Source organism: Nicotiana tabacum, chromosome 1 (genome assembly GCF_000715075.1).
Source record: "Nicotiana tabacum cultivar K326 chromosome 1, ASM71507v2, whole genome shotgun sequence".
In the NCBI taxonomy this organism is placed as follows: Eukaryota; Viridiplantae; Streptophyta; class Magnoliopsida; order Solanales; family Solanaceae; genus Nicotiana; species Nicotiana tabacum.
This window is the reverse complement of record NC_134080.1, coordinates 72,893,171-72,965,259: the sequence shown is the minus strand read 5'-3', so window position 1 is coordinate 72,965,259 and position 72,089 is coordinate 72,893,171. Positions and strand designations below refer to the sequence as shown.

At 39.7% G+C, this 72,089-nt stretch overlaps 2 protein-coding genes and 1 long non-coding RNA gene across 7 annotated transcripts; 2 read left to right on the top strand and 1 right to left on the bottom strand.

Moving 5' to 3' along the window:
• Positions 1–29,834: 29,834 nt before the first annotated feature.
• Positions 29,835–52,474, top strand: LOC107786317 (uncharacterized). 3 transcript variants are annotated; one of them, XM_075251636.1, is made up of 6 exons: positions 29,836–30,090; positions 49,068–49,136; positions 51,625–51,778; positions 51,884–51,943; positions 52,029–52,205; positions 52,356–52,474. In XM_075251636.1, the coding sequence occupies exons 3-6, from the start codon at positions 51,631–51,633 to the stop codon at positions 52,469–52,471; spliced, it is 501 nt and encodes a 166-aa protein (XP_075107737.1). In that variant the 5' UTR covers positions 29,836–30,090; positions 49,068–49,136; positions 51,625–51,630; the 3' UTR covers positions 52,472–52,474. The 3 variants fall into 3 exon arrangements, 1 of the variants encoding a protein (XP_075107737.1); XR_012708599.1 differs by lacking the exons at positions 49,068–49,136; positions 51,625–51,778; positions 51,884–51,943; positions 52,029–52,205; positions 52,356–52,474 and adding an exon at positions 44,009–44,514 and having other exon boundaries at positions 29,835–30,085; XR_012708598.1 differs by lacking the exons at positions 49,068–49,136; positions 51,625–51,778; positions 51,884–51,943; positions 52,029–52,205; positions 52,356–52,474 and adding an exon at positions 44,009–44,514 and having other exon boundaries at positions 29,835–30,090.
• Positions 30,755–44,014, bottom strand: LOC142180274 (uncharacterized). 2 transcript variants are annotated; one of them, XR_012708601.1, is made up of 4 exons: positions 42,132–44,014; positions 38,565–38,634; positions 37,554–38,043; positions 30,755–31,040 (listed from the first exon to the last, which is right to left on the bottom strand). It is a non-coding gene; the product is annotated as an uncharacterized LOC142180274 (long non-coding RNA). The 2 variants fall into 2 exon arrangements; XR_012708600.1 differs by lacking the exon at positions 37,554–38,043.
• A 29-nt stretch (positions 52,475–52,503) lies between the features above and the next one.
• LOC107786324 (uncharacterized) lies at positions 52,504–55,735 on the top strand. 2 transcript variants are annotated; one of them, XR_012708597.1, is made up of 8 exons: positions 52,505–52,734; positions 52,884–53,000; positions 53,150–53,203; positions 53,297–53,542; positions 54,411–54,617; positions 54,698–54,969; positions 55,052–55,329; positions 55,466–55,735. XR_012708597.1 is itself a non-coding variant. In XM_075251635.1 (7 exons), the coding sequence occupies exons 4-6, from the start codon at positions 53,468–53,470 to the stop codon at positions 55,310–55,312; spliced, it is 543 nt and encodes a 180-aa protein (XP_075107736.1). In that variant the 5' UTR covers positions 52,504–52,734; positions 52,884–53,000; positions 53,150–53,203; positions 53,297–53,467; the 3' UTR covers positions 55,313–55,329; positions 55,466–55,735. The 2 variants fall into 2 exon arrangements, 1 of the variants encoding a protein (XP_075107736.1); XM_075251635.1 differs by lacking the exon at positions 54,698–54,969 and having other exon boundaries at positions 52,504–52,734.
• The last annotated feature ends 16,354 nt before the right edge of the window (positions 55,736–72,089 follow it).

The window sequence follows — 72,089 nt, the reverse complement described above, 5'->3', positions numbered from 1 at the left end:
AATTCCAAAAAAAAAACATTTTGCTTCTTTTATTTCTCTTATCTCATCAGAATAGTCATTAAGGTAAAAAAACAAAGAAAAAAAAAAGAAAAAAAGAGATTGTTAGTTTATTTAGTCTATTCTCGACTCTCCCGAACTACGCAATGATCTGATTCATGCAGCGTCATGATACATAGGCAATCTGCATAGAGTTCGATCGAATTATTTTTTTATTATTAAAAGAAAAAAAAAGAAGGAAACAAAAAAAAAGGAAAGGGAAAAAAAGAAGGTGAAATTAGGGGATGTGAGAAATCAGAGGAAAGAAGAGAGTATTAATTTGAAAGAAAAAAAAGAAGGAAAATGAGCAAGCCAAGAAGTGCTAGAAAATCAAAGAAAAGAGAAGATTGAAATGAACAAATTGGGATGATCCCAAGTGACCTTGTGACCCTCGAAGTCATTCTTGAACCGTTAATTGTTGCTAGGTGCATTGCACGCAATGTGATATTTTAGTTGTTAAATGCCCTAACGCTAACATGTTGACTTCACTTTGTTCCTTTTTGATATCCTCATTATAGCTGAAGGGTGGTTAGTTTGTGGTTCTTAAGGTAACTCATCCATACAATACAAGGTCAAAGTGCAAGTTACCCATGACTAGCAAAGACCTGGACACAAGAGTTGTTGACCCGTCGAGGGAGTTTTTGGAGTCGGAGTCCGAATTGAAAGAGGAGGTCCAAAGGTTGAAACGGCAGATGGCAGAAATGTATCAGTCTTGGGTCAGGGGGCATCCTCCACCTTCATTCCCCGCTAACTACACTGAAAACCCTGCAACTATCCTGCCACTATCACAAATCTAGCTCCCTACTAATGTTGATCTACCTGCAACATTTTCACACTCCACCCACCAAAACCACCGCATATCCCGCTCCTTTGGCCACTCATGCTTTTGTAGATCCTCCACCAGCAACTTTTCTTCGATCCTCTAATGAGACTGTGTTCAAAGTCCCCGATGTCCAACACTATGCTCCAGAACAAACTTTTCACGCTCCTAATTTTGAGCCTCCCGGTGAAACTAAAAAGCATGATAAGACAGTGGAGAAAGATGAGATATCCAAGAAGGTAAAAATCTTAGAGCAGTCTTTAAGAAACATGCAAGGGATAGAGAGCCAGGTGAGCGTGCCTTACAAAGACTTGTGTTTGTTTCCTGACATCCAGCTGTCTGCTGGGTATAAGATGCCAAAGTTTGATTTGTATGATGGGCATGGAGATCCAATAGCACATCTGAGGGGTTATTACAGTGAAATGAGAAGTGTTTGCGGGAAAGATGAACTGTTGATGGCATATTTCAGTGAGAGTTTGAGTGAGGAAGCTTTGGAGTGGTATACTCGTCAAGATATCAGTAAATGGCTTTCGTGGAGTGACATGGCTCAAGATTTTGTTTGAAACTATCAGTACAATGTAGACATTATCCCAGACCGCTCCTCCCTATCTCAGACGAAAAAGAAACCTGAGAAAAGTTTTGGGGTATTTTGGCTTAAATGGAATGAATAAGTTTCTCAAGTCAGCCCTCCGATTATAAAAAAGATGTTGTGAGTCCCACCAATGATGGGATCTAGTGGGCATTCCTGTTAAACACTTTCAGCCTCAATACCGATCCCATGAATATACTCGTACTCCAGATAATCTTTCCCAGTGCTACTTTTCTCCACAAAATCCCCAAAGTCATACCTCATCTTCCCTGTACCCCATCCACAATGCACCACCATATGCTCCACACCCACGAGACCCGCAATGGCCTGCACCACCTCCACAAATTTCATACCCACCTCCTCAAACATATCAACCACCTACCCGAAAGAGGGTCCAACCAAGGTAGAAGCTCAAAATGAGAAGGCAACAACAAAGAGAAAAGTCTTTCACTCTTGTTGGATAATCATATCTCATTTTGTTCCAAAGATTGAGGCAATTGAACATGTTGAAGCCAATTCAGATAAAAATGTTGAACCCCCTTCCAAAGAATTTTGATTATTCTCAAACGTGCGCATATTGCTCTAATTCCCCGGGGCACAATATAGAAAAGTGTTGGAATCTGAAAAGAGCAGTCCAGAAGCTTGTCGATGCAGGTGACATTACCGTGACAAATCCAGATACAGCGGATACTAGCCAAAGTCCATTGCCTGTTCATAATGAGACGCATGAGGTGGTCATGATTTGTGTTGAAAATGAATATGAAAACTCTTCTGAGTTCCTTGGAAGGCCACTTGCTGCAAAGTTTACAGCACTATCAGTCTCGGTTCCAGAAGTTGATCTTAAGAATGAATTGGCAAAAGAGACCCAAAAGCAATTTGCTAAGGTCAATGTGATGGAGACTTTTGAAGGTCCTAGTAATGTTGATGCGGAACTCAATGGCTAAGATGTCGAGCTTGGTGATTAGAAAGATGCTCTTCTCTTGACTAGCCGGGGAGAAGTCTTGGTGGTTTATTTTGTTGTCATTTCTGTTGTCCGGGTTATTTCAGGGTTGTAATTCGGATATTGTCTTGTGACTCAAACTCTTCTATCATTTTATTTTGTCTAGTTTGTTTAGTCGTAATAACTCGTTTAGTGTTATATAGGTTTGTTCCATGGTTGTAACCCCATTTTAGTTTGTTTATTTCGTTGTTCAAACCCTTTCACAGTCTGTCTAATGTAATTTTTTGTTTTATGTTATTTCTAGTCATTTTTTGCTTAGTTCTCTTTTCCTTTTATATTTCTTTTCCTGCTGACTCTTGTGACATGGCATGCACGCATAATTCTAGGCCTGGTCTTAAAATTTAGTTTAATCAAGAAGCAATGAAACAATTTTGAAGATGATAGGGACACTTGAGGGAAATAAGTACAGATTTGGACATTTTGAGATCATTTGAAGCCTGAACCATGTGAAACTGGGGCAGATAGTTTGGGAAGTTAATAGGACGACAAGAATCTGTTACAAGAGAGTGCATCCCAACAATTTGAAGTGAGAAGTTTTGAGTTCAAGTACACCTCAATTCACAAGATAAAGTCAACGGAGTTTGCTCCAAACAGACGGAGGGTATCCATCATGAACAAGAAATCACCCAATGAGAGTTCTGTACTTGACAAGGCACTAAATAAAGTGGAAAGCGTATAAGTGATATCAATGCCGAAGCTGTAAAAGAAATGTTGTGTGTGCTCTTCCTTTTTCATTTCATGTTGCATGTGTTGTACTTGACATTTTTAGGGATTGGGAGTCCCTCTTTCAGCTACCCAAACACTTATACCATTCGATATCATTTTGAGCCTATACTGATTTCTTTGACCTCCCCTCTTTTGGAATCAATTTAGAGTCATACGAAAAAAAAATCATGTACCCATAGGTTTATTTTACAAAGATCATTCCAAAAGGAAAATTCAAAAAAAATAGAGATAAAGAAAAAAAGAAAAAAAAACTAGAAAAAAGAGAAAAAGAAAAAGAAAAGGAAAATAGTAACAAAAAGTAGTCTTGTGAATTACGTTTGACCTGATTCTTGCCACCACAAGATACGTAGGCAGTCTTACGGTTCGGTAATACCAAATAAAATATTTCATAATCCCACGAAGTCGAGATTGGGGTAGTTTTTCTAGAAATTTCATCTCAAAAAGAAAAAGAAAAAAGAGAATTAAATTTCCTTATTTTAGAAATAGGGGCAAAGTTTTAGAATGGATTCCAAAAGTTGTAAATAAATTAACACCGTTGTCTTAATTATTTTGAGCCTTTATGATATCCTTTCTTTCTAACCTTGTCAAAAAGCCACATTACAGTCCAAAAAAGACCTCCCGGATAATTTTTGAGAGTGCCGAGTCAGACATGCCAGGAGCATATGATATTTCTATCATGGTCAATGCCTTGTCATATACCGAATCGGAGGAAAGAAGAATAAACAAAAAGAGTCTTATCGGTGGAAATCTTCACAGGCACCATAAGGCGACGGTAAGTTGAGAGAAAGAAAAAAATAAGAGAGGCTTGATGGTGAAAACCCTTCGGGCACTACAAGTCGAATAAGGATTGTGAATCGGATAGGATAATCGGAGCATTGAAGCCCAGTTTCACGGCGAAGAGGTACAACAAGAGTTGAACATTAGACTTGCTTGACAAATTAGGCCACTTAATCCAAAGGTGCATGTCATGGTCATTAGAGTTAGTATCCACATCTGATAAGTTTCTACTTTGTAGTTTTCTTGTTAGGAATCATCTCTTTCCATTGTCCTTTACTGTGTTCATTTTGTCTTGTTTACTTCCTCTTCCTGAGTTTGTTTGGTTAGAACAAACGAGAAATGACTTCAAAATTTTCTACCAGCTTTCCAATTGCACAAAACAGAGTCTGGCCAGCACATCAAGTGGCATAAGTCAGGAAAGAACAGTATGCGCACTGAGTCGGTAACAATTAACATTCTTTGGGATTCATGTGAAATACAAAGGTTCGGTAAATGTCAATTCATGAGCAAAATGCAACGGATAGATGGTATTGAGTTTGAATGAATCAAAGGTATTTTCTGCGATAAGGGTGACAGAGAAAGTGGTTAGTCAATAAGCAAATAATGTCTTTCAAGTTGAAATCAAAGCTATAATGGCAAGTGAAGGAGCAATCGCCCTCAAAGTCAAGGCCACAAACCAACCACCATGTTACTCACATGTTTTTTTTGTTTGAAACAGGGACGAAAGCTATGTTATATCAAAGCTTGGAAGCTTAAAATTTTCAGGTGTAATACCCCAATTCTACTTACGCAAAGGCTATTGAGAAGATAACACATCACTCCTCGTAGAAACACTTCCTAGTTTGGGTTTTCAAATTATATTTTGTTGTAGGAGACGCATTTCCTAAATTGAGATTTTTTACCTTTAGCAGACACACTTCCTAGTTTGGATCATATGAGTTTTAGTCAATGAAGTTTTCACCCCTAGGAGATGCACTTCCTAGTCTTGGTCATTTAAATTCATCCCTAGGAGACGTACGTCCTAGTTGGAGTCATTGAAATTTTACCCATTAGGAGACACACTTCCTAGTACGGGTCTTTTAGATTATACTTGTTAGGAGACGCACTTCCTAGCTTTGGTCATATAAATTCAATCCTAGGAGATGCACTTCCTAGTTTGAGTCATTGAAGTTTCACTTCTAGGAGACGCACTTCCTAGTCTGGGTCTTTCAGGATACACTTTTAGGAGATGCACTTCCTAAATTAAGTTTCACCCCTAGGAGACGCACTTCCTAGTCTGGATTTTTCAGGATACACTTTTAGGAGACGCACTTCCTGAATTGAGATTTTATTTCTAGGAGACGCACTTTCTAGTTTGAGTCATTGAAGTCCCACCCCTAGGAGACACACTTCCTAGTCTGGGTTTCTCAGGATACACTTTTAGGAGACGCATTTCCTAAATTGAGATTTTACCCCTAGAAGATGCACATCCTAGTTTTGGTTTATTTAAGTTCATTCTTAGGAGACGCACTTCCTAGTTTGAGTCATTGAAGTTCCATCCCTAGGAGACTCACTTCCTAGTCTGGGTTTTTTTAGGATATACCTTTATGAGATGTACTTCCTAAATTGAGATTTCACTCCTAGGAGACACACTTCCTAGCTTTGGTTATTTTGGTTCATTCTTCAAAGACGCACTTCCTAGTTTAAGTCATTGAAGTTTCACCCCTAGGAGACGCACTTCCTAGTCTGGGTCTATCAGGTTATATTTTGTTTTTGGAGACACATTTCCTAAATTGAGATTTCGCCTCCAGGAAGCGCACTTCCTAGTTGCATCATTTAAGTTCAGCCCTAGAAGACGCACTTCCTAGTTTGGTCCATTCAAGGTTCAGCCCTCGGAGACTCACTTCCTAGTCTGGTTCATTGAAGTTTTACCCATAGGAGACACACTTCCTAGTCTGGGTCTTTCAAGTTATATTTTCTTTTAGGAGACGCACTTCCTAAACTGAGATTCCTCCCCTAGGAGACGCATTTCCTAGTTTGGTTCATTCAAGTTTCACCCTAGGAGACACACTTCCGGATTTGGATCATTCAGGTTATATTCTTAGCAGACGCATTTGATGGTCAAAGTTTCTTGGTCTTACTCATAGGAGATGCAAATCCTAGTGGAGTTTCTAGTTTACTTTCAACATTTCATCAATAGCATAAGTGGTTTACAGTTTTGCTAACAACTCACAAATCTTCCTAATGCAAACTGGGGCAGAAAATTTTGTTTGTTTTGATTGCAGGCACCCACCTGGAAAACAAGGGAATTCGCTTCGGAATTATTTCAAGTTTCAAGTTAGTATCAGGCGCCCACCTGGAGAACAAGGAAAGTCATTTCAGAATTCAATTCAAGTTAGAAGTAGCAGAAGCTCGCGACAAGAATGCGAGTCAGTAGTCCGAGCTGATCAACAAAAGTAATCTCAATCCGGAATAAGAAAAGAAAAAGAAAAAGAGAAAGAAAAGGGATGTGAATCCAAAATGCAGAAGCTGAGACAAGAGGTGGATTGCTCAAGACATGACTGAAGTCACAAGCATGGTGTGTCCGGTTTTGATCCGAAGAAGCCGTGGAAGAATGAATCAACACCTGTAGCTAGCGAGCATCAAAGTTCAGATCAGACTCCGCATGAAGAACCACTCAAGACTCAAGATCAAGCTTTAGAAGTCTTATAGATAGGAATCTTGTAACTCATAGTTGGCAGGCTTAGTTAGTCTTTTTCATTTTTTGATTTTGATGTAATAATAGGACTGCGGACCGGAACCTCGACGGAACGACACCTCAATCGGCTCTCCACCTCGGTATACTCCATCACTGTTCCTACTTCTGAACTACATGTGGCCTGATTCCTTCACAACCAAGGATATGTAGGCAGCTCAGATACCATGACTCGGTCACATTCTCCTTTCTTTATGCTTTTGGTGTCTCTAAATAAGGGTCGGGTCAAAAAACCTGTCTAGTCGTTCTTTGTCTGAAAAGACTTCATGTTTTTAGTCAAAAAGGGCAGCTATAGACATGTGATTTTTGACCCTTCCCAAGATTTTACACATTTTTAGTGTAAATATTTAGTTTAGGTTTAATATCGCTATTCTAAATATTTTTGACTCTTTTACTTTATTTTATTATAAAAAATGAAAATTAAAAAAATATTTTCTTTTATTTAGATAATTAACATTTTATCTAGTTACTTTTAATTTATCTACTTTACATAAAATTCAAAAATACAAAAATAATTTCATTTTGTTTTTAGGAATATTATTTTAGTTTTTTGCAATAATTTTAATCTAATTCCATTTTTTATCTTTTAGTATGGAAAAATAGGTTTGTTTTAATGGTTAGTCTTATTTTAATATTTATTTTATTTAAGTAGGATTAATTAGTAAATAAGGTAGTATTTTAGTCTTGTTCACGGAGAAAGAATAAAATTTGGGCTCAAACGACCCATTTTTAGGCCTAATTTTTGGATCTAGCCCATAGAACCCAAGCCCAATACCCCTAAAACCCTGTAAAGAAGCTTAAAAAGACCCTAGACAGAAAACCTAGGGGTAGACCTAATAGATCCGCCGATTTCAATACATAAAATAGACCCCCTGAAGATCGTCTTCTTCGAGACCCCCCACCCCCCGATTCATCTTCTTCAGCCATTTTCAACATAGGAAAACCCCAAAATAGACCTCATCCCAACGACCTCCCTCTTTAAAAACAAAAAACTAACAACCAACGTTCACCAGTTCCGCCATGAACGACCACCCCCAAGAGAAAAGCTAGCCGCTCTCACTTCAGCTTCCTCACTCGAGCTGTTGCTTCGCCGAAATTGATCACCGGCGAGTGGGCGCCACTAGCAACGGATATGGCCAGAAACCCCAAAACACATTCGCGATTTCGTCACTTATACAAAAAATGAAAAAATATTCTGGTTTTCTTCTTCCATTTTTTCGACTTTCGTCTCAAAAATCAGAGGTGTTGTCCTCTGATTTTCGTTCCAAAATGAAGGTCATTTGATGTCGTGTATGGATTCAAACTTTCTTGTACCGATTCGAGGTTCTGTCAAGGTCCGTGTTCGAGAGTCCTGTCTGATTTGAGTTCCAATCGTGGTTGTGGTTTGTTTCCATCCGTGTAACTGCTGAAATTTTTATTAATTGAAGGCAACTTGAGGTTTAATTCTTTCCTCTCTCATTTTATTCTAATATCGAGTTTAATATGTTTGAGACCTCTTTATATGGCTTTGTTTGATCCTTGTAGTTGTAAATCTCCCACGTTGAATTGACTGAAAGTATCCCTAGCAGGTGTCCACATTGGAATTGGTCTTTATTCGTTCAAAAGATGCATACCAATTATGTAACTTCTACTTATTTGTTAATGTGGATTGATACTCAGAATTCTAATGGTATATGAGTACCATTCTATTGATCTAGCTCATTTCATGGTTTCTAAAAAAAATTGTGCTAAAAGCTTATCATCTTAGACATTCTTATTGGACAAGACGTTCCTTTCCCATATTGAAAATATTGTGTGATTGGTAAAACATGGTGATAGAACATTTATTGACCGGATATAAGTATATGAATTGATCGGATATAAATATGAATCAAAGTATGCGTTCCCGCGATTTTGAACGAAAAGATCTTAATAATAATAAAATGCTATTAATCGTGTATACGTTCGCGTGATACGAGTATGATTTAAAGAATGAATATTCTTATAAAAATCGATTGTCACCTGAATACTTTATGCTAAGATGTATTAGCTGATGTCTCCAAAGTCTTTGTTTTGTTTCTGTAGTTTTATGACAAGTTTCCAGGATTCTTGAGCTCTTGTAAGTCTTAAAACACATCTGAACTATAAGGAAGAAGACTTAATTTTATACGTTGCTAATGGATTCATCAATAACAAGAACTTGTTCAGTTTGAAATTGTGGTTAGCTTTGTTGCTTATAATTTTAACATAAAGAAGGAGAATGTATCTGTTGAAAAATTATTGTAGGATAGTTCCTCCAGATGCTTGAATGCATTGAATATGATAACTGGCGTGGCATTCAAAATAAATCGAGGTATGCGTTCGCGCAACTTCGAGCAAACTTTCTTAATATTAATAAAGCGTGATTAACTTTGGACACGTACGCGTGACATGATTTTTGACGCGCCAAACAAATGGTACACGTGTGCATGACCTATTTTGAGATAATTTCATAATTAAAAGAGGTAAATGCACATAGGTTCTAAAATAAGTAATTAGACAATTTTATTAAGCCAAGTATGATCAAAGCGACCGTGCTAAAACCACGTAACTCGGGAATGCCTAACACCTTCTCCCGGGTTAACAGAATTCCTTACCGGATTTCTGTGTTCGCACACCATAAATAAGAGTCAACTTCCTCGATTCAGAATTCTAAACTGGTGACTTGGGACACCATAAATTATCCCAAGTGGTGACTCTGAATTTAATATAAATAATATCGTTTCGATTGTCACTTAAATTGGGAAAAAACTCCCTTAATACCCCTTCCGAGGTAGTAAAAAGGAGGTGTGACAGTACTCAAAACAAGGATTTTGGAGAAGTACTGTCATCTCTCTCAAGGGGATGTCCCAAGACCGGCTCTAAGTACCATAAGCTTGCCCCTTATGTAAATCACCATTAATATCAGCTCACTCAACTCGAAATCATATAGGGCTTTTGCGGGAATGTGATGAAGGCTTTTGGTTCAAGGTAGGACTTATTGGCATATGATGGTTTCATCTTTCCTTAAGCACTCCATTTTCTCATTTCAGCTCACACTTTCTTGACTCTTTGAGTCATTTTCTTCTTCCTTAGGGGAACTAGAGAGACACACAGTCACTCTTTCTTGTTCATGACGATCATTTTTCTCTTTTTCTAAACATTCCATACCTTTCATCATTGCTTTCATTGAATCCCTTCACTTTCTATATTATTCACTTTCATTTTGACTTTTTGGCTTTTCTTTTACTTTCCCTTTTCTTCATTTTGTACCTTATATCACTTTCACATTCCTCATCTCTCCCCCAAACTTATGCTTTTGCCAATTGTAAATGCTAAGGAAAGATCGGGTGCCAAGAGAGGGTCATTATAGAACGGATAAAGGCTTGTATCATTGTTATTGAAAGAAAAAGGGCTTCGGATCAACGGGGTTGACTAGGGATATTATATTTGTTAGGTTATGGATGCTTTCAAATTTCAAATTGGATCAAGGAGAGCCTATAATCATTTCTCAAGTCGAGCTACACTTAGGATTTTGCCTAGACAAACATTCAGGGCAAGTTCTAGACTTATTGGCACGGGACATGGACTTGCAATTCAATACCTCTCCTCACAAGCTGTTGGATTGTTAAAGAGGACAGATTCAAGCGCCCACAACAAACCTAGCTAATATTGAGCATCACAAATGACTCCAAGAAGCCACTCGATGATTGTTTAGTCAACACAAGAGTCTAAAGGTCACAACTAGAACTATTCTTTGCCAATCAACTTGTTTCCAACCATAAGGTCGAATGTAAATGTGTTAGGCCCAAGTGAAGCTTGCTTGAGACACTTCTATTCATTACTACTATTTATACAAGAACATAAAGAAAACGGGCTCAATCCCTTAAGAAGGTTGTCACGCCATCCATCATCGAGAAGAGCCACCCAGTTCACACAACATCCACCTTTGGAAAGGACTATGACATTAAGAAAACCAAAGGCTTATTGTTCACATAAAATGTAAAAAAGAAACTAACAACTTAACAAGAAACTACTAAAGGAAATAAGAATCTATGAAGTAAATTACGGAAATCAACTGAATATATACAAAGTTGAAGTAAAGCGAATATTTACATAAATGAAAACGAATATATACATCAAGTGATAAAAATATATACATACCAAATGTGAAGGTTACGAATTTATACATACCAAAAGTAAAATAAAGAGAAGTAAAGATAAAGAAAAATAGTCTCATAGTTATTACATACCAATGTTATCCAATTATCACCAAATCAAAATAGACCCCTCCCCCCCCAAATAAAAGATAACATTGTCCTCAATGCTAATGCCAAAAATAAGATCAGCGAAAGGGTTAAAGAGCAAAGAAAACTTCCTATGTGGTCTGCATCGGGTCCGGAACATGAGTAGGGTCCTCGAACTGCATAGGATCGGCATATCCCTCCGTTTCCTCTAACTAGATCTCCAAATCTGACTGGGGGACCATGGGGTTACGGAGCATCTAGATCAACTCTGCAGCACTATGTGTAATGGCAGTTGGCTCCTCAGACTGGCCAGCTGCTGGTGCCTGCTGCTCTGCTGCATGTGCTGCTGGGACTTGCTCCTCCATGATCAAGTCCAATGGGATATCACCACTAGATGTCAACCTCTCTACAACCTTCTTCAGCTGCTTCACTGACTCCTTTGAGGCCCGAGTCTTCTTCATCTTCTTGACTTGCTTGCCTGGATCCTTTATAGCCCTTCCATGAATATCCAAATATCCATGATCTTATTCTGGTTGTCCAGGAGCTTCTTCTGGTTGTCCAGAAGCTCCTTCAATGACTCCTCCACTATTAAAGGTACTTGGGGCTATGCCGGGGCTGACTGTGCTGCTACTGCACTGGATAAGACAGACAGCTTTGATGTAGCTGCCTGCATGCAGTTGTTGATGCTGGATAAAGTCTGAGAAACCCGCAGTGCAGTCTGAAAGTAAGTGGAAGAAGAGGGCACAAACAATGGCATGGTGATGGATGGCTCGGATGAAGGAGGGGGTATGGCAGCTGAATATCCCCCTACTATGGAAGGCTCTGACCTGGCAACTACTACCCTTGGCTCTTCAGACTGGCCAGTGGAGATAGCGGTTTTAGCCTTTTCTTTAGGGTTGTCCGGTCCTTTGGTGTTGTACCAGGAGAAGGGCTTCTTTTGTTTTGTCTTAGTGTCATAGATCTTCTTCTAACCTCCTTGGTCCTCGAAATACATGGTGAGGAAGTTGGGGTAGGGGTAGGATCTTTCTTCCTTTCCAACCGCCTTTGTGATGTGATAGTACATGAGGTTCCCCACATTGATAGGATACCCCGCCATGATGGAGGCTATCAAGACACACTGGTTAAGTGGGAGGACATTGTCATGCTGACACAGATCTAGCCGGCTGCACACAAAGGTGGACCAACCCTTGGCTTCAAAGCTGAGGGTGTTTCCGAATATTGAGACTCCAACTATGAGCCATGTCGATGTCGTCCCTAGGGCTAATACCTCCGCCAACCATGGACGGGCTGCTTCATCAAGTGCCAGCTTCTCCAAGTACTGCACTGCTTCGACATCTTCAAAACTAGCATATTCATTCAACGTGTGGCCATCAGACTAGATCTTCAAATTTTGGACCTTTGTCACAATGGTGCCCTTTTTTATGTGGGCAACGTTTGCATAGAATTCCTTGACAAGATATTCATTGGCATCCAGAACTTTGCTGGTGAAGAAATTCCACCCTATTCTCTCATCAAACTGCCTTTTCACATTTGGATTATGGGGAAAGAGGTCTCTCTCTGTGAATTGTCTCCCAAGGATGAGTGACCTTTGGGGCCACCATTCTCGGAACTTCTGGTAAGCTAATTCACTCACAAATCTGTCAGCCCACATCTCAGCTTTTTTGGATCTAACAACCCTCCAATATTGGTGTCACCCCCTCTCCCGTCATCCGGGACCTCATTATCATCATCCACAGCAATAGGGGTAGCTGGTGATGCTGAAGTTGTAGCAGGTGGGGATAATGGTGCCGAAGCCTCACTTCCCTCCTCTGATCCATCAGACGACTCAAATGAGGAGGTAGGTTCATCTCGTAACTGGAATTTCCCCTTGAACTGTGTGGGGACATGAGTGGTCACATAGTCTCCTTCCGAAGTTTCCCGGGAAGGGACATACTCACTAGTGTCAGAATGGTCTGCGGCTCTATCTGCAGCTTTGATGGCAGCTCTTATCTTGCCAATTGATTTTTGGACTGTTAGGCGTAACTTGGTCTTTCCTTTACCCCTTCCTTGGGAGGGTTCTGCCCTCCTTTTAGATGTATCACCTCCACCTCTGGATCATACCATTGTCTGTAGCAAACAAGCAATGAAATACAGTTAGAGTAAAGCTTCAAGCATATGTTAAAACAATGCAGTTGAAATGCAGAAACTGCTTCTAAGAACCAAGTGCCGCAAATCGCAAAAAAGTGAACGCGGCCGCGAAGTGCCCATCGCGGACCGCAAAAAGGTATCTGTGGCCGTAAAGAGGTTAGGTTCATAATACTAACTCTCTGATCTTGGTTGAACACGGACCGTAAAATAATGAACGCAGCCGCGAAAGCTGTTAACAGAGACTCTGAAGCTGAAGAGCACGAACCACGAAATTTGGGACGCGGCCATGCAAATTCAAACGCAGACTGCAAAAAAGTCATCGTGTCCACGAACATGCATCCATACTCAGTTCTCACAAGTTAGGGAACGCGGACCGCATAAAATGGACCATCGATCATGAAGTTCAAACAAAATAGGCAATGATGAATATTTGAAACCTAGGGTTTTCACTAAGCGCCTAAAATCCGTTCAATTAGCAATCAAGGTTACTAACCCTATCCCCCATTAGGCATGTAAACATAACCCACATATGATTAAGCAATAATTTTAGATTAAGGGATGTATGTCACTCTAACTAAAAATTGAAAAGAAAAATTGAAATAAAAAGAAAACAAAAGAAGCAGGTAAAATTAATTCATGGATTTGAACATACCATTTGTGAATTTTTTTGCAGGAAAACAACGCTTGATTCGAAAGAGATGAAATTGAAAGCCAGAGAAGATGAACAATGTTCCTTGTTCGGTGCAATTTAAGGGTTTGAAAAGTGTAAAAGGTTTAGGAACCCCCTATTTATACTTAGCAGATGTGGACCCGATAGACTCATCTGAACGCCGTTGCGAAATTCTACCGCGGTTCGCGTTTCGTTATCTGATGAAGAATAGTTTAAGCAACTGACCGCGGCCCACGAAATTTTGAACGCGGCCGCGGAATTCACCATGGACCGCCAAACTATAGATGAAGTCGCGGAAGCTGAAGGGTATTTGACAGTCCAACTTCAGAGAGTTGGCATTTTTCTCTTTTCAATTACGCATCCGCGAGTAAAAAGATGCGGCTGCAAAATGCTCACGAGGACCGCGAAATTGTGGTCGCAGTCCTCGAACTTCCAACACTTAGCCAAAATTTTCCTTTGTCAATTTGATGTGCTGCACAACCAATTCCTACATACACTTCATAACTAGTTAGTCCATAACAATGCCTAATCTAAGAAGAAAAAAATTAAAAGAAAGAAAAACACATGGGTTGCCTCTCAAGAAGCGCCTGATTTAACATCGCGGCACGACGCATGTTACCATTATTCACTTGAAATGGATCAATGCCACGACGTGGCCATCATCAACCTTACCAAGGTAGTTCTTCACTTGGTGCCCATTGACTCTAAAGATCTCACCATTCTTGTTTTTCAAATCTAGAGCACCAAAAGGAGTCACATGCACCACTTCAAAGGGCCTGCTCCATTTTGACTTTAGCTTTTCCAAAAACATACGTAACCGAGAGTTGAATAAGAGAGCAAGGTCAGCTTCTTTGAATTCTTTGTTGCGGATATAATTATCCTGTAGGTACTTCATCTTGTCCTTATACAATGACGAACTGTAGTAAGCATGAAACCGGAACTCATCAAGCTTATTCAATTGCTCCACCTTAAGATTTGCAGCTACATCCCATTCTAGGTTCAACTTCTTCAACGCCCACATGGCTTTATGCTATAATTCCACTGGGAGGTGACATGCTTTACCAAATACCAATTGATACGGAGACATACCAATTGGAGTCTTGTACGTTGTTCTATAGGCCTATAAAGCATCGTCAAGTTTCCTTGACCAATCAGTCTGGTTTGCATTGACAGTCTTGAAAAGAATACTCTTGATCTCCCTATTGGAGCCCTCAACCTGTCCACTTGCCTGGGGGTGCTAGTGAGTTAATACCTTGTGAGTGACACCATACTTGGAGAGTAAAGTGTCAAAGGCTTTGTTACAAAAATGAGAAACCCTGTCACTGATAATGGCTCTTGGGGTGCCGAACCTTGTGAATATATTTTTCTTTAAGAAAGCCACCACGCTTCGTGCTTCATTGTTGGGAAAAGTCACAGCTTCAACCCACTTGGGGACGTAATCCACATCAACAAAAATATAGGTGTTCCAATATTAACTCACGAATGGACCCATAAAGTCGATACCCCACATATCGAAAATGTTGATCTTAAGGATGGTAGTGAGAGGAATCTCATTCTTCTTAGAAATCCCACCGGCTCTTTGGCACTCATCACAATGCTTGACAAGCTCGCTAGCATCTTTGTACAAGGTAGGCATATAGTATCCACAGCTTAGGACCTTTGTAGTAGTTCTCGCCCCACCATGGTGACCACTATAATGCGAAGAATGACAAGCTTCAATAATACCCAATTGCTCTTCTTCTAGAACACATCTCTGGATAACACCATCGGTGCAAATTTTGAAAATATATGGCTCGTCCCAATAATAATCCAAGCACTCCCGTTTGAGATTCTTCCTTTGGTTTGAAGAGAACTCATTTAGGACAATTCCGCTCACAAGATATTTAGCTACATCGGCAAACCAAGGCATCTCGGTCAAAGTCATGGAAATGAGTTGTTCATCCAGAAATGAATCATTGATCTCCAGGTTGTCATGGGTCCTCCCCTCCTCTTCCAAACGGGACAAGTGGTCCGCCACTTGATTCTCACTCCCCTTTTGGTAAATGATTTCAAGATCAAACTCTTGTAGAAGAAGTACCCACCACCTAATCAATCTAGCCTTTGAGTCCTTCTTACTCATCAAATAGCGAAGCGCTGCGTGATCGGTGTGAACAATCACTTTGGTACCCATGAGGTACGGGCGGAACTTTTACATAGCAAAGAAAATGGATAAGAGTTTTTCTCGGTCACCGTATAGTTGACTTGGGTGTCGTTCATGGTCTTACTAGCATAGTAGATCAGATGGAATATCTTGTTGAGTTTTTGCCCCAATATCGCTACTACCGCCACATCGCTAGCATCACACATGAGCTCAAATGGTAAACTCCAATTTGGTGCGGTAATGATGGGAGTGGTAGTCAACCTATACTTGAGTAGCTCAAACGATTTCATGAAATCATCATTGAATACAAATTTTTCATCTTTTTCCAACAACTTGCACAAGGGGTTCACCACCTTAGAGAAATCCTTGATGAACCGACGGTAAAACCCCGCATGCCCTAAAAAGCTCCTCACTCCTTTGACGGAAGTAGGTGGAGGGAGTTTTGATCTTACTTCAATTTTTGCTTTATCCACTTCAATACCATTATTGGAGATCTTATGTCCAAGGACAATGCCCTCCTCAACCATAAAGTGACATTTCTCCCAATTATAGACCAAGATAGTCTCTTCACAGCGTGCTAAGTCTTTATCAAGATTACCCAAAAACTCATCAAAAGAATCCCCCACAATAGAAAAATCATCTATGAACACCTCGAGGATGTCCTCCACCATATCCGTGAATATTTCCATCATACACCGTTGAAAAGTAGCCGGTGTATTACATAGACCAAATGGCATCCTTGAGATTGCAAATGTGCCATACGGGTAAGTGAAGGGTGTCTTCTCTTGGTCTTCAGGTGCAATAAGAATCTGGTTATATCTGGAGAACCCATCCAAGAAGTAATAAAAATCACGTCCGGCTAACCTATCCAACATTTGATCAAGGAATGGAAGTGGGAAATCGTCTTTCCGAGTCACTTTGTTGAGCTTCCTATAATCCATGGATACCCTCCAACCGGTGATAGCTCTTGTGGGGATCAACTCATTGTTGTTATTTGTAATCACAGTCATGCAGCCCTTCTTTGGGACACATTGTATCGACAAAGTCCATGAACTATCCTAAATGGGGTAGACAACCCCAGCATCCAACCACTTGATCACCTCTTTCTTGACAACCTCTTGAATGGCCTCATTCAACCTTCTCTGATGTTCCACGGAGAGTTTGGCATACTCCTCCAATATGATGTTGTGCATGAAAAAGGCAGGGCTTATACCCCGAATGTCCGCCAATGTCCAACCTATTTCCTTCTTCCTCCTTTAGAGCACTGCAAGGGTGCCATCTACTTGCACGTTAGTTAAGAACAAGGAACGAATAACAGGTAAAGTGGAACAAGGGCCTAAGAACTCATACCTGAGTTGTGAAGGCAAAGGCTTCAACTCCAATGTGCGAGGTTCCTCGATTGAGGCTTTGTTGGTAGAGTCTTCTGGTTCTCAAGTTCCAAGGAAAGTTTCCGGGGCTCATATGTATATGAACCCATTACTTGTAAAGCATTGACATATTCAACCAAGTCTTCCTTCTCTTCCACATCATGATTCACAACACAGCTTCCAATGGGTCTTCCACATTAATCACGGCACTTGTGTCTTCAATAATCACTTCGATCGCTAGATCCACAAACGAACATACTTCGTTGCTATTACATTGCCTCATTGACTTGCAAACATGGAACACAACTTTTTCATCGCCCACCCGGAAGGTGAGCTCTCCTACTTCCACATCAACTAAGGCCTTCCTTATAGCTAGGAAAGGTCTCCCCAATATGATCGGCACCCATAGTCAACCTCACAATCAAGTATCACAAAATCTGCGAGAAGTATGAACTTGTCGACCCGAACTAGCACATCATCAATGATCCCCAATGGCCTCTTCATTGTCCTATCTGCCATTTGCAACCTCATGGATATGGGCCTTGGCTACCCAATACCCAATGGTTTGAACACATAATATGGCATCAAGTTAATGCTTGCCCCCATGTCGCACAAAGCTTTTGCGAAATCGGCACTACCAATAGTGCATGGGTTTGTAAAGGCACTGAGGTCTTCTAGCTTTGGAGCCATGAAATGCACAATAGCACTCACTTGGTGTGTCATTTTGATTGTTTCATAGTTCATTGATCTCTTCTATCACGCCCCGCAATATTACGTCGATATTACATCCAACAGTATTATATTATGATAATGTTATATCCTGCAGTATTATATTACGATGATGTTACATCCGGAAGTATTATATTACGATGATGTTACGCCTTGCATTATTACATTACGATGATGTTATTCTTCGCAGTATTAAGTTACGACGATGTTGCACCCTGCAGTATTGCACATTGAATTTATCGTAAGATAATTGACATTAGTTCAAGGGCAAGATTATTTGGAGATTACAAGCATTATGCTATTCTAAGCAAGTGATGAGTAAATTCGTGAAGGTGAGTGGGGAAGCAAGTCAAAAAAATGAATTTTCGTCCAAGTTTGACATGTTGGGGTAAAATACGGCCCGAGCTAAAAGATCCGGTATTTATAGACTAGTACCATACAAGGTACCACATGGCCATGATAATAAGGTGTATAAGGTATGTTAAAAGTGAGTAGTATTTTAGGTAATTTGAGATAATTCTTAATTATATGGGTAATTGGTTAATTATTGAATTAGTGGGAAATTACCAAGTTAATTAAGGAATTGGTAATTAATTAAGATGTGATGGATAAGCCTTAAGGGCACCCAACGTGGCAGCAAGTTTGGCCAAATTGGTGACTCTTAAAGTCACAAGAAAGGTGGCAAATTTTGGAGGAACTCTTAGGCTAAGTCATCACCTAGTTATCTTTTCTTTAATTAGAATTTTTTTTTGGATTCCATAAACAAAGATTTATACTACATATAACCAAATCATGTTTTCATTGGCATCACACAACTCCAACACTTCAGCCACCTCTAGGTAATATAGTTCAATTTTAAGCTTTTCTTGCATATTGAATCTTCATCACAAATATAACGTTCAACTTCAACAAAGCCATAAAAGGCTTTCCAAATTCACAAAGTGAAATTTCAACCACAAATCTAAAGACCTCTTCCTACATAATTTTTGTGGAGGTGTATGTGCTGAGTAACAAAGGAATTCTCAAATGGATTCATATGAAATCTCGTAACACTACAACAGTGTGAGACACAATTCTAAGATAGCACGGTACAATCTTTCTCAAGAATATTATACGAATTTTTCCCTACTCCAAGTATGTTAAGGCTATCACGTCTTTCTTTTGGCATGATCCTTACGATGCAAATGAAACGAGCAAATACACAACTTTAATAAATTACTCTATTCGTAGAAATGCTAAAGATGTGTATATTCTTATTCTCCCAAGTGTCATATTATTCTATCATCTGTTCACGGGTCTCAGAAAAATAAGTAAGTTGAAAAAAAAATGGTTTACTTCATGATATTATTCAAAGGCATAATGGTCTTATGACATTCCAAGAGATTTTATTGACGTACTTTTCATGCATTGCATTCACGTACATTGACCCATGACCAGATTGCGTTATATATGCGTATATATGTATGTATACATATGTATATGGGATATGAGAAAGGTTATGGCATTATATACGCACCACCACCAGATCAGCTGGTATACATTGATAATTTTGCCCACAGTAGCTGAGATGATATGATGGGATTCCCTCAAAGGCTTGATGATATTATGAAACATGTACCTATACACGACATGACATTCATACGCATATGCATGACACTATAAGTATTTCATGATTGACAGAGTTATCCAAACTTACAGGTTGAATCATTTATTCTATATTTCTTCCATGTCTATTATGTACTTATTTAAGTGCCTTACATACTCGGTACATTATTCGTACTGACTTCCCTTTTACCTGGGGATGCTGCATTTCATGCCCGCAGGTCCCAATAGACAGGTTGAGAGCCCTCTAAGTAGCTATCAGCTTAGTGGAAGGTGTTGGTGCGGTCTATTTGCTTCGGAGTTGCTTGTTGGGTTAGTATGATTTAGACGTATATTGTTTGGTATGGTGGGACTTTGTCCCGACCTTTATGAAAATTTTGTATTCTTAGAGGCTTGTAGACAGATGATATGTACGTAAAAGATTGTATGGCCTTGTCGGCCTATGTTCAGTACATGAGTGGTTATTTTGGTCTTATAGGCCCGTACTTCATATGTATAAGTTTGTATTCCCTCATGCTTTACTCTGGTTCAGTTATCTATGATAGTATGACATGAAAATATACTTTATGTTGGTACTCGGTTGAGTAAGGTACCGGGTGCCTGTCGCGGCCCATCGGTTTGGGTCGTGACATCTTCTTTGTCACCAAGTCCTTCATGAACTTGGCATATCCTGGCATTTGTTCTAGAGCTTCAGCCAAAGGCACATTTATGGACAAACTTTTCATCATATAAATAAATTTCTTGAATTAGTTCTTATTGTTTTGTTTTGCAAGCCTTTGAGGATAAGGTGGAGGAGGCCTTGGATTTGGGCACTACTATTTCCGGCATGTCTATCACGTGTTTCCTAGACGGGTTCACATCATTTTGTATCTCCTCCACATTGTCATCAATGTCTATCCTCACCTCTCTATTCACATTCTCATCACTCAGTTGCTCATCATTGCTTGGCTCATCATCATCTTGCACCAACACATCATCACTCACAACCTTTCTTGGATAAGTGGTTCTAGCAACTCCACCTCTACCACTTCTTGTAGTCACCGCCATAGCATGACCTGTATTGTTTCCACCTTCCGGGTTTACCACTGTGTCACTAGGAAGTTCCCCCTTAGGGCGAGTATTCAAAGCTTGAGAGATTTGGCCATGTTGGACCTCCAAGTTGCAGATAGAAGTATTGTGGGATGCCAATTGGGCCTCGAAGTCGGCGTTTTTCTTCATCATTTGCTCAAACATTGTCTCAATTCGTCTCATCCCATTGTTGGACGAGCTAGGACATTGTGATGGATATGGAGGCAGGTTGTTAGGTTGTTATACATCAGAGGCCTTTGAAAGTCCGGCCCCCAATTCCCTAGATTATTGTTGTTCCAACCCCCTTGGTTGTTATTGCCTCTCCAATTGCTATTGGTATTTCCACCCCATTTCCTTGGTTTCCTTAGTTACCCCACTTTGGATTGTTGTTCCCCACATTGGCTTGGTTGTTGTTGTTGCCACTATTCTAATTTCCTTGTTGACTTTGATTTCCCCAATTTCCTTGGGATCTCCGCTGTTGTTGAATCGGAGCATTGCCCTGTGGACCTTGGTAGTTTTTCACATATTGAACCTCTTCACTTTGATCATCATACACATTATCTTGATTGTAACCACTAGCACTTTTATAAAATTGATCCGGATTGTCTTGCACTTGTTGACCTCATTGCATCCGCTTATTGACCATCATATTCACCCCTTGCATGACATTCACTTGTTTTGGCCCTTGAACTTGTTGCAACTGCGCTTTGGCCAACTGGTTCATGGTCGTAGTTAACTAGGCTATTGCTTGGCCGTGGTCATGGAGCTCTTTATGAAGGTGAATTGCATTGGAATCACCTTGTGGCACATTAGCGCGACTTTTCCATGCCGAGGAAGTATCCGCCATCTCATCAAGTATTTCACACACCTCAGCATAAGGCGTGTTCATGAAGCTTCCCCTGGTGAGTTGGTTAACTACACACTGGTTGGTAGTGTTGATGCCACGGTAGAATGTTTGTTGGATCATGGATTCGGTCATATCATTGTTCGGACATTCTTTAACCATCGTCCGATACCTTTTCTAAATCTCATAAAGCGGTTCATTTGGATCTTGTTTGAAATCGAGTATCTCATCTCTTATCATCGCTATATGTCCCAGTGAGAAGAAATTTGCTATGAATTTCTCAGCCAACTCATCCCAAGTGGTGATGGAATGGTTGGGCAACCTTTCAAGTCAATCCAAAGCCTTCCCCTTAGAGAAAATGGGAAAAGTCTTAACCTCAACACGTCCTTAGAAACATTAGTTTGCTTTCTCCCCGAGCATGTATCGACAAAACCTTTGAGATGCTTGTAAGTGTTTTGGTGTGGAGCTCCAATGAAGAAACCCCTCTGTTCCAAGTGTGTAAGCATGACATTGGTTATTTGAAACCTTCCCACCCTAATCGGGGGCGGGACTATTGCGCTTGCATAGCTTTCATTTAGCAACACCCGGTGTGCTGCCCTTGCTGGAGGTGGGGGAGGCTTTGGAATATTATAATGAGGCGGTCGGCCTCTCCTTTGTACTTGAGGTTCGGGTTGAATCTCATCCACATTATCATCATCTACCTCCTCCCCCAATGGCAAATATCTGAGGGCATCATTGTTAAGAGCCATTTGATACCTAAAAGCAATTCACAAACAAATTAGAAAAACTAAAGGAAAGAAAAATAAAACACACAAATACTCGGAGATATAGCTAAAACCATTTAACTCCCTGGCAACAACGCCAAAAATTGATCGGGTCCAAGCCTGCACTATTATTGAGTAGCGAGGATGGTTGATACAGTGTTACCCAACAAGGTCGGGATTGAATCCACATGGAGTTAATTTATTTGGAGTTAGGTTTATATCCAAGTAGAGATGCGGGTTTTGCTCTTAATTTCACTTCCACAAAAGGTTGGTTTGATTTCTACTTCTACTTCTATTCTATAACATGCAGTATTTGAATCTAAGTACAATGTTTTTGTTGGTTGTTTTCAAAGATTTAAAGGGACTAGGGTAGTGACTTCCACCTAGGTGGATATGTAACGAGTAGCAAGAATCTAGGGCTATCATGTGATTAATTGGGGTCGTAATATAGCTATGACACTCGGGTACTCACTCTATACCTCTTAGTACTTTGAGTGATTTTGCCAAATTTGGCTTTCTCAAGTCCAAATGGGTATTCATGCAATTCAAGTGATTTTAGCTCAAGTCGGATGTTACTATCTTTGGGTTTAACCCTTTAATTGGGGCTATCAATTTCTTGAGTTCACCCCAATTCCTTATTAGCCTAGTTTCCTAGATTGTCCATCTTTCTCAAGTAGAGACTAAGTTATAAAGGCATAAATCAGTATTTGCAACCACTAATTCAATAGCTCTAGCAAGAACTAGGCTAAAAATCACTAACACATACACATTCAAGCCCTAAAATTCAAGACCCATTAAATATCCACACTAGGGTAAGGTTACAACCCTAGCTATGGGTTTAGCTACTCATGAAAATAGCAGAAATCAAAGATAAAGAGAAGATAAAATCCATAATACTAAATTAAAAGATGAAAATCTAATGTTGTAAGGTAAATCTTGTACAAAATTGCCCAAATAGGAAAAGCTAGCTGTCTCACGTGCTCAGAAAAACATAACATAACCTAAAAATGTGAAAATGATCTATTTATACTAGGCTGAACTTTCTGGACAAAAATGCCCATGCAGAGGTTTCGCGGTCGCGTAATTCTGACCGCGGCCGCACTCTTGCTTTCACTACCACGTAATATTAAATGTGGTCCGCGTTTCTTTACATCTGAGACTGGGATGGAACATGTTTCGCGGGCCGCATAACACCGCGTCAGCGTGAGAAACTTCCGCGGCCACGTAATTTTAATGTGGTCCGCTCTTAACATTTTTCACTATTTAGTAAGCTCTCTGAACCTTAGCAAATGCGGTCCGCAAAATTCCAATCACGGCTGCTATGGTATTTTCGCGGCCGCCAATTTTTGACACGGTCCGCATCCATGTTTGTGCCCAAAAACCACCTCTCTGATTCTCCCATTTGCGGTCCACGAATTAATGACCGCGTTCCCGTTGACACTTTCGCGACCGCACTTTTCTATCGTGGTCCGCGTTCCATAGCTCTTGGCCCAGTCTTGGTCTTTGTTCAAGTTTTGACTCCTTTATTTGTTGATCATGGCTACTTTGGCTCATTATGAACAATCCCTGCAAACAAGCATATTACATTAGTTTTCGGGAATACCTTCACGCATTTTAGGCCCAAAACGCAAGTGAGAAAGATCAAATAATAGGTTAAAATCCCTGCTTATCAAGGCTATATGGGAGTATGATATATGGAGTAGTTATCCCCACCTTTTTACCAGTCCAGGTAATTTTCTTGTCCGTTCGAGGACGATCATTTCTTTTAGAGGTAGAGAATGTGACGACCCGATGGTCGATTTGAGCACTAGCCTTTATTTCTGAGTTCCAAAACTTCAATTAGCTTCATTTGATATTTCTTGATTTACGTGCATGGTGCATATCATTTTCCGGAAAGTTTTAAGTAAAAATTTGAAGAAAAAGTAATTTTAGGCTTAAAATGAAACTTGAGTTGACCACAGTCAACATTCTTGGTAAACAACATCGGATCGGTGTTTTGATAATTCTGGTAGGTTCGTCTAATACTTTTGAACTTGTATGAACTTTTGGCTAGGGTTTGGAGTGATCCGAGCGTATTTCGTTGCATAATGTGAAAAATTGTGACAATAAGTTTTCAATTTGAAAATCATAAGTTTTAATGATCGATTCTTGTTATTGATGTTATTTTGATGATTTGAGGTAGCGAGCAAGTTTATATGATATTATTACACTTATGTGCATGTTTGATTTGGAGCCCGAGGGGCTCTAGTGATTTTTCGATGTGCAGCGGAAACGTTTTGTTGAATTTTGAATTGCTGGTGCACAACTGCTGGTGTCTCAGGTCTGCAGATCTTGCATTCGCGAGATCTGGGTCGTATTTGCGAGCCCGCTTTTCTGGTCCAATGATCGTATTTGTGATAAGGAGTTGGTGGGTTAGTTCTTCGCAATTGTAAATATTTAATTGCATTTGCGGACTTTGGGAATTCGCATTTGCGACCTTTGTGTCCCTTTTGCGATTGGAACTGAGAACGGGCATCTTCACAAATGTGGAAGTTTGCTCTTATTTGCGGTCAGTAGGCATATCGCATTTGCGAGAATTTTGTCGCATTTTTGACATTGGGTGGACTGATGCACTGATCGTATTTGCGATCCGTGTGTCACGTTTGTGGTGTTCGCAATTGCGAAGAAGAGTTCGCACTTGCTCTTGTTCGCAACTGTGACACCTGCAGCTGGGTAAAAAGGGGGAAAACGGGGCTTAGCTCTTTTTACACTATTTCTCAACCTTAAACACTCTAAAGGTGATTTTTGAAGAACTTTTTCTCCCAAATTCATTGGTAAGCAACTCTAATCCACTTTCTTTCAATTTCCCATTACTTTTCATCAGATTTTAACATCAAATCTAGTATTTTCAAGGTAGAAATTAGGGATTTGGGTAGAATTTAGGGATTTTGAAAAATTGAGATTTAGATCTCAAATTGAGGTCGGATTTTGAAACAAATCACATAAACAGGCTCATCCGGATCTCGAATTTTGGCCAAACAAGCTCGGGGTTGACTTTTATTGACTTTTTTAAACTCATCAAAGATCGAACCTTTTTCATTCACGGGTAGTTTCTAAAGCTTATTTTGAATTGTTTGATCGATAATTGGCTAGATTCGGTTGGTTTGGAGGCTTGTTCGAAAGATAAGGTTCTGGTTGGTTGATTGATTTGGTTGCAGAGTGAGGTAAGTGTTGTGTCTAACTTTGACTTGAGGGAATTAGAACAACTTGGTCTATTTGTTATGTGAATTATATGGAGAAATGGCGTATATGCGAGGTGACGAGTGTATATGCGTCGTTGTGGGCTTAAAGCATGCGGGGTTGGGCTATTTACCATGTCATCTCTTGTTACATGCCTTAGTTGCTACATGTTCTTACTTGTTATCCCTGCTTTACTAGTTAACTGTTATTTTGTTGTTACTTGTATCGATTAGTTCATTTTTCACTCAATATTTGCTTATCTGCTACATACTTCTAGTTGCATTAATTGTATATTTTCGTTGTCTCATATTTTACTTGCTTCTACTGTTCTTATATTACTTGAAGCACTTTATTATGTCATCCCATTTATGTGAGTCAATAGCTATTTCGGTATTAATGTTTTGCCAAGGTTTGGGATTACGAAGTATTGGCTACTGTCCATTTGTGCTGATAGGTCCTTATTGTTACGTTTCATTTCTCTTTTGTGTTAATATTTCGTGAATATTGGTGTTGAATTCTTTATGTTAATATATTGGTATTGGGGATCCGGTTGCGCACCACAACTGTATTGAAATAAATTGATATTGGGGGATTAGGTTGCACGCCGCAACATAAAATGATATGATATGATATATGAAGTAAGTTGTACATTGTAAAAGATATTGTGTTAAAACTTGGGATCTGGTTGCACGCCGCAATAGATTTAATGTGTTGTAGTTGTTTGTGGATGTAGAATTTATAATCAGTAATGTAAAATGAGATTTGAGATTGTGTTATTCTGGGGCCTTCTAGTGGTTGACCTTCGGGTCTGTTTATATGTGTTTTATCTATATTTTCGTATTCCATTATTATTATTCGTACAGGTTTACTGTGAATGTCTTGTCATAGCCTCATCACTACTTCTTCAAGGTAAGGGCACTTACAGAGTATATGGTATTGATTGTACTCATTGTATAATTCTACACTTTTTGTGCAGATACCAGTGTTGGTACCAGTGGCGTGCAGAGGAGCTCTTGCCAGGATCGACTTATAGCAAGAGACTTGAAGTAGAGCTGTTGGCGTTCACAATCCCTGAAGTCCCCTTCTATTATGTCTTTATTGTTTACCTTATTTCAAAGAGTTGTATTTTTTCAGACATTATTTTCAGAACTCTAGTATGATGATGTATTTGTGACTCCAAATTTCTGGGATATGTTTAGACTGTGCTACGTTATATTTATCACATCTAATTCAGTTCATTTTAGTTTCGTAGCATTAAGGTTTTGCTTTAAAAATTGTTTTAAATGGTTAAATAATTTGCTAGCATTGACTTGCCTAGCAAGCGGATGTTAGGCGCCAACACGACCCCACTATTGAAATTTCGGGTCGTGACAAATTGATCCTTGGAATGAATCGTAGAATGATTCTTTCTAAGAATAAGTGTGGAGCTTCCATTGATTTATTTTGACTGGTGATCTCGATAGAACTTTCCATTGGTGAGCAAATCCTTCTTTCATTCGAGAAGCCTAAAATAGATCCTTTTATTTCGGGAGTCAACATCTTTCCTTTAATAAACGAATCTTCAATGCGTTGATAAATATATAGAGTGGATTATAAGCAATCTTGATCTCCTGTGATTGTGGTCCTTCCTTTATTATCTTTCTTCGTACGGACTGTCAGATCTTAGAAGATCTTTCTCTTCTTTTTTTCGTTGCTCCTTCCTTTCTTGTCTTTCTTCGTAGATATTTGACAATCTTGCTTTCCTTTTTTATTTCCTTCCTTTACTCCTGGAGTGTTCCTGCAAGCAAAGATATGTTATTTTTCATCATTAAAACTTGGATCTAACGGACTGAAACCTAAAAAGGTCGAAATTTATCCCTCATTATAGTTACAAATTACAATTCTACCAAATGTTCTCACGAGCTCCCTTTTCTTCTGTACTGTTCACGAGCCTAGGTCCATCCCAAACAAAAAAACAGAAAAGAAATTTTGAAGTTGGGTAAAGCGTTTTTTTATCAGATAAAAGTTCATATTTGTATATCTTACTAAAATAGTTAATAGGTTAAACAAATAGGACGAAAGGAGGATAGTAAATAGTTCAAAATTCTCAAATTTCCATCAGAATAGGATATACATTCACAAATTATACCTATAGCTCCCGTAAAACAATCCAATTAATTCTACATGTAGTTCATTTTTATCATACAATAATTAATTCTGAGATATAGTAGAATAAGCTCTTAACAATAACATTTAGATAAGAAAGTGGTCAAAGGACAATCTCATTGAATCTCGTTGTAGGCTTTTAAATACATAAACTACAACCAACTAAAGCTACAGTGTATGCAACTATCTACTAAAGAAGCTCACACATAGTAGAACTAATAACTACTTCTAGATATGCTCCAAAACATTAGAAGACTTATTCAAACTATAATAAACCAGTAAATGAATTAGTGAAAATGTACGGAACATATAAGTTCGTATAAATATACAGGACATAATATAGTTAATACACCCCTCAAACTAGGCATGGTGCAAGAATGCCTTACTTGGAATGACACCTCGTAAATGTTGATTTAGGTAGTGGCTTGGTGAAGGTATTAGCAAGTTGATCACAAGCATGAATATACATATAAGTTCGTAACATGAACTTGATGAGCTTGAACCTGGTCACAAACATATGCAAAATCTACATCAACATATTTCATACGGGTATGAAACACTGGGTTGTGAGATAAATAAATAACTATAACATTGTCACAATAGATTGTTGGCGCCTTCGAAATGGTGACATGTAAGTCATGCAGTAAGTTTCGCACCCAAGTGATCTCCGAAAATTCATTGGCCATTTATTTGTACTTCTCCTCGGTGGATGAGCGAGCACAATATGTTGCTTTCTTAATGACCAACTAACTGGATTTGATCCAAAGAAAAGGATGTAACCTGATGTAGAGATTCTGCCATTCAGATCACTTGCGCTATCCGCATCAGCATACAAATTGGAGTCAGAGTTGCGAAGGATGCGAAGTCCTGAACTCGTTGTTTCTTTGAGATACTGTAGTACTATTTAACCGCTTCCCAATAATCATCAGTTGGTGGATGCATAAATTGCGACAATTTATTGACTGCATAAGAGATGCCAGGCTGAGTGATGGACAAATACTGCAACTTTCCAAGGGTACCGGTAACGTGTGGCATCGGCAGGTGGGGGAACCATTACCTACTAGAAGTGGTATGCTGGAACACGTGGGTGTAGAAACACCTTTACAATTGTCCATATCAGTTCGGAAAGAATGTCCAAAATGTATTTTGATTGAGAAAGGATGAGACTCTCTGATACTTGCATAACTTTTAACACCTAAGAAGTAGTTTAGATAACCAAGATCCTACAATGAAAATCTTTCTACCAAGAAATTGATGACAAATTTAAGCACTTGTGGTTGGTTTCCACTGATTATGATGTCGTCGACATAGACAAGAACATAAATAGTTATAGCCAAATGCTTCCATACAAATAAAGAGGTGTCGGATTCTATTTTAACAAAACGCATTTTCAACAGATGTTCACGCAGAGCATTATATCAAGCCGGGGGAGGGGGGGGGGTTGTTTGAGGCCATAAATAGCCTTCTTCAGTTCGCAAACACGAGTTGGAAATTGCGGATTAATAAAACCTCGGGAATGAGACATAAAAACTTCTTTATCCATTTTTACTTATAGAAAAACATTATTGACAAGAAGTTCATGGATTAGCCAATTGTGTTGCATAGCTAGAGATAGCACTAACCTGACCGTTGTTGGTTTAACAACAGAACAGAATGTCTCATGAAAGTCTAAGACAACGCGTTGCATGGACCATTAAGCAACTAGATGAGCTTTGAAATGGCCTATTGAACTATCTACTTTTCTCTTGTTCCAATACAACCATTTGTAGCCGACAACATTTTTGGATGGGTCTTGCGGTACCAGTTCCCAAGTCTGATTTTTTATCAAAGCATCGTACTCTACTTTCATTTCCTGCCTCCACTCCTGTAATGATCCGGCCGGTCATTTTGAGAGGTGTAGTTATGTTTTCCTATTTACTACTCATTCCCTTCTTAATTATTGTTATGTGACTTGCCGGGTAGTTGGTTCGGGTCCGAAAAAGTTTTGGAATGAGTTGAGACACTTAGTCTCAAGGATTAAACACCATAAGAAATTTGATTTTTAACGACCATTATTAACGAAGGGACATAAAACCGATCGTTATAAGTGTATTTATAGCAACCAAATTTTTTCCGGTCGTTTAAACTAATTTTTCGCTCAATATTAACGAGGGGATTATATTCAGTCGTTAAAATATAACACGTCCGGTCGTTAATAATTATTAATTAACGAAAAAGTGGTGCAAACTTTTCCCACTTTTTTTCCCAATCCGCCAAATCTCCCACCCCACCCCACCCCACCGCAAAAAAAAAGGAAAAAGCCGTAAGAGTTCGACTTAAACTTCTCTAATAGTTGGTAAACTCTGTTTTGAACGAATTAGCAGAGAATTGTGCTACGACAAATTCTAATAATCAGAGTTGGTAAAATTCAGCGAATTAACGAAAGAAGCTGCTCGTCACCTTCATTGACAACAACTGCTCTTCTTTGAGGTTCTTCTCATCACAGTAAGGTTCAAAATTTTACCCTTTTCTATGTGAATTGAGTAATAATTTCGCTAGAAAAGGCATCTGTTGAGCGATGCCTGTTTTAAATGAGCAATTGCTATATCTCCTATCACGATTAAATCATCTTCTCTAACAGTTTATTCTAAAGGTCAATTTCGTACTATCAGTTTCACTGAGTGCCAAGTATAACTGTCGAAATGTCGGTCGTCCTAAAATTAAAGTTGATAATTTTTAGTTGTCGTATATATAACTATAGGGTTGTGATGACACTTGTATGTATATGGATATTGGTGTTCACTTTGGTGAAAGAATGACACAAAATACAAAAAATGTTTCTATCTATATATTGACTGATTCTACGATGAGGTTTGCTGGTTAATTGCTTATTTCAATCTGATATATTATTGATTTTCAATCATCCCTTTTATATACGATGTCCTGCTTGAATGGAATTTTTTTGTGAAACTTGATTCTTGTTTTAAACTATACAAATTTTATCAGAGGTATGGGGTATGAGAATTGGCTAAAGTTATTTGGTAGTATGTCTCGGTTTTCAATCTCAATTGTTGTCACGACCCTAAATCCGGACTCGGTCATGATGGCGCCTCTCGTGAAAATAAGGCCAGCCGACACTTACCCATTTCAGTTTTAAGCAATTAACAATGAGAATTAAGTCTAAAACATGGTAAATAATCCAACATTTAAGTAGTCAACAGTACAAATATGCGGAAGAACAACCCAACACAGCCCGATACAAAGGTGTCACTAGTCATGAGCATCTAAAAATCCAAAATAATCAAGAAAAGTTTACAGACTTCAATACAAAACTAAAACAAGGAGAAATAAGATAGGGAAGAAGCTCTGGGCTGCGAACGCCGACAGCTACCTAGAAAATCTTCGGATCCGCCTGAGCTGGAAGATCAACACTCGGGAGCGGGACCAGATGCGTCTGAATCTGCACACGGGGTGTAGGGAGTAAAGTGAGTACTCTAACTTAGTGAGTAATAATCATAAATAAGGACTGAAAGCAGGAAATCACGTAAGGCACATTACAGGCTATAATGAAGCTGTAAAACCGGTAAAAATAGTAAATCAGTAAAGATATGTGAAAGTTATTTTAGTTCAAATTAAACATCATGAAAAGCCTTTTTCAACAATTAAGCAGGTAAATGACATGCAATTAAGGAAGATAAACACATAAAGGTTCGCTCCTCAGGCACAGTATCAACAAATCCGCCCCTCGAGCAATATCTCAGAACAATACCAGCCCCTCGGGCTATATCTCACATCACAATGGGTACCCGCGCTCACTGGGGGTGTGCTGTCACTACCGGGATTTCCCACCCTCGGGAGTCGTGCAAACTCCTGGAGGGGCCCCTTACGGCCCAAGCACAATATCAAGCCATCTCGTGGCACCATCACTAGGCTCTCGGCCTCATATCAACAAGCTACCTCGTGGCGTACATATCTCAGGCCCTCAGCCTCACAAACATAATCAGTGTTTCCTCACAATATAGGTCCTCAACCTTATTCAGTCAAAAATCCTCACATGCCTCTCGGCAATAGTAAAACATGATTCTCAGCCCAGTTATCATTTAAAAGATCATTTAAGTGTTAAAACATAGTAAACATGACTCAGTATGGAAACTGTGGAATATAATATGACTAAGTTCAAGTATAAAGTCAAAATAGTGGGGAAATATCAATAAAAATCCCCGAAGGGTTCAAATAGTTGGCATGAGGCCCAAATACGGTGTTCAGCCCAAAACATGATGATAGCAAACAAATTTCAGTCAAATACGCGGTAAAATAGTCATACGGGACGAACTAAGTCACGATCCCTAATAGGGAACGACCCCACGCTAGTCATCAAGCATGTGCGCCACCTCAATATAGCACAACGATGTGCAAATCCGGGGTTTCATACCCTCAGTACATCATTTACAATCATTACTCACCTCAATCCGGTCAAAACTCTAGCCCGCGATACCTTTGCCCCTCGAATAGGCCTCCACTAGTGTCGAATCTATCCAAAATCCGAATCACAGCGTCAAAATATGCTAAGGGAACGAAGCCCAAGCTAAAATAATCAATTTACCACATTAATCCCGAAATTACCAAAACCTGACCCCCCGGGCCCATATATCGGAATTTGATAAAATTCACATTAATGGATTTGTTATCCCCCACGAGTTCATACATATCAAAAGTACCAAAATCCGACCACAATAGGTCCCTCAAATCCTCAAGTCTAGGTCTCCAATACTAAGCCCTAATTTCCCCAATTTTAACCCTTAAATTCCATTAATTATAGCTCTAATCCGTGAAATAATACCATAGGGACGAGTTTTAGGTCCAAAATCCTTACCTCAATGAAGGTCCCTTGAAATCTCTCTTCAAAGTCGTCCAAAAAGCTCATAAGACAACTTAAAAATGGTGAAATAACTCAAAAAAATCGCGAAGGAAACAATTTATACCTTCTGGCCCAGGGATTTCGCATCTGCGGCCACTTTACCGCTTCTGCGGTCAAGACCACCGCATATGCAGTCCTCACTTAAGTTTCCATTTCCCGCATCTGCGATCCAATATCTGCACCTGCGCCATCGCAGGTGTGGTCCTCCAATCGCTTCTGTGGTTTCTGCCTCCCTAACTCTTTTCCGCTTCTGCGGCTCCCTTCCTATATCAAAATCTCACATGCCAACCGGAAATCGCCAAAATACCAACTTCGCCAATTCAAGCCTAAATCTACTCTGAACCTCCAAAACTCATTTCGATCACGCTCCTATGTCCCAAATCACCTCCCGAAGCTATCTGAACCATCGGAATTCACATTCAAGCCCTCTAACACTTAAGTCAACATCCGGTTGACTTTTCCAACTTAAGCTTCCTCAAAAAGAGACTAAGTATCTCAAACCTTACCAAATCCTTTCCGTAACCGATCCAACCAATCCAATCACATATAGAACTGATAGACAAAGCAATAAGAAGTAGGAATGGGGGAAACGGAGCAGTAACTCATGAGACGAGTGGCCGGGTTGTGACATCCTCCCCAACTTAAACAAACGTTCATCCTCGAATGAGTCAAGAAACATACCTGAAGCCTCAAACAGTTGAGGATATCTACTCCGCATCTCCCACTCGGTCTCCCAGGTAGCCTCCTCCACGGGCCGACCTCTCCACTGCACTTTTACTGAAGCTATATCCTTTGACCTTAATGTTCGAACCTGACGACCCAAAATAGCTACTGGCTCCACATCATAGGTCAAATCATCATCCAACTGAACCGTTCTGAAATCCAAAACATGAGGCGGATCCCCAATATACTTCCGTAGTATAGAAATATGAAATATCGGATGCACACTCGACAAGCTGGGTGGCAAAGCAAGCTCATAAGCCACCTCCCCAATCCTCCGAAGCACCTCAAAAGGGCCAATGAACCGAGGACTCAATTTACCTTTCTTCCCATATCTCATGAAACCCTTCATAGGCGAAACCTTCAACAGAACCTTCTCACCAACCATGTAGGACATATCCCGAACCTTCCTATCAGCATAACTCTTTTGTTTCGACTGCATTGTACGAAGCCTTTCTTGAATCACTTTCAAATTTTCCAAAGCATCCTGCACCAAGTCTGTCCCCAATAGCCTAGCCTCACCGGGCTCGAACCAACCAACTGGAGATCTACACCGCCTCCCATACAAAGCCTCATATGGAGGCATCTGAATACTCGACTGGTAGTTGTTGTTATAAGCAAACTCTGCAAGTGGTAGAAACTGATCCCATGGCCCGCTGAAATAAATGACATAAGCACGCAACATGTCCTGTAATATCTAAATAGTGCACTCGGACTGCCCGTCCGTCTGAGGGTGAAAAGTTATGCTCAACTCAACCTGAGTACCCAACTCTCGCTGCACAGACCTCCAAAACTGCGATGTAAAGTGAGTGCCCCTATCTGAGATGATGGAAAATGTGACACCATGCAATCGAACAATCTCCCGAATATAGATCTCTGCCAACCTCTTGGAAGAATAGTAGTACACACAGGAATAAAGTGCGCGGACTTGGTCAGTCAATCCACAATTACCCAAAGAGCATCGAACTTCTTCAAAGTCCGTGGAAGTCCAACTACAAAGTCTATAGTGATCCGCTACCACTTCCACTCTGGAATATCCATCCGCTGAAGCAAGGCACCTGGTCTCTGATGCTCATACTTCACCTGCTGACAATTGAGACACCGAGGTACAAACCCCACAATGTCTTTCTTCATTCTCCTCCACCAATAATGCTACCTCAAATCCCGATACATCTTTGCGGCACCCAGATGAATGGAGTACCGCGAGCTATGGGCCTCCTCCAGAATCAACTCCCGAAGCCCATCCACATTGGGCACACAAATCCGGCCCTGCATCTTCAACACCCCATCATCACCAATGGTCACATCTCTAGCATCATCATGCTGAACTCTGTCCTTAATGACAAGCAAATGCGGATCATCATACTGGTGCTCTCTGATGTGATCATATAAGGAAGACCGAGAAACCACACAAGCCAATACCCGACTGGGCTCCGAAATATCTAACCTCACGAACCGATTGGCCAAGGCCTGAACATCAACTGCAAGAGGTCTCTCCCCAACTAGAATATATGCCAAACTCCCCATACTCACTGCATTTCAGCTCAAAGCATCGACCACCACATTGGACTTTTCGGATGGTACAATATAGTGGTATCATAATCCTTTAGCAACTCCAACCATCTCCGCTGCCTCAAATTAAGATCCTTCTACTTGAACAAGTGCTGGAGACTATGATTATCAGTAAACACCTCGCAAGACACGCCATACAAGTAATGCCTCCAAATCTTCAACGCATGAACTTTGGCAGCCAACTCCAAATCATGAACGGGGTAGTTCTTCTCATGGGGATTCAACTAACGAGAAGCATAAGCAATAACTCTACCCTCCTATATCAATACACAACCAATACCAACTCTCGAAGCATCACAATACACGGTATATGAACCTAAAGATAATGGAAAAACTAACACTGGAGTTGTGGTCAAAGTTGTCTTGATCTTTTGAAAGCTCTCCTCACACTCATCTGACTATACAAATGAAGCACCCTTCTGAGTCAAATTGGTCAAGGGTGATGCGATAGATGAGAATCCCTGAACAAACTGGCGATAATAGCCTGCCAAACCAAAAAAGCTGTGAATCTCTATGGCTGAGGACGGTCTGGGCCAACTCTGAACCACCTCTATCTTCTTCTGATCAACCTAAATACCCTCGCTGGACACCCTGTGTTCCAAGAAAGCCACTGAACTGAGCCAAAACTCACACTTGGAGAATTTTGCATAAAGCTTCTCCTCCCTCAATCTCTACAACACAACTCTCAAATGCTCCGCGTGCTCCTCCTAACTACGTGAATACACCAGAATATCATCAATGAAGACTATGACAAACGAGTAGAGATAAGGCCGAAACATGTTGTTCATCAAATGCATGAACTCTGTTGTGGCATTGGTCAGCCCAAAAGACATCACTAAGAACTCATAATGACTATATCGGGTCTTGAAAGTCATCTTAAAAATATCCGAGTCCTTGATCTTCAACTTGTGATAACCCGAACGGAGATCAATCTTGGAGAATACTCTCGCTACCTAAAGTTGGTCGAATAAATCATCAATGCGAGGCAAAGGATACTTGTTCTTAACTGTTACCTTTTTCAATTGCCTATAATCAATGCACATCCTCATAGTGCCATCATTCTTCTTCACGAATAGAACCGGCACACCCCAAGGTAACACACTAGGCCGAATGAACCCCTTTTCAAGGAGTTCCTAAAGCTGCTCCTTTAACTCCTTCAACTCCGCTGGTACCATATGATACGGTGGAATAGAAATGGGTTGAGTTCCCGGCATCAAATCAATACGAAAATCAATATCTCTGTCTGATGGCATGCCCGACAGGTCTGCAGAAAACACAATGGGAAAATCCCTCACAACTGGAACAGAATCAATACTAGGAGTCTCAGCACCGACATCCCTTACAAAGGCTAGATACAAAAGACAACCCTTCCCAACCATATGCTGGGCCTTCAAGAATGAGATCATTCTACTAGGAACGTAATCAGTCACACCTCGCCACTCGATCCGTGGCACACCCGGTATAGCCAATATGATTGTCTTAGCATGACAGTCCAGAATAGCATGACACAGAGATAGCCAATCCATGCCCAAAATGACATCGAAATCCACCATACACAATAATAAAAGATCCACTCGGGTATCTAGACCCCTAATAGTCACCACACACGATCGGTACACACGGTCTACAACAACATTATTGCCACCGGGGTAAATATATGAACAGGTGAAGCAAGAAACTCATGGGGCGTACCCAAATAACGAGCAAAGTATGATGACACATAAGAAAAGGTGGAGCCGTGATCAAATAATACAGAGGCATCTCTGTGGCAGACTGAGACAATACCTATAATAACAGCATCTAAAGCAATAAAATCGGGTCTAGATGGAAGTGCATAGAAACGGGCCTGACCGCCACCTGATCGACCTCCCCCTTTGGGGCGACCCCTAGCTAACTGACCTCCACCCCTAGCTGGTTGGGCGAGTGGTGATGAAGTAATTGGCGCTAAAGCCGATGACTGACCCCTCTACTGAGATAAACCCGTAAGATGACGAGGGCACTGCCTCCATATAGACCCATCTCTCCACACTCATAACAATTCCTAGGTGCTGGAGAAGGGGACTGAAGGGAACCCCTCGCACCAGAGTTACTAGCAGATGCACTTGGCATAGAAGAGCTCTGAACTGATGGAGCACGGGATGAACTCTGAGCTAGAAGGGCACTAAGTGATGACTGGCCTTGATGAGAACCGTGACAACCATAACCCGATGATGCCCTACGATAACCTAGGCGAGCTGGCTGAGCATGGCTGAACAGATGGCCTCTGCCGTGCTGAAACTAACCTCTCGAATGAGTACCACTATAACAACCAGATCCTCGAGGCCTCTTGGCCTCCCTCTCCTCTTGCTGCTAGCGACGAACAGACTCAATCTCACAGGAAATACCACAACCTCCTCGAAAGTAGCACTAGTCACCCTCTCCCTGCTCATGAGAATACGAAGCTGATAAGTGAGGCCATCCACAAACCTCCTAATCCTCTCTCTATCTATCGAAACCAACCAAATAGCATGACGAGCTAACTAGAGAACCTTATCTCATACTGCGTCACAGTCATCTCTCCCTGACACAACCACTCAAACTGCCTGCGCAGCTCCTCTCTATGAGACTGCGGCACATACTTCTCTAGAAAGAGAACGGAGAACTGTTGTCAGGTAAGGGGTGCTGCACCAACAGGCCTACGCCTCTCAAAATCTCCCCACCAAGTGAAGGCAGCTCCAAAAAACTGATAAGTAGTGAAAGTGATCCCCCTGATCTCTAGAATACCTGCTGTACGAATCATCCTCTGACACTTTTCCAAGAAACCCTAGGCATCCTCGCCCTCTGCACCACTGCAGGTTGGAGGCTGAAGTCTATCAAACCTCTCCAACCTACGCTGCTCGTCCTCTGGCATGGTAGAAACTACATAGTCCTGAGCAGCTACAACTGTCTGGGTTAGATGTGCCCCCGGTGTCTGAAGTCCCTGCACGACCTGCTCAGGTGTGCTAGCGGCGGGAGTCTGATTGCCTCCCCGGGCCTGAGAAGTAGTTGTGGCTATAGTAGCTGAGACCGCCTAAGCTGGTGTTGCTGGAGCGTCCATACCTAGGACCTAATCCTGAATTGGGGCGGCTGGTAGATTTGCAGGTGCTGCCCTAGCTGCTGTGTGGGCCACACATCTACCTCCATCGTGCCCATGACCGCGTCCTCGACCTCTATTAGCCACAGCTGGTGGTACTGGTGGTCGTCCATCTTGATCGGTAGCGTGTGTCCTCACCATCTGTGAGAGAATAGAATAGTAGAAGTTTTAGTACTCAGATCAACAAATTTGCACGACAAGAATTTCAAAAATATGAAGTTTTTCCTAAAGGTTCTGCAGCCTTTCGAGGATAAATACAGACGTCTCCGTACCGATCTGTGAGACTCTACTAAACTTGCTCATGACTCGTGAGAGCTATGTAACCTAGGCTCTGATACCAACTTGTGATGACCCTAAACCCAGACCCGGTCGTGATGGCGCCTCTCGTGAAGACAATGCCAGCCAACACTTACCTATTTCAGTTTTAAGCAGTTAACAATGAGAATTAAGTCTAAAATATGGTAAATAATCCAACATTTAAGCAGTCAACAGTACAAATATGCGGAAGAACAACCCAACACAACCCGATATCGGGGTGTCACTAGTCATGAGCATCTAAAAATCCAGAATAATCAAGAAAAGTCAACAGGGTTCAATACAAAACTAAAACAAGGAGAAATAAGATAGGGAAGAAGCTCTGGGATGCGAACGCCGACAGCTACCTAGAGAATTTTCGGATCCGCCTGAGCTGGAAAGATCAATACTCAGGAGTGGGATCAGATACGCCTGAATCTGCACATGGGGTGCATGGAGTAAAGTGAGTACTCCAACTAAGTGAGTAATAATCATAAATAAAGACTGAAAGCATAAAATCACGTAAGGCACATTACAGGCTATAATGAAGCAGTAAAATCGGTAAAAACAGTAAATTAGTAAAGATATGTGAAAGGCATTTTAGTTCAAATTAAACTTCATGAAAAGACTTTTCAACAATTAAGCAGGTAAATGACAGGCAATTAAGGAAGATAAACACATAAAGGTTCGCCCCTCGGACACAGTATCAACAAATCCGCCCCTCGAGCGATATCTCAGAACAGTACCAGCCCCTCAGGCTATATCTCATATCACAATGGGTACCCGCACTCAATGGGGGTGTGCAGACTCCTGGAGGGGCCCCTTACAGCCCAAGCGCAATATCAAGCCATCTCGTGGCACCATCACTAGGCTCTCGGCCTCATATCAACAAGCCACCTCCTAGCGTACACATCTCAGGCCCTCGGCCTCACAAACATGATCAGTGTTTCCTTACAACATAGGCCCTCGGCCTTACTCAGTCAAAAATCCTCACAAGCCTCTCGGCAGTAGTAAAATATGATTCTCAGCCCAGTTATCATTTAAAGACCACTTAAGTGTTAAAACATAGTAAACATGGCTTAGTATGAAAATAGTGGAATATAACATGACTGAGTTCAAGTATAAAGTCAAAATAGTAAGGAAATATCAATAAAAATCCTCGAAGGGTTCAAATAGTTGGCACGAGGCCCAAATATGGCGTTCAGCCCAAAAAATGATGATAGCAAACAGATTTCAGTCAAATATGCGGTAAAATAGTCGTTCTAGATGGACTAAGTCACGATCCCCAATAGGGCACGACCCCACGCTCGTCATCAAACGTGTGCGTCACCTCAATATAGCACAACGATGTGCAAATCCGGGGTTTCATACCCTTAGAACATCATTTACAATCATCACTCACCTTAATCTGGTTAAAACTCTAGCCCGCGACGCCTTTGACCCCCGAATCGGCCTCCACTCACGTCTAATCTATCCAAAATCAGAATCACGGCATCAAAATATGTGAAGGGAACGAAGCCCAAGCAAAAATAATCAATTTTCCACATTAATCCCGAAATTACAAAAACCCGACGCCCGGGCCCACATCTCGGAATTCGATAAAATTCACATCAATGATTTTCTTATCTCCCCATGAGTTCATATATATCAAAAGTACCAAAATCCGACAACAATGGGTCCCTCAAATCCTCAAGTCTAGGTCTCCAATACTAAGCCCTAGTTTCCCCAATTTTAACCCTTAAATTCCATTAATTATAGCTCTAATCCGTGAAATAATACCATAGGGACAATTTTTAGGGCCAAAATCCTTGCCTCAATGAAGTTCCTTTGAAATTCCTCTTCAAAATCGTCCAAAAAGCTCCAAAGCCGACTTAAAAATGATGAAATAGCTCAAAAGAATCGCGAAGGAAACAATTTATACCTTCTGGCCCAGGGATTTTGCATCTGCGGCCACTTTACCGCTTCTGCGGTTCCCATTTCCCGCATCTGCGGTCCTCACTTAAATTCCCATTTCCCGCATCTGCGATCCAATATCCGCACCTGCGCCATCGCAGGTGCGGTCCTCCAACCGCTTCTACGGTTTCTGCCTCCCTAGCTCCTTTCCACTTTTGCGGCTCCCTTCCTCGCATCTGTGACATCGCACCTACGGTTCCCAATCCGCAGGTGCGGAAATACCAGAAGCAGAAAATCTGCAGCTTCTTCAAAAATTCCAAACTTCTTCGTCAACCATCCAAAATCACCCCGAGGTCCCCGGGACCTCAACCAAAAACACATACATATCCCATAACCTTATTCAAACTTGTACCAATCTTCAAAACACCTCAAACAACATCAAATCAACCAAAACACATCGGATTCAAGCCTAAGTTTCCAAAATCCTCTAAATTATGCTTTTGATCAAAAACCCAACCAAACCACGTCTGAATGACTTGAAACTTTGCACACATCCCAATAAACACCGCAGAACTACTGCAACTCTGAAATTCCATTCCGACCCCTATATCAAAATCTCACCTACCAACCAGAAATCGAAGAAATACCAACTTCGCCAATTCAAGCCTAAATCTACTCCGAACCTCCAAAACTCATTTCGATCACGCTCATAAGTCCCAAATCACCTTCCGAAGCTATCCGAACCATAGGAACTCACATCCGAGCCCTCAAACACTTGAGTCAACATCCGGTTGACTTTTACAACTTAAGCTTCCTCAAAAAGAGACTAAGTATCTCAAACCTTATCAAATCCTTTCCGTACCCGAGCCAACCAACCCGATCACATATAGAACCGATAGATAAAGCAATAAGAAGCAAGAATGGGAGAAACAGAGCAGTAACTTATGAGACGATTGGTCGGGTCGTCACAATTGTAGTGCAAAAGATCAATATGAAAGAATGATGAAGGGTATGTTAGATATGTTGTACTTACTGGAGAGGTGGCAGTTTTTGAACTGTATCATAAAGTACTTGCTGCACATTCTTTCCCTCCTCATTTATCACATGATCATGCTCATTGAGCAATGCTTCAAACGAGTTAGAAAACTCGATATTCTTTGATGTTATGACCTGGTCTTTCAGACCTGGAGATCTCCTATTTTTAGGTGATCGATGCATCACTGCTTGCTGCTGATTAGCAGGTGATCGAGTAACAACTGTCTAGTCCTCTCCATCTATATTCTTTACTGTTCCATCTGCCATACCTATCTTCTTTGGCCCATCTTAGAATTAGATCTATTCCCCAAGCCAACTGTTGCAATTTGCTACTGCATGAATGGTACAAAAGCGTGTGCATTTGGGCTTAAACCTTTCTTGCATTAACTCCTTCACGTTCCTACCCCTCATCTTGTGTAACACTAGCTAAAAAACCTACTGGTTTTTGAACTACAACAATTACAGCACTAGATTTAGGATCCCTAATAGTAGGTCGATTACCAGTTGTATTCAATGCAACATTAGCCTCCAACTTCGAACCTATAGTAGCTGCTTCAATTCAACTTTTTCAACTGCCACTACTACATGATTCTTAGTATTGTTTCCTCGATCACGCCCTGTAACAGCTACACTACCTCAAAACATCTATATCTTCAAGACCTTGCCCTTCATCGTGCACTACAGTAGGTTTAATAACTGCTGGTTTTTCAACCATCTCAACTGTAGCAGTATTAGCTTGATCACCCATCTTATGCAAACTTGTATGGTTTTGTAAAGTTGATCCCATAGCCTGGTAAATCCTTGCTAACACGGTAGCAGCAGGGATATCTGGGAACTAGAGCTCTTTTCGTTCCTAGGATTGTCAAGAGCTTTTAAGTTATCCATGTCATGAGCTAAAAGAGCTTAGAGGATATTTGTAGGAGTCAAATAATATTGTGCAGCCACTCCACTTGTAATAGCTACCTGTCCAATAGATTTTTGGATCAAATTAAGCTTAGAAACCGTACCTGATAGTTGATGTCCAGTTAGAAGAAAAGCAGCAACATTAGGACTGAACTGTCTTACTTTGCACACTAGTAGATGGACTCGCAACCTGCCCAACCACAGTTACCGCCCCTTCCTTTGCTTTACCCCCTTGTCGTGTTGACGAACCATTTTCTTGAGTGTTTAGATCCTGGGAATCACCAACATAATTTTCTTCACCTTCATCATACTCTTCTACTTGGTCAGCCCATGTCTTATGCTTAGAGTTAACTGCCTCCTGTAGCTCGTTTAAATTCTGGACAGGTTCATCATTCAACTCATCTTCACTTATCATGTCATCATGTTCTTCTCGTCTGGTCAGCCCCTCCTTTTGGTTGTTTTGTTGCCGACGACATCGTGGATAAAGTTTGCTAGATGTTTGAAACTTGTAACATGTCGCCATATCGATCAAACAAATCATTGGAGGGGATATCATGTTGGGATATATTCAAACCGACCCTAACTATGCCAATGTTTTCTTTCACCTCTTGAAGAGACAGTCCTTTCATTGGATTATGCAAAAACCCAGGCAGAACTTGCAAAGGATTCATGCTCTCCAGAATTTTAGCTCCAATTGTAGTAAGATTAACATTAGCAGGTGCAATAGAGTTACTGGAAACTACAACAAGCTGCCCATTCTTATGTGTTGAATCCTTCTCTATGTTGGCACTTGTTAGCCGATCCTCCCCCACCAGAACATCATAAGCATTTGTACTACAAAAATGTTTGTCACCAGCAGATCGATTTTGAGAAAGAATTCCAACTGATGCCTTCTTTTTGTGTGTTCTGAACTCCAGCCTTCCTTTCTATTCACATCCACTCCTTTCTTGCTACTAGAGTTTGTAACCTGTTCCAATAGTTCATTAGGTTTGGTAGATTGTGCAGCAGATTGTGCTGGAACTGCACCAGTTCTGCCTGAATTCACAAACAACTGCCCATCTTTTTTCTCCTTTCCTACTTGTACTCTATCTTTTGCTTGATCATCTGTAATTTGTTGTGACTTCCCAGCTGTTTCCTTTGCCTTAACACCTGCATCAGTTGCACTATCCAAAACTTTCACACCTTTAATACCTTGCCCTTGAATATGCACAGCAGTAGGTTTCAAACCTGCTGGTTTTTGACTTCAAGTGCAGTGGTGGTTTAATAACTGATGGGTTTTCAACCATTTCAAGTGCAGTAGCATTAGCTTGATCTCCCCCGTATTCAAATTTATGTGATTTTGTAAAGCTGATCCTACAACCTTGTAGATCGTCACCAAAGCTGTAGCAGCAGGGATGTCTCTAGGAAGTTTAGATTTGACAAGAATTTTCTGTTGATCATCACACATCTGCACAGTGTTTTTAGCAGCAATCTTACCACTGTTGCCTCCTTGATCCACCAGTGAAACTCCTCGATCATGTATCCTTTCTTGAGACACATTTGGCCTTTTCAAAACAGTACCTTTAGGCGTAGGATCACTTGTATCAATTGTAGCAGCAGCTGTTTGTAAAACCTGTTGAAGATGCCCAGGTACAACACTATTAACCTTGGTAGATTTAATAGCCTACACATCAGCTGGCACAACCTCTGAATCTTGCACAAGGCTACTTCAACTAGGACTCCATCAATCCCATTAACGACAACTGAATATAAGCTAAACTTTTACCAGATGCATGCACAGTAGCAGCTTGTTGATTTTCACTAGCTTGCAACTACAATAACTTCTGTTGCCCATCTACTGAACTGCTGGTTTAAATTCGTCAGTTGTATGATCTACACCTTAAGAGATTTAACATATCATATGTGTGATCATTGCGAGGAAATTTAATGGCAGCTCTTGTGATGCTAATTGATGAGAAAAATCTTCAAAATGAAACTGTAGATAATATACAGAAATAGAAGGTGATTCACAGCTCTATATTCTAAGTATCAGCTTCAGAATCAAAGGATAAAGAGATGCAGAGGGGACAGAGGAGATGACCAATTTTTAGCTCCTAATAACCACAGTTCTTCACTCATAAGATAATAAAGTAAGTGGTATTCTATTATTAGACCAGATATTGTCCCAAAGTTGAAGCACTTACCAATTTAAACATTCAGAAAGGCATATATACACATGGATTGCTCGCTCTCTCTCTTTTCTTCTTCTGGTGCAAAGGAATTTAGACCCCACGTTGTGGGAAATATTGCTGGTGCAAAGGAATTTACCTGAACAGTTGTATAGATTTTGTGGATTTCTAAAATGAAATCCATATTGTATAGTTCTTTTTCCAAGGATGGCACTTGTATAATGATTTGACAACAATGAATTATATAACATTTGCTAGCACGTATGGTAAAAAAGAAAAGAAGCATATTAGAATTCTCAATATAACTGAAGGATTCTTATGAAGAATTGCAGTTCATTTGTAGCTTATTTATAAAATCCTTACAAAAATATATTCTCAATTTTCGAAAGTACTAAAAATTTAACATATTTATTCATTCTTTATTGTAAAAATTAAGGCTGTTACATGGGATATAGGCCAGTGAAATGATGGATGTGAGAAATTATTCAAACGGATTATAAAAATAATGTTCGATCGTAGATTGACTAATATTCCTTAGTAAAGGCGACTAATATGTTTTTATTTGCTTATGTTCATTTCTTGTTCATTGCCATACTAATATTTTTTGGTTGACTATATATGTATATCAATTTTGTATATGCACTGGATTATGGCACCTGATAAGCAATGGATGAAACTTATTCATGATCGACTTGATAACGCTTACATACTTGGGGTGGAGAACTTTCTGGATTATGCTTTTAAAAGATTGGGAGAACACGCAAAATACATTGTCCATGCGGCAAATGTTGTAGTGCAATTTTAGGAACACGTGAGCTGGTTAGGTCACATTTAATAGCAGAATGGTCCAAAATTATACCCTTTGGTATCACCATGGGAAGAGATTAGGTGAGTCTTCTTCAGATTATGAATTTGTAGATGATAAGATCATTGAAGAGGGTGATGGTGAGGATGAAATACATGAAATTTTAAGAGATTTATATCCCACTTTTGAAGGAGACAATATGAACAATGATGGTGATGGGCAGTTGGAGGAGGAACCAAATATTGAAACAAAAAGATTTTATAGGATCTTAAAAGATTTTGAGCAACCATTGTACCAAGATTCAAAAGTTTCTAAACTTTCTACTTTGGTTAAGTTGCTTCATATCAAAAGTATTGGTAATTGGAGTAATGCGTCATTTACAATGTTGTTGAAGCTCTTGAAGGAAGATTTATTGCCGGATGGATCAAACTTGCCAAATTCATATTACGAAGCAAAGAAGGTAATTCGGCACCTAGGGCTTTTTTACAAGAAGAGTGATGCATGTAAGAATGATTGTATGTTATACTGGAATGATGATAAGTCTCTTGTGTCTTGCAAAGTTTGTGCTGCATCTAGATGGAAGGAGGATAAACATAGCGGGGAAACCAAATTTAAAAGTAGGAAAAAGATACTATACAAAATTTTACGTTATTTTCCTTTAAAGCCAAGACTTCAAAGATTATTTATGTCTTCGAAAATATTACTCTGATGAGATGGCACCATGACAAAAGAGTTGATGATGGAATAATGAGGCACCCAGCTGATTCAATAGCGTGGAAAACGTTTGATAAACTTCATCAATCTTTTGCATCCGAGCCTCGTAATGTTCAACTTGGGTTGGTTAGCGATGGATTTCAACCATTTGGAAATTCTAAAACTCCATATAGCATTTGTCATGCGGTACTTATTCCTTATAATTTACCACCTTGGCTATGCATGAAGAATAAAAAATTTATTTTGTCGATGATTATTCATGGTCCTGGGAGTACTGGAGATGCTATTGATGTCTATCTCAAGCCTTTGATAAAGGAATTAAAGGAATTGTGGGAATCTGGAGTGCAGACCTTTGATGCGTCAACTAAACAAAACTTTGTGTTACATGCATCTTTATTATGAACCATTAATGACTTTCTCGCCTATGCAAATTTTTCTGGATGGAGTACAAAGGGAAAACTAGCGTGCCCATGCTGCAATAAAGAAACTCACTCAATTAGGTTACAAAATTGTAAAAAACAGTGCTATATAGGCCATAGATGCTTTCTTACTCTTAATCACAAATGGAGGAATGATGAAGCATCATTTGATGGCACTAAGGAGCGAAGATTGCCACCAAAACAGTTGTCTGGTGATGATATACTTGATCAAGTGGCTAATTTAGATGGGTTACAACTAACAAAGTGTAACGATCCGACCGGCCGTTTTGAGCTTTTGCACTTTGCTCGCCAGTTCACGGGCATGCCTTGCCCCGTGTGATGGATTATGACTTATGAAAATCGTTGATTTTGGTTTTCAGGGTAATCGGAATGAATTTGGAAGAACAATTCTCCGTTTGAAGCTTGAAATTTGAAAAGTTTGACCAAGATTTGACTTATTGGTATATGATCTCGGATCAGAATTTTTATGATTTGGTTAGCTCCATTAGGTGATATGGGACATAGGAGCGTGATCGGAATGAATTTTGCAAGTCCGTGGAAGGTTTAGGCTTGAATTGGAGAAATTGAGATTTTTGACGTTTTCCGGTTGATAGGTGAGATTTTGATATAGAGGTCGGAATGGAATTCTGGAATTGTAGCAGCTCCGTTGTGTGATTTTTGACGTGTGTGCAAAATTTCAGCTCATTCAGACATGGATTGGTTGGGTTTTTTTATCAAAAGCGTAATTCGGAAGATTTTAAAATTCTTAGGCTTGAATTCGATGCAAATTTGGTGTTTTAATGTTGTTTTGAGCATTCCGAAAGTTGGAACAAGTTTGAATGATGTTATGGGATATGTTGGCATGTTTAGTTGAGGTTCCGAGGGCCTCGAGTGAGTTTTGGGTGGTCCATCGGGCCATTTCATGTTTGAAAAGTTGCAGAAATTGTTGATCAATGTTGCAGAGAAAATGGCCTTCGCATTCGCGAGTAGGCCCTCGCGTTCGCGAAGGGTTAGCTGGTGAAGGCTGGAAGTTAGCCTTCGCGTTCCCGAGGCAGGCTCCGCGTTCGCGAAGGGCTATGTGATTGGTCATCGCGTTCGCGTGAAGTGGACCACGTTCGCGTAAAAGGAATTGGGCAACTGAGCTTCAGGGTGTTTATTCATCGCATTTGTAAGAGAGGTTACGCGATTGCGAAGGTTTAGTCTGTGGAAGCACCGCGTTCGCGAGTGGCAAGACGCGTTCGCGAAGAAGGATTTCTGGTCAAAGCTGGATTGTGCTTCGCGAACGTGAGGCTTTGACCGCGTTCACGAAAAAGGTTTTTGATGCCTGGGCATAATGTTTAAATAGCCATTGTCCGTGATTTTGAGGCTATCTTTCACCATTTTGGGCGATTTTGGAGTTTTTTGAGAGGATTTGAAGAGGGATTCAAGATATAACACCTAGAGGTAAGATTTGTGAACTCAATACTCGATTCTATGTTGATTCTTACTTATTTAATCATGAAACATGTGAAAATTAAAGCCTACAATTGGGAAATTAGGACTTGACTTTGGAGAGTGTAAATTGGGAATTTGAAGGGGCAATTGACATCTGATTTTGATGTTCTTGGTATGTACAGACTCGTGAGAGGACGAGGATTCTATTGATGTATGTTTTATCGGATTCCGAGACATGGTCTCGGGGGTCGGGTTTAAGCAATTTCGGGTTTTTTTGATGTAAATTAGATATTTTCGAGTGGGATTTGTTCCCTTAGCATATTTTAATGGTTATGTATTGATTGTGGCTAGATTTGGAGCATCCAAAGGTCGATTCATGCGGTCAAAGGCATCGCGGGCGAGAGTTTAGACCGATCGAGGTGAGTAATGATTGTAAATGATGTTCTGAGGGTATGAAACCCTAGATTGCACATCATTGTGCTATATTGAGGTGACACACATGCTAGATGATGAGTGTGGGGTCGTGCACTATTGGGAATTGTGACTTAGTCCATCCCGAATGACTGTTTTACTACGTATTTGATTGGAAACTATCTGCTATCATCATGTTTTGGGCTGAATGCCAACTATTTGAACCCTTCGGGGATTTTTACTGATATTTCTTCACTATTTTGACTTTAAACTTGTACTTAGTCATGCTATATTCTACTGTTTTCAAAACTCATCCATGTTTACTCTGCTTTAACACTTGAAATGATATTTCAAATTATATTTTGGGCTGAGCATCATGTTTTACTGTTGCCCGAGCGGCTTATGTAATTTTTGACTAAGTAAGACCGAGGGCCTGTGTTGTGAGGATACTTTTAGGTCGGGCTGCACACCGCAGCGGTGATACGCTGAATATGATTATGAGGCTGAGGGCTAGAGATATGTACACCACGAGGTGGCTTGTTGATATGAGGCCGAGAGCATAGAGATGATGCCACGAGATGGCTTGATATTGTGCTTGGGCCGTACCCCCTCCAGGAGCCTACACACCCCCAGTGAGCGCGGGTACCAATTATGATGTGAGATATATCCTGAGGGGCTGGTATTATTCTATGTGATTGCCCGAGGGGCTGGTATTGTTCTGAGATATAGCCCGAGGGGCAGATTTGTTGACATTGTGCCCGAAGGGCAAACCTTATGTGTTATCTTTCTTATTTGCCTGTCATTTACCTGTTTAATTGTGTATTTGTGCCCGATGGGCGGATTTTCTGTGCTTATCTACACTAATTGCTTTGCATTCAATTGCGTAACTATTAAAAAGTCATTTTTAAAGAAGTTTAAATTGAGCTAAGATGCTTTAAGAGATTTCACAGCTTCATTGCTTTCTCACTGGTTTTGTACTACTTCTATAGAGCATGTTGATGCACTTTTCGTGATTTCTTATCACTCAGTCTTTAGTTATTATTATACTGAGTCGGAGTACTCAATTTACTCCCTGCACCTTGTGTGCAGATTCAGGTATTTCTGAACCCGATAGCGGGTATGGGTTGATCGAAGGCAGAGTCATCGGAGTTTAGCAAGGTAGTTGCCGATGTTTGCAGCACTGCTTTTCTCCCCCTTTATTTCATTAGTCTGTATTTAGTACATTTCAGAATTTTTAGTTGTATTTAGACCCTAGTAGATGCTCGTGACTTGTGACACCCCGATGTCGGGCTGTATTTATTTCCGCACTTGTTCTATTTTGCTAAATTTATACTTGTTGGGGATTTATTCTTATAAATTACTTAATTGACTTATTAAGTTGTTAAAAATGAATTTGAGAATTGCGTCGGGTGGCCTTATCTTCACGAGAGGCGTCATCACAACCGGGTCCGGTTTGGGGTCGTGACACAAAGGATCCAAAGAAGAAGATTAAAATATTACATGAGAGTAGGGGTGATAATTGGAATAAGAAGAGTATTTTATTTGATCTCCCATATTGGAGAACTCTTTTATTGTGACATAACTTAGATGTAATGCACATTGAGAAAAATATATGTAATAATATTTTGGGGACAATCTTAAATATCAAAGGGAAAACCAAAGACACCATAAATACTCGGTTAGATTTGCAAGCAATGAACATTAGGAAAGAATTGCATCCAATAAAAATTGGGGATAAATATGACTTACCAACGGCATGTTACACATTAGCTCCTGAAGAGAAGGACAATTTTTTCAGTTTCTTGAAGAACTTAAAGGTCCCAGATGGATTTTCATCAAATATTTCCCAGTGTGTCAACCTTAAAGATCGCAAAATTTCAGGTTTAAAAAGTCATGATTGCCACGTTGTTCTACAACATTTACTCCACCTTGATCTACGAGGAATGCTATGCAAATCTGTGTGTGAACCACTTATTGAGTTGTCTTTGTTTTTCAACGTGCTTGGATAGAAATGTTTAAGTGTGGATGAATTAGAGCAGATAGATGCCCAAATCCCAATAACTGAGTGCAAGCTAGAAAAAGTCTTTCCTCCTACATTTTTTTATGTCATGGAGCACTTGTCAATTCATTTAGCTAATGAAGCTAAGATTGCTGGACCTTCTCAATATCGATGGATGTATCCAATGGAGCGATAGATATACTTTATGAAACTATTTATTCGTAATAGGGTTTGCGCAGAAGGTTCTATTGCAGAGGGATATTTAGCAACTGAATGTATGACCTTATGTTCAAGATATATACATACAATGGAAACAAAGTTTAATCGCCTTGAACAAAATTATGATGGTGGTATTGTAGAATCTGATGGAGGTTTAACAATTTTTTGTCAACCCGGAAGAGCTTTAAGAGGTGGCAAACCACACAAACTTGATTCAAATGAACTGGAGCAAGCATATATTTATATTTTGTAGAATTGTGATAAAATTCAACCATTTCTTGAGTAAGTAATGAATTGTTTCAATAATTTACTTTTATTTACCTTCTTTATTTTTTTTAATTAAAATGACATATTATTATGTTTTAATTATTTGTAGAGAGTTTTCACTAACTCCAGTTGATACCTCTCAAGAAAATTCTGATAGGCAATTGATTAGTTGGTTAAAAGAGAAGGTAAATACTAGTTAACATGCATATTTTTCAAACCAAGTATATAAATATTATTTGCTAAACTATGTGCTTGATCTTGATAGGTTGCAGGATTATACAAATGTGATGAGAGTAAAAAAAAGGTAGATTTTCTCTCATTGTCACGTGGTCCCATGCCATACGTGACAAGTCATCGAGGCTACCTTATTAATGGATATAGATTTCAAGTGAAAGATTATGATAAAGGTTTGAGAACTCAGAACTGCGGGGTGGTTGTAGTTGGAGAGACAGATGTGGAGAATAAGAACATTGATTACTATGGAGAACTAACAGATATACTAGAATACAATTTGTTGGTGAAGGAAGAATAGTTTTATTTCGATGTACGTGGTTTGATGTGTATGACCAAGAAAAGGGAGTTAAAATACATGAATATGGCTTTGTAAGTGTTAACCGCTAGCGATTTCTGAAAACAACCGAGCCTTTTGTATTAGCTAACCAAGCCTCGCAAGTTTTTTACGTTGACGATCTTTCCAATAAAGGTTGGCATGTTGTACGAAAAGTTCAACCTCGTGATACTTTTTAGGTTTTGCACGAAAGTATTGATGATTTAGAGGAGTTAGATCATTCTTCACAACTGAAAAGGAAAAGAACTCATGAAGGTTTGGATATTTATCAACTCCTTTATTTAATTAGGAAATTCGCTTGTGATGAGGGAAGTTTCGTACTGGATTCCATTTGATTTAAAAGTTCAGCAAAAGATTCTAAAAATATACCAGTGGATTTTCTCTTAACTGATTATATGTTCTTATATGATGAATATGACTTGCTAAATATTTGTTTATCTCCAGGTTCTTGTGCGTCATGTTTTTGTAAATTATCTTTATTACTGTTGTCTATGGCCATGTAATTTCCTAGCTTCTTTCAAAGACCTTCATATGTTCATATATGATAATACTAATATTATAGACATCTATTACTCAATTTCTTTTTTTGCTAGGTTGACATGAATCCATCAAAATATCAGAAGTCTAAAATGGAATCAAGTTCGAAGAGTATTAAGCATGTGTACGTTCCACCTGGTACCTTAGCAAGGGGGCGAGGACAAAGCTTCAGAGCAATGGGTTCTACAAGAGTAAATGCTGAACAACGAGGTTTGATTAGCAAAAGTAAAGTTTTGAATGTATTAGCTTCTAATCTGAATAACCTAACTCATAATGATAGTCTTGTACCTTTTGGTTTTGATCAAATATTTGAAGGTGATACTCTTTTTCCTCATGAAGAAGAAGAGATGCAGGGCACTCAGAGAAGTAAAATAAGTATCTTATTATCTCAAGCTATAAGATATTTCGTTATTATTGTATAAGAACTATTTTTATATTTGACTTAAATTGGAATTTGCAGGGCTTTGTGAATCTGAAAAGGTAAAAAATCTGAGAGGAACAAATTGGTGTAAAAATGTTGCAGGACTCAAAGCTGGAGAAAATGTTGCGCCTCCTAGTTTTGATCAAACATTTGAAGGTGATACTCTTTTTCCTCATGGAGAAGAAGAGATGCAGGGCACTCGAAGAAGTGAAATAAGTATTTTATTATCTCAAGCTATAAGATTTTTTCTTTGTTATTGTATAAGAACTATTTTTATATTTGAGTTAAATTAGAATTTTCAGGGCTTTGTAAATCTGAGAAGGTAAAAAAAACTAAGAGGAACGAATTGGTGTAAAAATATTGCAGGACTCAAAGTTGGAGAAAATGTTGCGCCTCCTATGGTTTTGATCAACCATTTGAAGGTGTTACTCTTTTTCCTCATGAAAAAGAAGAGACGCAGGACACTCGGAGAAGTGAAATAAGTATTTTATTATCTCAAGCTATAAGATTTTTTCGTTGTTATTGTATAAGAACTATTTTTATATTTGACTTAAATTGAAATTTACAAGGCTTTGTGAATCTGAAAAGGTAAAATAACTGAGAGGAGCGAATTGGTATAAAAATGTTGCAGAACTCAAAGTTGGAGAAAATGTTGTGCCTCCTGGTTTTGATCAACCATTTGAAGGTGATACTCTTTTTCCTCACGAAGAAGAAGAGATGCAGGGCACTCAGAGAAGTAAAATAAGTATTTTATTATCTCAAGCTCTAAGATTTTTTCGTTGTTATTGTATAAGAACTATTTTTATATTTGACTTAAATATGAATTTGACGGGCTTTGTGAATCTGAAAAGGTAAAATAACTGAGAGGAACGAATTGGTGTAAAAATGTTGCAGGACTCAAAGTTGGAGAAAATGGTGTGCCTCCTGGTTTTGATCAACCATTTGAAGGTGATACTGATCTTTTACCTCACGAAGAAGAAGAGATGCATGATACTCTGAGAAGTGAAATAAGTATTTTATTATCTCAAGCTATAAGATTTTTTTGGTTTTATTGTAAAAGATCTATTTTTATATTTGCGTTAAATTGGAATTTGAAGGGCTTTATGAATCTGAAAAGGTAAAATAACTGAGAGGAACGAATTGGTGTAAAAATTTTGCAGGACTCAAAGTTAGAGAAAATGTTGCGCCTCCTGGTTTTGATCAAATATTTGAAGGTGATACTCTTTTTATTATCTCAAGCTATAAGATCTTTTTGATGTTATTTTACAAGATCTATTTTTATATTTGAGTTAAATGGCAATTTGCAGGGCCATGTGAATCTGAAAAAGTAAAAAAAGTGAGAGGAACGAATAGGTGTAAAAAAGTTGCAGGACTCAAAGTTGGAGAAAAGTTGCGCCACTTTCTACCACAATAGGGTTGTTGGGCAGCATCATGCCTCATTTACGAGACACTTGAGTATATTAGTCCGTGATCGTAATATGTGCCCATTACGTGTACACTCATGGGCAGATATCGAAGAATATAAGCTGCAACACATGTGGGAAGCTGTTACGGTGAAGATTTTAAGCATTACTTTCTTGATTTGCCTTCTCCATTTCTACTTGTTAATACAATATGTTAACTCAGTTTCTTCTTCTTTTTATACCTCTGCTGATTTTTAAACGTCCGTAAATGAGTTAAATGTTCATCTTTTTCATTTGTCTTTCAAGGGACTTACTCCAACGATGCCATCATCTTTCCATAAAAGCTTATAGCTTCCTAACCAATGAAATATAAACCAATCAATTCAAATTTTGGAATTAGGAGAATATTTTTGACTGACTTGCATTGCTGAAAATTCAACATGGACTGATTTGCTTCAGCACAGAACAAGCTTCTGTAATTTCTGAGTAGAGTAAGAGTAGCCTGACAACACTAGTTCAACTAAACTATTTCTGATCCATCCTCTGAATACTATCCATATTCCACAACAAACTATTGAGATTCAGTTCTCTAGATATTAAAGAATAAATGGATTTACATTGTAAACAGGGACATGTAACTAGGAACAAGCAAATCTTCAAACTATACAAAGCAAATTACCCACTCTAAAAGGTAGAATGTTTACTCGATAACGAACATTAACTTCAAGGTTTCAGAACTTCTTCCTCGGAGGAAATGGAAAGAACCTTTACTCCAGTAACATATCTCCTCTTAGGCCCTGTACAAATGTGGATTTCATGTGCAGAAAAATGAAATTACATGAGAACCCTTCCGCCAGAAGAGAGCAATCAGTTGTTTTTGGTCCTCGTCTTGTCTTAACGTGCTTTCCTGATAATTGGCATGTGACTTTGTTGAAATACATTGGACTCTTTTCAAGTTTCTTTGTAAAGAAACTTGTAGTGTCATTTCATACTTAATGATACTTGTTAACTATTGTAGGACAAATTTGACAGTGATGACATAAATGATCAACGAGATCATGTCTTGAAACATATGAGAAAGTTATGGAACAATTGGAGAGGATCGATGCACAAGAATGTTAAGTCTAAGCCATTCCGTTATGCTATAAAATATGTGCCAGAGGGGGTAGACAAGAGTGATTGGGAATGGCCGGTCAAAGAGCATTTTTTTACTGAAAAATTTAAGGTATGATTTCATAGCTATTTATTAACATGATGTTATATTAAGTGGCTAACCAGAATTTTGCTGGTATATTGTTAATTTAGGAGACAAAGTACAAGAAACTCGGTCAATAAGTCTAGGTTGAGTATGCCTCATCGTACGGGTAGTAAACCGATTAGGGAGATCATTTATGAATTGGTGAGTAAATCTTATAATTCTATTAAGAAACCTCATCTTTGTTACAAAAATTACTTTGACTTGTTTATTGTAATGTGAATGGAGGTAAAGATGGTAATCCACCAGATATGGCAACTATTTTTTTGAGACTCATAAGAAGAACAACAAGCTTGTCGAACCGAAAACTAGCGAGAAATATGTATGTTTATTGATAGATTTCAATTTATATTATTTATTTATTGTGTTGTGTTATTTTAATTAAATAATTTTTTATTTTACAGGATAAAATTAAAGAATTGGTGCAATCTGAATTGTCTCTTACAAATATTGAGGTTGTAGAAAGGTGTTTCGGACCTCAACAAAAGAGTCATGTAGTTGGATTTGGTGGTGGGATAACCGCTAAGGAGTTGAAAGGTGGTAACTCCGCTAAAGCTGCATTATTGGAAAAACTGAATGCTACTGTAAAAGAAAATGAATCACTAAAAGGACATTTGGAAGTGCTAGAGAGTAAATATGATGAGCTCTCTTCAAGTGATCAATAGATTGAATCATATAACGGGTTAGTACATTGAAAATCATATTTTACTCTATGATGAAAATATTGAAATGCTCATGTGAATTTTTTCTTTATGTCATTAAGGTTTATTCAAAGCAATTTACACACTTGTATTTTGGGTGTTTTCCTATTTCTCTAGGGAGGATTCGATGCTTAGGTTTTGCCTTTGGCAAAGGCAAAGTCCCTGTCTTTTCATGTCTAGATCCGTATGATGGAAATTCCCCAGTTTAGATGCTATGCCTTATCTATTGAATTGTGTCTTAGTGCTGGAATCCTAGTCATAGAAATCTTAATGATTTGTTTTAGACCATAATCCTAAAAAAATATTATTTATTTGTTAAACTACATACTTAGTCAAACACCGCCTCATAGATTGAAGGAGGAGATATAAGCTTTTAATTGTTTCGTATGTTGTTTTTATTCTGTTAAGAGTGAGCGTTGTAAAGATGTGATGAATGAAAAGTGATTTTCCTTTGTAAATTTTCTGTGTTCCCTTACATCCTTCAACCTTTTCGTTTTCTTTCCTTCTTCTGTATATCTTTCCCTCTACATTTTGGTTTTCCGTTAGTGGTACTTTACATTCCAAGCATTTCTGAAATTGACCACTGTTTTATTTTCAGATAGTCAATGAGTTTGGCAAAAAATATAATTATACGTGGTAATCTTCTTTGACATAAAGCAACACCACTGTTGCTTGGTGAATTCTGCAACAATAGCTTCTACAGGGCACAAATACTTTGAACCTACATAAAATATCATCAGTAGGTAATCTGTAAGCTAGCATTCTTACATAAAATAGGAACCTTTTAAAGGGAGTTTAGGATGTTAGCTTTTCATTGTTGTGAGATAGGGGTGTGCATTCGAATCGATTTATCGATAAATCGAATCGATTAGTTGTTATCGGTTTATCGATATCGGTTTATCGATTTATCGATTTCGATTTCGAAATTTTCCTTATCGAGTTTTCGATTTCGATTTTGTCCTCTTCGGTTATCGGTTTATCGATAAACTGATAAGATATTCCAAAAAGAAAAATTAACCTTATTCTATAATACCCTTTCCTTTACCCTAAGTCCCTAACCATATTATTTAATCTGCCACATTTAAGCAATGATCATATTTAAAGCTCAAGGGAATGAAGTTCAAATTAATAGAAAATAGAATTAACCGTGATGATGTATTTTTATTTTTTTTTATATCGTTAGAGTGTTGGTGGCATACATTTAATTCCTTACTTTAGTTTCGTTGCATGTGTTTGTTAACACAATTTTTATGTTATAAACGGTGTTCGTCTTATTTTAGCTTCTTTTTGTCCATATTAGTTAGACGTGTTTATAGCAATATACTTTCCGTAGAATCATGCAAATTTTCTTATTGGTGTAATCGATAACCGAATCGATAAGGCCAAAAAATCGATAAGTCGAAATTGAAACCTTATTGAAACGATAACGATAAGCATATGTACAAATCGATAATCGATAAGTAATTATCGATAAGGGTCAAAATCGAATCGATAAATCGAATGCACACCCCTGCCGTGAGAGTAACTGATTTGAACTTCCTTAAAGTTCTCCTAGCAGATTTACAAGAGAATTTTCCACATTGATTTGGAGTCCAAACCGGAAAAACCTCTTGTCCTTCATAAATTTTTATGCTGGTTGTGTAGTTTTCTACTCTGCATACACTACAGATTGAATAGAACATGCTCTTATAAAATATCTGAAACATGATAATACAACCAGCACTTATACAACATTATTAGAATTTAGAAATACAACATAATTATAGCTAAACCGAAAAATGTGCTGGCGAGCTTACAGTTTATGGGTTAAGTTCTCATAAATGGACTAATAGAGTTATACTATCATCTTCTTTCCTACAAACATATCCTAAAATTGTACTTCCTTTTGAAGGATCTGGTGTTTCGTTGACAGATAAAAAATTTGAAGTCCAAAGAACCTATCCTTGAAAAAAGTGTAAAGCAAGTTGAAGTATATATAAGTGGTTTTTCGCTTGTCAGGGATGATTTAAAGACATTGTCTTATGTACATATATATGCTGCAATTTTACTTTTTCCCTTTTTAGGAATTGTTAAAAATGATGTCTTATAATTTGGATTGGTTTCTTATAAATATGATACTTTAGTTCTTTATATTAACAAGATATCAAGTATTTGATTTAATTTTCAATATTGTTGAGCGTGTATGAAAGTATATAAAGAATTGTTACTATTCATAAATTTTCGTAATTATATTGATTTTATTTTCATATTAGCGAAGAAAAATATGGTCATTAAAACTTTTTAACGACAGGTTTCTCAAATATATAAATGACCATTAACGAAGAGAATTATGGCTATTAAAAGTAATTATACAATCAACGAAGGGAATATCGGTCGCTAAAATCACTTGAATTGACTTAATTAGTTGTTGTAATTAGAGTTTTTAACGACCAAATAACAGTTTAGCGAGGGGAAATCCTGTCGCTAAAAAGTATATATAACGGCCGAAAATTATGTTGTCGTTAAAGAACCTATAACAACTGGATTGTAAAACCGGTCATTAACTTTTAACGTCAGAGCTTTTAACGACCGGTGACGACAGGATTTTTTCTGGTCGTTATCAGCTTATAACGACCGGAATTGGACTTTTAACGACCAAATTTCCCCTCGCTTAAGGCCTATTTTCTTGAAGTAAAAAGCATAAGTTAAAAAGGTTGGCCGGATGTGAATTATGTGTAAATGGCTCCAAAAATGGTGTTTTGAGGGTTCCATTAGCTCCGTTGGATAATTTTGGACTTAGGAGCGTATCCAGATAGTGATTTGGAGGCCTGTAGTTGAATTAGGCTTGAAATAGCGAAAGTTGAAAAATTAGAATCTTTGGAAATTTAGAAGTTTGACTGAGAGTTGACTTCGTGATTACCAGGTTCGGATTCAGGTTCCGAGAGTTGGAGTAGATTTGTTGTGTCATTTGTGACTTATTTGTCAAATTTGAGGTCGATCAGACTTGATTTGATAGGTTTCGGTGTCGAGTATAGAAGTTGGAAGTTCATAAGTTCATTAGACTTGAATCGAGGCGCGATTTGTGGTATTAGCATTATTTGATGTGATTTGAAGGCTCGAATAAGTTCATATTGTGTTTTAGAACTTGTTGGTATATTTGGTTGAGGTCATGGGAGCCTCGGGTGGTTAACAGATCAAGGTTTGGAGTTAAAGGGTTGATGAAGCTGGGAGTTTTCTGGTGCAATTGCACCTATGGAGCTTTGATCGCAGGTGCAAGCTCGTAGGTGCGAGCAGTAAAGCACAAGTGAGGCATGGAGAGGAAAGTGTAGTGATCGCAAGTGCGGCGTGTTTGGCGCAGAAGCAGAGTTGGCCAGCTGGGGGTTTGTGTGTAGGTGCAATGGAGTTTTTGCACTTGCGAGAGCACATATGCAAAGGAAGCGTCACATAAGCGAAGAAGGACCTATAAGGCATATCCGCAGAAGCGGAGGAAATTCCGCAAAAGTGGAACCGCATGTGCGGCTAAGTGGTCCGCAGAAAGGCTGGTCAGTATATTAAGATCGAGGGTTCCGTGATTTTCATCATTTTGGACATTTCAAACTCGGGTTTAGGCGATTTTTGAGAGGGATTTCAAAGGGATTCTTGAGGTAAGTCACTTGTGGTTGTTTTTATTCAATAATTTTGTTTCACCATTGAATTCCCTACCTAGTTTGTGTGTTTTTTAGGTGTAATTTTGGGAATTGAGGCTAGGGATTTGGAGAGTTTAAATTGGGGATTTGAGTGATGATTTGGTGTTAGATTTTGGTAAATTTTGTATGGTTAGACACGCGGTTGAGTGAGCTTCAAGATTTTGTGACTTTTATTGAATTCCGAGACGTGGGCCCAGGGGCCCGCTTTTGAGTTGACTTTTTGACGTTTGACTAAGAACTTAGTATTTTCTTATGGAATTGATTCCTTTAGCTCGTGGTGCTTGTATCGAACTATTTGTGGCTAGATTCGAGGCATTTAGGGGCCACTTCGCAAGGCAAGGGCTTGTCGGAGTAGTGATTTGCACAATTTAAGGTAAGTAACACTTCTAAATTTTGTTCTGATGGTATGAAATCTCGAATTATATGTTATGTGATTGGTGTTGAGTTGGCGCACATGCTAGGTGACGGGCATATGGGCGTGTACCGTAAGAATTGTGACTTGGTCGAATTCCATGAAACTGTATAGTTGAATAATCTTGTTGTTACCAGTATTTTCACCATGTGTTAGAAAAATTGAGCTGTCAATCATATTAGAAATCCTCTTTAGGTTACATGTTGAATTATTTGCTTAGTTTGTCAAATTGTACTCAGTCACACCTATTATTTGCATAATATGTCTCAGTCTATGTAGTCATTTATTTGATACACCGTATCCTCATTGTTTGGGTTGATTATCATGATTCTGGTGAACCCAAGAGATTGGAGATATTAATGACTTAGTAAGACTGAGGGTCTATTGTAAGTGATATTTATGGGATCGGGCTGCACGCTGCAACAGGCTTTATTAATTCATGCCGAGGTTTGCTTTATAATAACGCTTGGGCTGGATCGGCTTCTTCGGAGTCTGCACAACTACAGTGGACGCAATGTTAGCAGTTATTTACATTTAGGCTGGATCTGCCCTGGTTTATTAGAATTTTGGACTAGATATGCCCTATTGTATGTTGAGTTTATTGCAAATCTAAAAGCATGTCTAAATTCTTGTACCTTTACTTGTAGATTATAATTTATGAGATATTACTGTCATGTTTGTTGTAAGTTTCCGTACTGTTAATACCCATATGGATTGTATTACTCAAACTTGTCACTACTTTTAGTCCAATAGTTAGTCTTGTTACTTACTGAGTTTGTTGTATTCACGCTGTACCCTACACTTTCTGTGCAGAACCAGGTATTTCCGGACACAGTGGGTGCTGATTTATCTTAGAAGCTTAATCATTCGGAGATTTTGAGGTAGCTGTCTGGCGTCCGCAGACCTTGAATCTCCTTCCCTATCTTTCAGCTTTATCTATTTAGTTTGAGGTTTCTTTCATGGATGGTATTTTAGACTTGTATTGTATAGACGCTCATGTACTCAGTGACACCCTGGTTTTGGGAACTTTTGTATTGGGTTTTGATCTTCTATTCAATTTATGAGAGCTTTAATTATTTAAAACCTATTTTAGTTTATTTTTTATTTAAAAGTGTTGGAAATCTTTTGGGGTGTCGGCTTGCCTGGTACCATGTTAGGTGCCATCATGATAGGCTAAGTTTTGGGTTGTGACAACTCTTCATGTTTATAGGCTTGTTTGACAGTTAAAGGGATATGATCCAAATGAGTCAGAATAGAGAGTTTGCTTTAGATCTTGAAGATATTGTTCTGGGAATTTGATGGTTGTAGAACAGGGGCAACATGTATTTCAGCGGAGGGAGCAATTATTGATGGGTTTGTGGGATTTGGTACTTGAAGGGATGGCATGGGTGGAGGAGTGGCTTCTCTATTGGTCGGGAGTGGTTGTTGGTATGACATATTTCTAGTTGTGGTTTTGCGTCTCTGATATATGACCAAAGGTGTCACGACCAAGCCAGTCGTCTCATGAGTTACCGCTCCGTTTACCCCATCTCTGCTTCTTGTTACTTTGGAAATGACAAGAAGCAGAGATTTGAGACATTTAGTCTCTTTTGAGGAAGCTTAAGTTGGAAAAGTCAATCAGATGTTGACTTATGTGTTTTAGGGATCGGATGTAAGTTCCGATTGTTTGGATAGCTTCGGGAGGTGATTTTGGACTTAGGAGTGTGATCAAAATGCGTTTTGGAGGTCCGGAGTAGATTTAGGCTTGAATTAGCGAAATTGGATTTTTAGCGTTTTCCGGTTGATAGGTGAGATTTTGATATAGGGGTCGTAATGGAATTCCAAGAGTTGCAGTAGTTCCATTGTGTCATTTGGGATGTGTGTGCAAAATTTTAGGTCATTCCGACGTGGTTTGGTTGGGTTTTTTATCAAAAGCGTAACTTAGAAGATTTTGGAATTCTTAGGCTTGAATCCGATGTGAATTTGATGTTTTGATGTTGTTTTGAATGTTCCGAAGGTTGGAACAAGTTTGAATGAAGTTATGGGATATGTTGACATAATTGGTTGAGGTCCCGTGGGCCTCGGGTGAGTTTCGGGTGGTCAATCGAACCATTTCATGTTGTTTGGAATTGCAGAAAATTGCAGATCAGTGTTGCAGAGAAATGGCCTTCGCGTTCGCGAGTAGGCCCTCGCATTCGCGAAGGGTTAGCTGAGAAGGAAGATGATTTTAGCCTTCGCGTTCGGGAGGAAGGCTCCGCGTTTTCAAAGGGCTGAGTGATTGGGCACCGCGTTCGCAAAGAAGGAAATGAGGCATGGGCAGAATGTTTAAATAGTCGTCTTGTCCGCGATTTTGGGGTTTATTTTCACCATATTTGGGCAGTTTTGGAGCTTTTTGAAGAAGATTGAAGAGGGATTCAAGGGGAATCACTTGGAGGTAAGATTCATGGACTTAAAACTCGATTTTAATGTGAAATGTACCTAATTAATCATGGAAATTAAGCCTAAAATTGAAGAACTAGAGCTTGAAATTGGAGACCTAGAAATTGGGATTTGAGGGGTCGTTTGTGGTTGGATTTTGATATTTTTGGTATGAATGGAATCGTGGGAGGATAAGGATTACGTTGATGTGATTTTTATCGAGTTTCGAGACGTGGGCACGGTGGTCGGGTTTGGTCAATTTCGAGATTTTTGGTATTATTTGATTATTTTCGCTTGGGCTTCGTTCCCTTAGCATATATTGACACCATGATTCTGATTTTGGATAGATTCGACGCGAGTGGAGGCCGATTCGAGGGGAAAAGGCGTTGCGGAGTAGTATTTTCACCGGTTTGAGGTAAGTAACTATTGTAAATCTAGAACTGAGGGTACAAAACCCCGGTATTCGAATTGTTTTGATAAATGCGATGATGCACATGCTAGGTGACGAGCATGTGGGCGTGCACCGGTAGGGATTGTGACTTGATCCATCCTGTAGCGACTATTAAGCCGCATATTTTATTTGAATCCTTATGATATTCCGTACTTTAGTTATTTATACTGTATTATGGGTTGTATGCCATGTTTGGGCCCTTGTGCCGACCTGTTGAGACCCTTAAGGGAATTTTTAGTGTTTTTCCTCACTCTATTTATTTGAAAGCATATCCTCAGTCATATTTTACTTGTTTATTGTTTAAAAACTGGTTTATCACTATACTTTTTATATGTGAGAACTGTTCGGACTGAGTTCCCTGATTCCTACTGTTATGCTCGAGTGGATGTGAGGTTAATGACTGAGAGAGGTTGAGAACCTAATGGTGAGGATATATATATATATATATATATATATATATATATATATATATATATATATATATGTGTGTGTGTGTGCGTGTGTATGTGTGTGTATATGTATGTATTATGGATCGGGCTGCATGCCGCAACGATACTTATACGGATCGGGCTACACGCCGCAGTGATATATGTATTGGATCGGGTTGTGCACCGCAGCAATATGACGCTTGGGATGTAGGAGCCCCTTCGGAGTCTGTACACCCCCAGTGAGCGTAGTCGACTATAAATTATGGATCGGGCTGCACGCCACAACGATTACTATGATTATTATTATTATGAGATATTAATGAGCTTGAGTACTGAGAGTGAGTACTGAGTGACCAGAGTTGAGTCACGAGTGACTGAGAGGTTGCCCGAGAGGCCATAGACTAAGTGATACCTTGCCCGAGGGCCCATTTATGATATTTTCACTGATTTCACTCTTCTTTTAAAATAAACCTCTGTTGAAATATTGCTAAGTATATGATTTCAAGTATGGGTGTTTAACGGGCTAACCGGGCCGGTCCGGGCCTCCCTTTTTTGGACCCGTACGGGTTACCGTCCGGGCCGGTTCCGGGTTGGTTCTTAACGGGTTTAACGGGTTCGGGTTCAACCGGGTAAAAACTAAACCATACAAGTTACAGGTTGAGAGGGCCGGGCCGGGTTTAGTGTAATTTTAATTATTTTTTTTTGAAATTTTGTATAAATTTTGTAATAATAAGTGCATTACAAAGTACTAACATAAAGAATACAAGGAAGATGGGAAAAAATGCACTTATTGCAAGTGCTACTTTTATTTCTTAATTCAAAATTTCAAATTTCAAAGTTTCAAACTTACAAATTGAAAGGTTTACATTTTTTTCAACAAGTAAAATAGTAAATTCAAAGGTTTTGCATTGCCTTAGTAAGTTCATCATAATCAATATGAACCGATTGACCTTCTTCTGGAGTGTTAAATTCGGATGGGTTTCCATGTGTTAATATATCTCCAAGTTCCTCGTCTTCTGGTCTATCAACATCTTCACGTCCTTGATTTCTTCGTTCTGATCTATTCCAATCTCTGAAACATACTAAAACTTCCAAAGCATTGCTTCCCAATGAGTGGCGGGTGTCTCCAAGTTGTTGTCTTGCTTGTCTAAATGCACTCTCCGATGCAACAGTAGAAATTGGTACATTCAGCACGTCCCGAGCCATAGCGAAAAGAACAGGAAATTGCTTTCCATTCTCATGCCACCATCCCAACGGTGAAAATTCCTTTGTGCGAGGCTCTTTTTGCTTCTGCAAGTAGAATTGAAGTTCATCAATGTTCCTGCTACTGGTTTGAGTGTTAAAAAATGTAGAAAAAATATTAAAACTATCAAGGCCTTCTTCATCATCCACAGTAGCAGAAGTGGTACAATGCATAGTTGGATTAACATTGCCTACATTAAGAGCAGCATCATCAATTACATTTGCATAATAATTATATAATTGTTGTAAATATTCATTTAGCTTGTTCATACAAGTATATAAATCTGGGGTTTCAGTTGGTCCAATCTCCATATAAGTATATAAAGCATTCATTAATTGGTGACAATCAGACATCTTAATAGAAGGATTTAAAACAACACCAATTAAGTAAATCAGAGGAATTGGAAAGAAATATTTTTTGAATTTTGCTTGCATTTTTTCAACAACATCCCTATACTTTTCTTTCTTCTTAAATTCAAAGAGTAGAAAAGAAATTTCAGCTATATGTACTAAAGTCATAGTAACAGTAGGGTAATATGCTCCAGAAAACTCAACAGTAGCTGTATAAAATTTATGTAAAAATTTAACAACATCATTAATGACCTCCCAAGTACCACTTGTTAGCATACGGTTTGGATCAGTACAATGCGCATTAACAACTTCAGTTATTGGAAATCTATATTTGTAGCAACATTTTAAAAATATATATGTATAATTCCATCTAGTAACAATTTCGTCTGGCATGTATCTGGGTTTAAGGTTATACTGGACACACTTATTCTTAAATTCCTTTATTCTAGATTGTCTATTTTTCCTTGAATAACACCAACTGCTCTTCTAACATGAGTAATCTCAGTCGAAAATAAATCAAAGCCACTTTTAACAATTAAATTATAAACATGACATGCACACCTAACATGAAAAGTTTCCTCAAGAGGCGGTTGCAAATGCAGTTTTAATATTGAAATTGCGACATTATTGTTAGAAGCATTATCAAAAGACATACACAATACTTTTTGCTTGAGATTATAAAATTCAACAACTTCACAAATAGTACTACTTATAAACGTAGCAGTATGACTCTGATCTTCATCATATCTAAAAGCGATAATATATTTTTGCATACAAGTAATATCATCTATCCAATGACATGTAATTGTCAAATAATCATTTCCATTAACAGCATGGCCAATATCAGAAGTTAGAGAAACTCTACAAGGAAGGTGGCTAAACAAATAACGTATGTATGTTTGATATTGTCCATGAAGTCTAAATATATCAGCTCTACAAGTACTTCTAGGGATACCTTTAAATAAAGGATTGTAAATCCTTTGAATATACATAATAAGATATGATGAAGAAGCAAAAGAAAAAGGTAGACAACCCAAAGCAATCATTTTTGCTAACTCCTCACGATCCTTTATTTTATCATATTTCACTAGACCTCCAGTAGTAGGGTTAAGAGTTGTTTGATTTCCATCACCATCAGCGCCCCATTCTATGGGATACTCAGTTCTCATATATCTACGAAGCGTCTCAGTCCCCCCTAAATTTCCTCCAGTCAAATGTTTAAAATCACCTTTACAAAGTTTGTATTTAACTCTATCAGTACCTTCTATTATTTCAAAAAAATTCCAAACCTTACTTCTTTTTCTACGATTAGTAGTCGGAGCCACAGGTGGTCTACTTCTAGTGTCACAACCACCACCCCTTGTAGCAACCCCAATACTACCAACTCCAACACTAGTAGGTGTAGCTGGTATTTCATCTTCCATTCCTATTTCATTATCTTCTATTCCAAAATCTTCTTGTAATTGTTCATAATCTATATCTAAATTATCATTAGGCGATGATTCGGAAACATGTGTAAATGATAATGGGTTATTACTATTACTACCAGATGCTGAAAGACTATCTCTTTTTTTATTTCCCCATGCCAGTAACTCTTTTACACGCTCTTTTAGCAACATTAAACATATTGTAAAAATTAAAGTATAAGCTAAAATTAAATATGCAATTAAAATAGTAAATAAGAGAAAGAGTTGGAGGGAGTGCACCGAATTCGCCAATAAATTGAGCACTTGATTAGGCAATCCCGAGGTTACCACGAACAAATGTCAAGCAAGTATTTCAATTTTGAACTTCAATTGTTCAAAGTTCAAACTTCAAATTCCGAATGACAAAACATGATAAATTAAATTCAAAAAAAGAGAGCCAACTAAAATTAGATTGAAAACTTGAATTCTTGCAAATTGGAGAATGAGAGAATGAGAGAAATTGAGATTGAGAAATGAGTAATGGGTGAAGAAATGAAGAAGAGGGGGGGAGTATTTATAGTTTTAGAGAAGGTTAGTTTTGTAAATTGAAAAAGGGTTAAAAAAAGGCTATTTGTTCAATTTTTCCATTGGCCAACAGACCAAAACATGTTCTGACCATTGCAAACAGTCTGTGGGGCCCACAAGTCAGAAAAATTAAAAAAAAACTAGCCGTTTGAACCGGGCCGGTCCGGGCCGGTTAACCCGGTAAGAGTTACTGTTCACTCTACCGGGTTCAACCGGTTTCGGTTACCCGTTTGGGCCAGATGAACCGTGCAAACCCCCCAAACCCCCTACCCAGCCCAGCCCAACCCACCTATTACCGGTCTGGGCCAGTTTCGGGTTATACCGGTCTGGGCCGGTCCGGAACCGGTCCAACCCAGCCCGTTTAACACCCTTAATTTCAAGTATTCCAATTGGAACTGAAGATTTTATGATGAAACTGGTTTTCAACTGGGGAGTTCGATTTGTTATTCTATTGTTTATTCCTTTATATGATTTTTAACTGCTCGTCACTACTTTCAGACCTTATTTAATTTAGTTACTCACTGAGTTGGCGTACTCACGTTACTCCCTACACCTTGTGTGTAGATCCAGGTGCCCGAGCGGCGGAGTGAGAGTCCTCAGTATTTTCAGAGGTTGCCGGAGACTACATGGCATCCGCAGCCCTGCTTTCCTCCTTCCTAACTCGTTCTTTTCCGCATTTTTAGACTTATGATGTATTAGATAGTCGGTTGTGTATTTAGAGGCTCTAGACTCGTGACACTAGATGTTGGGATGTGTTGTCTTATGTTTTATTGATTTCCGCACATTTCTTGTTATTTTAAACACTTCTGATGAAAATTGGTATTCAAACTTGTGTTGTAAAAAAATGATTTTATGAAAGGAATTCGTTGTGGTTATATGGTTATGTTGTCTTGCCTAGTAATGTGATAGGTGCCATCACAACCGGGTATTTGGGGTCGTGATAAGTTGGTATCAGAGCCTAGGTTACATAGGTCTCGTGAGTCATGAGCGGCTTTAGTAGAGTCTCGCGGATCGATATGGAAAGGTCTGTATTTATCCTCGAGAGGCTGTAGAACCTTTATGAAAAACTTCATATTCTTGAAATTCTTATCGTGCGAATCTGTTGATCCGAGTGCTAAACTTCTATTATTCCTTTCTATCACAGTTGGTGAGTACACGTGCTACCAGGCAGGATGGACGATCACCAGTACCACCAGTTGGGGCCACTAGAGGCCGAGGACGCGGTCGAGGCCGTGGTAGGAGAAGAGCAGCTAGGGCAGCACCTGTAGATCCACCAGCTGCCCTAGTTCAGGGTCGGGTCCCAATTGTGGACGCTACAACAACACCAGGTCAAGCACCAGCTATGCCTATTGTGATTCCAGACCTTCAGGAGGCTTTAGCTCAGATTTTATCAGTGTGTACCGGTTTGGCTCAGGCGGTCTCAGTTAATACGACCGCAACTACTTCTCAGGCCTGGGGAGGCACCCAGACTCCCGTTGATCGCACACCTGAGTAGGTTGTGCAAGAACTCTAGACACTGGGGGCACCTCCAGCCCAGTCGGTTGCACCAGCTCAGGAGTATGTGGTACCAGTTATGCCAGATGACGAGCAGCATCGATTAGAGAGGTTTGGTAGACTCCAGCCTCCGACTTTCAACGATGCAGAGGGCGAGGATGCCCAGGCCCAGGGTTTCTTGGATAAGTGCCAGAGGATGCTTCGTACAACGGGTATTCTAGAGACCAATGGTGTAGCATTTACTACCTTTCAGTTTTCTGGATCTGCCTTCACTTGGTGGGAGGCTTATGAGAGGCGTAGGTCCGTTGGTGCAGCGCCCCTTACCTGGCAGCAGTTCTCCGCTCTCTTCCTGAAGAAGTATGTACACAATCTCACCGAGAGGAGTTGCGTAGGCAGTTCGAGCAATTGCGTTAGGGAGAGATGACTATGACGCAATATGAGATGTGATTTTCTAAGTTAGCTCGTCATGAGGTCTGGTTGGTTCCCATAGATCGAGACAGGATCAGGAGGTTTGTTGATGGCCTTACATATCAGCTTCGGATTCTCATGACTAGGGAGAGGGTGACAGGTGCTACTTTTGAGGAGGTTGTTGACATTGCCCGTGAGATTGAGTGGGTTCGTCGCCAGGAGCAAGAGGAGAGGGAGGCCAATAGGCCTTGGGGATCTAGTAGCTTTAGTAGTGCTCCTTCGAGGGGTCAGTTCCAGCAGGGCAGAGGCCGTCCATTCAGGCAGGCTTAGTCAGCTCGCCTAGGTTATTGTGGGGCATCATCAGGTCATGGTTCTCACAGTTCTCATCAGGTCCATTCATCACTCAGTGCCCTTCCAGCTCAGAGTTCGTCCCGTGCTCCATCAGTTCAGGGTTCTTCCATACCAGGTCCTTCTACTGGTCATTCCGGTGCCAAGGGTTCCCTTCAATCCCCATCTCCAACACCGGGGAGTTGTTATGAGTGTGGAGACTTTGGGCATATGAAGAGGCAGTGTCCTCATCTTCATGATGGTCTATCTCAGCAGAGGGGTCAGCCCTCGATTTCAGCACCAGTCACTTCACTACCCGCCCAACCAGTTAGGGGTGGAGGTCAGTTAGGTAGGGTCGCCCTAGAGGGGGAGGTCGATCAGGTGGTGGTCAGGCTTATTTCTATGCCCTTCCAGGTAGACCAGATGTTGCTGCTTCAGATGCCGTGATTTCAGGTATTGTTTTAGTCTGCCACAGAGATGCCTCCATATTATTTAATCCCGGTTACACCTTTTCTTATGTGTCATCATACTTTGCCCATTATTTGGATACGTCCCGTCAGTCTCTTGTTTCACCTATTCATGTATCTACTCCGGTGGGCGATACTGCTGTTTTAGACTATGTGTACCGGTCGTGTGTGGTGACTATTAGGGGTATGGAGACCCAAGTGGATGTTTTATTATTATGTATGGTGGATTTCGATGTCATTTTGGGCATAGATTGGCTATCTCCATGTCGTTCTATTCTGGACTGTCATACCAAGATAGTCACATTGGCTATACCGGGTGTGCCACAGATCGAGTGGCGAGGTTTGACTGATTATGTTCCTAGTAGGGTGATCTCATTCTTGAAGGCCCAATGTATGGTTGGGAAGGGATGTCTTTCGTATCTAGCTTTGTGAGGGAAGTTAGTGCAGAGACTCCCAATATTGATTCTGTCCCAGTTGTGAGGGATTTTCCCAATGTGTTTCCTGCAAACCTGCAGGACATGCCACCGAACAAGGATATTGATTTTGGTATTGACCTCATGTCGGGCACTCAACTCATTTCTATTTTACCGTATCGCATGGCACCAGCGGAGTTGAAGGAGTTAAAGGAGCAACTTCAGGTACTCCTTGATAAGGGGTTCATTCGGCCTAGTGTGTCGCCTTGGGGTACGCCGATTGTATTTGTGAAGAAGAAGGATGGCACTATGAGGATGTGCATCGATTATAGGCAATTGAACAAAGTAACAATTAAGAACAAGTATCCTTTGCCTCGCATTGATAATTAATTCGACCAGCTTCAGGGAGCGAGAGTGTTCTCCAAGATTGATCTCCGTTCGGGTTATCACCAGTTTAAGATCAGGGACTCGAATATTCTTAAGACAACTTTCAGGACCCGATATGGTCATTATGAGTTCTTGGTGATGTCTTTTGGGCTGACCAATGCCCCAGCAACGTTCATGCATTTGATAAACAGTGTGTTCCGGCCTTATCTCGACTCGTTTGTCATAGTATTCATTGATGATATTCTGGTGTATTCGCGTAGTCAGGAGGAGCACATGGAGCATTTGAGAGTTGTGTTGCAGAGATTGAGGGAGGAGAAGCTCTATGTAAAATTCTCCAAATGTGAGTTTTGGCTCATTTCAGTGGCTTTCTTGGGGTGGTGTCCAGCGAGGGTATTCAGGTTGATCCGAAAAAGATAGAGGCAGTTTAGAGTTGGCCCAGACCATCATTAACCTCAGAGATTCGCAACTTTCTTGGTTTGGCAGGCTATTATCACCGATTTGTTCCGGGATTGTCATCTATCGCATCGCCCCTGACCAAGTTGACTCAGAAGGGTGCTTCATTTGTATGGTCAGATGAGTGTGAGGAGAGCTTTTAGAAGCTCAAGACAGCCTTGACCACAGCTCCAGTGTTAGTTTTGCCATCAGCTTTAGGTTCATATATCATGTATTGTGATGCTTCGAGAGTTGGTATTGGTTGTGTATTGATGTAGGAGGGTAGAGTTATTGCTTATGCTTCTCGTCAGTTGAAGCCCCATGAGAAGAACTACCCCGTTCATGATTTAGAGTTGGCTGTCATAGTTCACGCGTTGAAGATTTGAAGGCATTACTTGTATGGTGTGTCTTATGAGGTGTTTACTTATCATCGTAGCCTCCATCACTTGTTCAAACAGAAGGATCTCAATTTGAGGAAACAGAGGTGGTTAGAGTTGCTAAAGGATTATGATATCATTATATTGTACCATTCGGGAAAGGCCAATGTGGTGGCCGATGCTTTGAGCCGGAAGGCGGTGAGTATGGGGAGTTTGACATATATTCCAGTTGGGGAGAAACCTCTTGCAATTGATGTTCAGGCCTTGGGCAATCAGTTCATGAGGTTAGATATTTCGGAGCCCAGTCCGGTATTCGCTTGTATGGTTTCTCGATCTTCTTTATATGATCGCATCATAGAGCGCCAGTATGATGATCCGCATTTTGCTTCTCGTTAATGACAGAGTTCAGCATAATGATGCCAAATATGTGACCATTGGTGATGATGGGGAATTGAGGATGCAGGGCCGGATTTTTGTGCCCAATATGGATGGGCTTCGGGAGTTGATTCTGGAGGAGGCCCATAGTTCGCGGTATTCCATTCATCCGGGTGCCGCGAAGATGTATCAGGATTTGAGGCAACATTATTGGTGGAGAAGAATGAAGAAGGATGTTGTGGGATTTGTAGCTCGGTATCTCAATTTCCAGCAGGTGAAATATGAGCATCAGAGACCCGATGGCTTGCTTCAGCAGATGGATATTCTAGAGTGGAAGTGGGAGATGATCACTATGGACTTTGTAGTTGGACTTCCACTGACTTTGAAGAAGTTCTATGCTATTTAGGTGATTGTGGATCGGCTGACCAAGTCCACGCACTTCATTTCTGTGTGTACTACTTATTCTTTAGAGAAGTTGGTAGAGGTCTATATCCGGGAGATTGTTCGTTTGCATGGTGTCCCAGTTTCCATCATTTCAGATAGGGGCCCTCAGTTTACTTCGTAGTTTTGGAGGTCTGTGCAGAGAGGTTTGGGTACTCAGGTTGAGTTGAGCACATTTTTTCACCCTCAGGCGGACGGGCAGTCCGAGCGCACTCTTCAAATATTGGAGGACATGTTGCATGCTTATGTCATTGATTTCGGAGGGTCATGAGATCAGTTTTTACCTCTTGCAGAGTTTGTTTATAACAATAGCTACCAGTCGAGTATTCAGATGGATCCATATGAGGTTTTGTATGGGAGACGGTGTAGATCTCCAGTTGGTTGGTTTGAGCTGGGTGAGGCTAGGCTACTGGGGACAAACTTGGTGCAGGATGCTTTAGAAAAGGTGAAGGTAATTCTGGAGAGGCTTCATACAGCGTAGTCGAGACAAAAGAGTTATGCTGATAGGAAGGTTTGGGATGTGACCTACATAGTTGTCGAGAAGGTTCTGTTGAAGGTTTCGCCCATAAAGGGTGTTATGAGATTTGGAAAGAAAGGAAAATTGAGCCCTCGGTTCATTGGTATTTTCGAGGTGCTTCGAAGGATTGGAGAGGTGGCTTATGAGCTTGCTTTGTCACCTAGCT

Bases quoted from the DNA above. Each gene is read 5' to 3' on its own strand.
- LOC107786324 (XM_075251635.1), top strand. From the start codon at position 53,468: ATGTGCCCATTACGTGTACACTCATGGGCAGATATCGAAGAATATAAG. The intron at 53,543-54,410 runs GTGAAGATTTTA...TAACTATTGTAG, and splicing joins ACATGTGGGAAGCTGTTACG to GACAAATTTGACAGTGATGA. The intron at 54,618-55,051 runs GTATGATTTCAT...TTTATTTTACAG, and splicing joins TTTTTACTGAAAAATTTAAG to GATAAAATTAAAGAATTGGT.
- LOC107786317 (XM_075251636.1), top strand. From the start codon at position 51,631: ATGAATCCATCAAAATATCAGAAGTCTAAAATGGAATCAAGTTCGAAG. The intron at 51,779-51,883 runs GTTTGATTAGCA...AAATATTTGAAG, and splicing joins AGTAAATGCTGAACAACGAG to GTGATACTCTTTTTCCTCAT. The intron at 51,944-52,028 runs GTATCTTATTAT...TGGAATTTGCAG, and splicing joins CACTCAGAGAAGTAAAATAA to GGCTTTGTGAATCTGAAAAG.